This window comes from Triticum aestivum, chromosome 7B, assembly GCF_018294505.1.
Source record: "Triticum aestivum cultivar Chinese Spring chromosome 7B, IWGSC CS RefSeq v2.1, whole genome shotgun sequence".
NCBI classification, from domain to species: Eukaryota; Viridiplantae; Streptophyta; class Magnoliopsida; order Poales; family Poaceae; genus Triticum; species Triticum aestivum.
Genome location: NC_057813.1, coordinates 566,295,774 through 566,357,998, shown reverse-complemented (window position 1 = coordinate 566,357,998; position 62,225 = coordinate 566,295,774). Strand labels below are relative to the sequence as shown.

The window sequence follows — 62,225 nt, the reverse complement described above, 5'->3', positions numbered from 1 at the left end:
CCCCCTGAGCCCCGCCTCCCCCGTGAGCGCCACCTCCCTCGCCTCCCTCCCTAACCCTCGGAGCCGCCGGAGACTTGGAGCCTCGGCCGGCGGCGCGTCGAGGTGCTACCCCTCTCCTCTCCCTCGCCCCCTTCCCCTTGGGGCTGCTCTGCCCCCTCTCTCTCGGGCGTCCCCATGGGTGGCTGACGGCGGCGGCGTTGGATGCCCTCTCTCCCTGCTCTGGTTCCCCTCCCCCTCTCTCCACCCTGATCTGATTTTTCCTCTCTGAGCTGCAGCGCGGAGGAGGTCAGGGACGAGCGGCAGGCCGGCGACCAGCAACACCCCTCTCTTCTCCGTTGCTGATTCCTCCCCAGGTACTGTAACCCTAGCAAAGGCCCCAAGGCTGGGACACTCTGATGAAGCAGTAATCTTTGGTTTCGTCATCAGCCCTTGCTCATGATAGCTAGGTTGTTGGTTTTCATACTCCTGTTTAATAGTGACCAACACAATAATAGAGTTTCTGAGGTGTTCAGGGTACAATTATCACAACGAAATTGATATAATAGTTATCACCCTAATACTTATGTTTCTGGAGAACTTGTTAGGTTCACAGTATTCATATACTTGAAGAGTAGTTGAAGTAGATGAACTGAATTTCATGGCCATCCTAACTAGTTGCTGGGTGGAAATTTACTGAATTTTATTTGCAGTAGATGCACTGAATTTCATAGAAGAGTAGTTGCACTTCTGAACTACTATGAGTACAAGTACTCTTCTCATTGGAGTATTAGTGCTTGTATAGTTTCAGTAGTTTTTCTTCAATTAATTTGTTTGGTTGTATTAGTTTAGTGTAGGACAACAATAGTGTAGCACTTGCTGCTGCTGTTAAGTTTCTGTTAATTTGTTTGGTTGAATTTTGGAGTACAACACAAAGAAACCTTTTCAGTAGTTTGTCTTGTGCCCTCCATATTATCTCATCTTCTTGTCTTGTTGTACTCCTACTACTGCTTGCAAGTTCCAGGGTTTGCATCAGTATTCCTGCTTGCAGTAGTATGAAGGAGGATTCCAGTAGTGCAATAGTGCAGGAGTATGAACAATAGTGCAGTAGTGCACTGCTTACAATAGCCCTAAAATCCAGTAGCAAATGCTCTCCTTTAACTGAAACTTTAAGTGAAATTTTAATTAACTTTAAAATCAACTAAAACTTTAACTGAAACTTTAATTTAAACTTTAACTGAAACTTTAATTAAAGTTAACTTAAGTCTTTTCCTTTAATAAAAATTGTATGGTGGATGTCTTGTTGTAAAATTGTATGCATAGTCAGGCCCTTTCATGTTTTCAAGGAAACACCAGACTTTCCAGTTAGTGCTTTCTCAAACTTCTGCAATTTGCACTTCTTGAACTACTGCTTGGAACTAAACAGAATTATACAATGAACTTCTGCAGGCTGATCTGAGTTGGACCATCCTCTGCAGCCAACTTTTCTTCGGCAAGAGGAAGAAAGGAGAATCAGGGTAGGTTTCATGGCTAGAAGATATATTGTTGTACAACAATTTGTTACAAATTGCATTTATTGGTATATGTACGCTAGTTTCGTCATATCAGGAGCTTAGGAACTTATCTTGACTAATTTATTATAGAAAGCTGTCAGAGCTCACTTCTAGAAATTAGCAATAGCAAAATGTGGTTAAGATTTAAGGCATCCAGACTAAGCTTTGCGGCCTTTATATCTAATTTGTCATGCATGAATTATGATCATGAGAGCCATGAGATCTTGTTTAGTGCATACACCATTCTTATTTTTTTCTATCCGTTGCTACCCCATCTGGTAATTAGTATATCATGCTACTTTCATCTATGGAAGTATGACTTGTCACTTCTACAAATCGAACCCATCATTTAGTTATGGACCGGTATAATATAATTTGCGTACTTGGCGTTGAGCAGCTAGCACTGCTGAATCTTAGCAGCAAAAGAGGCCCATTTGCAAATGTAAATTCTTAAGCATATGTTTTGGCATACAAGTATCTCTTTCTTCAAGACCGGTAAATCAAGTGGGTAAATAGATGCTACTGCTGGACTATATGTTTTGGACTATATGTTCATTGGTACTATATGTTCAGAATGAGTTAACTTGCTGTCATTTATCGAAATTCAGAATGTGCTGGACTATATGTTCATTGGTACTACTTGTGATGCTACTGATGTACTACTTGGGAATTTTGTCAACTTGTGATGCTGCTGTTGTACCCCGAGAGGCCCTTGAGTTTGCCGGAATGTCGATTAACTTTCGTTCCAGCAAATTTGGGTACTCCATATGTCCTATTTTATGATCTGTTGTAAGGGTACTAATGCATGTTTTATGATCTGTTGTAAGGGTACTAATTGGTCTCTTCTGCTGCTTATCAGAGATGGGGGGAAGCAGCCACCGCCGCTCTGCCACACCACAGTACGAGTTGGATGCTTCCGAGTTCTTCAGTATCATACTTGGTACTTCAGTATCATCCATGACGCAGGTATATAAAATGAGAGATCTCCCCTTCACCCATCTCATTATGATATCTGTTGTTTGCTACATCACTCTGTCGGGGAAGCTGATCCACGAACACCTATGGGACCGGTGGACCGAGCCCCTTTCGGTTCGGCGAGGGGCGGAGGTCGCACGAAGAGCGGATTGAGGCGAAGCACACGAGCGGTTTACCCAGCTTCGGAGCTCTCCGGAGAGATAACACTCCTACTGCTGCATGTCTGAGTGTATTGAGTTCTTGCTCGGGAGCGCTGAGTGCTACAGTACACACTAGCTGCTAACGAGACCGAGCGAGAGTGTCTTTCTGCCTTCCAACCCCCCCCCCCTACATTGCGCATGGACCTCCTTTTATATGCTAAAGGGGTTTCCGACAGGTGGCAACGTAGACAAGGGTAAAAATGGAAAAGGAATTGCGGTTGGTACAACTACTTGTACAGTGTATCATACCTAACCCTGACGGCAGGGGACAAAGGCATTAAATGCACGTCTACGTCGCCCAAATAGTGCAAAAAGGGACCGTTAGGGACGCCACCGCTCGCCACGATGGCAATCTTGTTAGCGTCGCTTGCCACCGCGCACCGCTGGCTGCACAGCCTCTTGCCACGCGTGCCTGGAAAGGCCCCAGGGCGACATGTTGGTGGATGTGCTGGAGCGCAGGTACAGAGTGGTAGCTTGCCGCGGCAAGCGCCTTGCCGCGGTCGTTGTCTTGTCGCGTCCGGAAGCTTGTCGCTCACCGGGCCTCGCCGGGACGCGTGGCGCGTCGCGGCAAGTTCCTTGGGATGCCTTGGTTGGCCTTCCCGGCAAGCTCCTCTTGCCGGGGCCTTGTCTCATTGGCTTGAATACTTTGTTCTTGAATGGCTCCACAGGAACCACGGAGGACCTTGGCGGTCACCCGGCAAGCCTTGCCGCGGGGTGCTGCCACTGCCGGTGCACAAGTTCGGGATACTAGGGTACCCCTACTCTAGTACAGCGACAGGAGCCCCCGGGCCTGGGCCACACACGGTGCCGAGCGCTGTTGGGCCAGGCCCAAAACAGGCACGGGCACGCGCGGCCTGGGTTACGCCGTATCTCACTCTGTATCCTCCTCGCCCTCCTCGAACGGCACGCGTCGAATGCGGCGTCGTGGGAGAGATCGTGGGTCGTTTCTTTATTCGGAAAGATGGAACGTCTGCCCCCTCCCTCTTTATAAGCAGGGGAAACAGGGGCAGTTTGCCCATCTCGCCGGTCCCTATTCCAATCTCAAAAACCTCCGCCGCTCCCCCCCTTCTTCCCAAAGCTGAAAGAGAGCAGCGCTCCGCCCCCCATCGCTACCGGCACCACCAACGCCGTCGATCTCTGTCACCACCTCCGCCATGGCTCCGAAAGCCGGGAAGGTTGTGAAGTCGGCCGAGGTGCAGCGGCTCGCGGCGCTGCGAAAGGAGCGGGCAATCTTCCCCCCTCAGCTCGCCGCGAAGGAGCTGAGGGAGTATTACTACCTCTTCTGGTCGACGGAGACACGAGCGCATCCGCACACGAAGGTACTCTCAGCTGCCGCTTCGGAACTGGCTCCGAATGGATATCCCTTCTTCGCGTTGTTCTTCTACTGCGGGCTCTGCCCGCCTTTCTCTGAGTTTTTCTGTGATATTATGAACACCTACTGGTTCCGCCTCCTTGACTTCACCCCCAACGCCGTTCTGACCATGGCAGTTTTCGCACATCTCTGTGAAAACTTTGTCGGAGTCTATCCAAATGTAGCTCTTTTTTGCCACTTCTTTATGCCCCGAGTTGAGAGAGGGGAGCCTTTATTCGGCAGAATCGCCTGGATCTCGAGAGCTGGCAAGAAGGAAGCTTATCTGGAGGGAGAGCTCCGCAGCAAGTGGGTGGAATGGAGAGCAGACTGGTGCTGGATTGTCGAGGAGAACCCGCAGCCATTTACCGCCCAGCGCCAAGCCCCAATAGCGCACGGCAATGATTGGACCAACGTGGCCCCGGAAGACGATAGGCTGAAGATTGCCGTCACCCGGATCCTACGCCTCAGGCTTGCCGGGCTCACCATAGGTGCCGTTGGTGCAGATTTTCTTCGTCGCCGCATCGCCCCTCTGCAGGAGAGGAGGAGACCCGCCTGGGAGTTCCAGAATGCGGCAGATATCATGAGGTTGCGCCCGGGCCTCAACTTCAACTTCACTATCCTGGAACTGGACGCGATGCTCCTGGAACTGTTCAAGCGCGATCCTCAACATCCCGAAGCGTTCATGTTGCCGAGGGGTGTCGTTCTGCTATGCAACAACTCCTCGCTCGACCGCATCCGTGCAATGATGCCGCAGTGCGATTCGCATGGAATTGTTCCAACTTGGCAAGAGCCTGCAGACGACGTCGTGCAGGAGTTCTTTGACGGCTTAGTAGAAGTGCCGGTCCACTCCAATGAACAGAAGAGCCTTACTCGTGACACCACCGATGCGGAGATGCAGCGCATCGCCACTAGGCTGGAAGAGGCGGCGGCAGCAGCTGCCGTGGGCGAGTTTGGATTCACCGTGGAGGAGGCAGAGGCAGCAGAGGCGGCAAGCCTTGCCGAGCGAGAGGAGCTTGCCGGCGAGGGAGAGCTTGTCGGGCCTGAACCTGAGTCGAGCGAGCCCACTGAGGGCGCGAGCGACTCGTTGAAGATCGACTCCTCCTCTTTCTCACCTTCAGACAGCTCGCCGCAAGCGGAGCCCCCAGCTCCACCAAGAAGGCGTCTCTGCAAGGCCAGGGACGTAGCGGGGCAGCGGACGGATCAACAGCCGCCGCACCGCATGATGCGCTCCACCGTGGCAAGTACTGTTGCCGCGGGAGCACCTCACGCTGCTGCGGCAACTGGAGCGGGGCCCTCCCGGACCACCGCTTCTGCTCCCGCCAAGCGGCTAAGGGAACCTACTCCTCCACCTTGTCGCGCCGAAGGTGGGCCGGACTTCGACCTCTCCGCGCTCAGCTCCGACGAGGAAGAGGAAGAGTAAGATTCTTTGCTGTACTTGTAGTTCTTCAATTCTTGCTGTTTTGTCTTGTATCTGATTTGCTTTACTCCGAACCCATTCCTTTTCAGGACTCTGGCCTAGAGAGCGGCGAAGAGAGCCAAGGTCCCGGTGATTGTCATCGAGGACGAACCCACCGCGACAGCAGGGGGTGTGTCCGAGACCACCTTGCCGGACCCGGCAACTATTCCCCAAAGCAGCCCCCAGCGCAGCCCCCAGCGTAAGTATATGATTTACTTCCTGCTGTTAGGCGCGCATGGGTGCTCTTTCTTTGCTGACATCTGATTCTTGGTTTGCGTAGGAGCAGAGCAGTCTCACCAGGAGTGCCCGGAAGCCGCTCCCGACATGCCCTCTGCTTCGACTACACCGCCAAGGGAGGATTCCCTGGCAAGGGAGCGTTCTCCGGCAAGGGACAATTTTCCAGTAAGGGAGAAGTCTCCGGCAAGGGGCAGTTCTCCGGCAAGGGACAGCACCAGCGACCCCTCGGTGGCGGAGACCACGGCTGTAGATCCTAGTACAGGTAATCCTCTTGCTTGAAACTTCCCTTGGGTTCTTCTTCTTCTGATTTTCTTTTTGAATATTTGCTTGACTTTTCTCCCTTTTCCGGTCATCAGATCCATCTACCACGGAGCCGATGGAAACCGAGGTCGCCGGCGATGAGAACGTGCGCGGCAATACCAACGACGCCGCTGCCACCGAAGAAGAGGCCGGCGCCGATGATCCCGCTGGCGGAGAGGCCGCCAAAGCTGCCGCCGCAGAAGCTGGCAAGGGGTCCGGCGATCGCACTGACGGCCCCGAGGCCGCAGGAGCGTCAGGCGCTACGCCGACCGCCGATCCCTCCGCCGCTGCTGCAGCATCAGGCTCCGAAGAGCCCCAGCCCGGTGCCTATTTGAAGGCCGGCGATGGCGTCTTCATTAAGCTCCCCTGGGCGTCGAGCTCCAGGGCGCCGATCGAAGGAGAAACCTTTGATGAAGAGTTGCTCGCCTCCGCTAGGCTGACGCTGGTCGACGCGCCGAGCAGCAGCAGTGGCGAGCCTGAGGAGGAGCAGCTGCTGCGGAAGCTATTGTCGCTCTACCGCGCTCGATAGGCCAAGCTGGTATCCCGAGAAGCGCTTGTCGCGAAGGCGGGAGAGGATATCGAGAAGCGTGCGAAGGAGCTCCGGGGCCTCAACCAGGAAGCTCTCCGGTCCCTGGCAAAGGAGCGGGAGCAATTCGCCGAGGAGCGGAAAGCCTTCCTCCTCGAGAAGGCTGAAGTTGAAGAGCAACAGCGGCTTGCTGCCGAGAAGCTGTCTGCGCGGGAAGGCGAGTTGGCGCAACGGAAGGTTAACCTTGACAGCCACGAGGAGGAGCTTGCCGCGCGCGAGCAAACATTCGGCGGGGCTCTCAAGGAAGCAGAGGATGCTACCGCAGCTGCCGAGGCCACCAAGAAGGAGCTGGAGACGAAGGTGGCGCAGCTGGAGGCCGATCTCAAGCTGAACGGCGAGGAGCTTGCTGCGCTCAAGCGCGAGCGCGAGAAGGACGCCTACGCCCATGGCGAGCTGCAGGGTCGTCTCGCCGAGAGGAGCAAGGAGCTTAGCGCCGCCAAGGACTCCAACGCAGATCTTGAGTTGAAACTGACTACTTTGACCAAGACGCTGCACGGCGCCAGGGAGTAGGAGGTGGCCTTGAAGGAGAAGATGAAGGCCGACGAGGCGCTGCTGGCGAATGCTGCTGCCACCCAGAACACTTTTAGGGAGAATGTGGAGCACTGGACCGAGGGTCTCGTGGATGTTGCCGCAGCCATCGACAGGGAGCTGGCGCAGCTGGGGATGGAGGATCTTGGGTATTCCTCCGATGAGCACCTCCAACCCAGCGCCAAGCTCAGCTTGTTCTTCAAAGGCGTGGCGACGGCCCTCCAGCGACTCCGGGAGAAGAACCCAAAGCAGCTGGCCGACGAGTCGCGCAAGATCTGCGCGGGAGCTCTTCAAAAGGTGCTGGTGAAGGTGGCCTTCCGCAACCCAGGCCTCAACCTCACCAACGTCCTCAGGACCTTGCCGCCGGATGCTGATCTAGAAGCGCTCAAGACCCTTGTCGCACCCATTGTGGACAAGGTGAGCGGGATCAAGAGGGTTGAGGGCGATCGCGTAGATTAGGCCGCCCGTTTCTCTTTTTCTTGTCCCTGCTGGTCATGTTATGAGAACAATCTGTTAGAGCTGCGACAAGCTATCTTATAATATGACTCTATTTTGGGTAGCGATTGCTATGTTATTTCCTTTACTTGATTCCTTCCTTTGTATGTTTTTGCCCTACGCTTTTAGGGAACTTGTCGGCGCAGGAACCTCAGCCGCGAGCGCTGAGTGCGGGACGTCAGCAGCCTGCTGGCGGTGCCGCTACCGACAAGAAACCTTGTCGCAACTAGTCGCAGCTCACTTAAGTTGTTGAGCGGACTCGAAACAAAGTAAGGGCGCAACTAGCTATGAGTTGGTTCCTCCGCGCACAGGTTTTCCATACAAAGCACGGTCGTTCGAGGAAGATAACTTAAAAAAATTAAAAACTGATTGCTCGAACTTTAGCAACTTAGCTTTTCTGTCGTTTGCTTCCCGGTAAGGCGAAACTTCCTCGAACGACGCTTGGCCCACACCATTATCTTCTCCTTTCCCCCCGGCAAACTTGTGGGCGAGGGAACCTTCCCTTCTTTGAGAAAGAGAAAGAAGAGAAAATAAAGATATGGGGCCTTACGGCTCGTTATTGCTTACCGGGGGTAGGTGCTGCACAAAGTGTCAGATAAGGCATGCAAAGAAAAGTAGAAAACATGAAATTGACAAGATGTGCGGAGCACATGAGCTTTACTTATGCACGGGGTCTGCGCCCGGCTTCGTACAAAGGATTATATGCAACATCGGCAAGACTTGTACAAAAGGTGGTTGCCGGAACAGGTTCCAGCAACCACGCCTTATGGGTAAAACTTACGAAGATGCTCAATGTTCCAGGAGTTGCTCACCGGAATGCCATCTTCGGTCTCAAGGCGGACAGCGCCAGGCCTAGTGACTCGTTTCACCCGGTAAGGGCCTTCCCACTTTGGCGTCAACTTGTTGGAATTCTTGGCGGACTAAACGCGCTGAACAACAAGGTCGCCTTCCTCGAGACTTCTGGCATTAACTTTGCGGCTATGGTAGCGGCACAAAGCTTGCTGGTATCGAGCAGCTTGTACAGCGGCCTGAAGACGGTCCTCCTCAAGGAGCAGCGCATCATCTTGTCGCAACTGCTCTTGCTCAAGCTCATCATAAGCGAGCACTCGAGGTGACCCGTATACGAGTTCCGTGGGGAGAACTGCCTCTGCTCCATAGACTAGAGCGAAAGGTGTCTGGCCAGTGGCTCGATTTGGCGTCGTCCAGACCGACCAAAGAACCACCGGCAGCTCCTCAATCGAGTTCTTTCCGCACTTGCGCAGCCTATCGAAAGTCCTGGTCTTGAGCCCGCGCAGCACTTCAGCATTCGCCCTCTCCGCTTGACCGTTACTTCTTGGATGAGCAACAGAAGCGAAGCAGACCTTGGCGCCAAGATCTTGGACGTACTGCATGAAGGTGCGGCTTGTGAATTGCGTGCCGTTGTCGGTGATGATCCTGTTAGGGATCCCGAAGCGGCAAACAATCGACCTGAAGAACTTGACTGCTGACTGTGTTGTCACCTTCCTCACTGCTTCCACTTCTGGCCACTTTGTGAACTTGTCGATTGCAACGTACAAGTACTCAAAGCCCCCGACAGCTCGGGGAAAGGGGCCGAGGATGTCGAGCCCCCAGACCGAAAATGGCCAGGATAAAGGGATCGTCTGGAGAGCTTGAGCTGGCTGGTGTATCTGCTTGGAATGGAACTAGCATGCTTCACACTTGGTTACTTGTGCAGTTGCATCCTGGAGGGCTGTCGGCCAAAAGAAACCTTGCCAGAACGCTTTGCCGGCAAGTGCTCTTGCGCCAATGTGGTGACCACATATGCCTCCATGTATCTCTGCCAACAGCTTTTGTCCGTCTTCCCGGTGAATACACTTCAATTTCACGCCGTTGAGTCTTCTTCTGTACAGTGTGTTGTCGACAAACTGGTACATACTTGACTGCCGGGCTACTCTTTCCGCTTCTTCTTGCTCTTCGAGAAGTTCTCCTGTCTGAAGGAAATGAACAATCTGCTGTGCCCATGCTGGAGCTTGCGGCTCGACAACAAGGACTAAAGGCACATCTGCTGCTGCGGGAACATCCGCTTCTACGGCGAGAACCTGCGGCTTAGCCGGAGCTTGACGTTCCCCGGCAAGCTTGCCGGAGCAAAACTTGTCGGGAGCGTCTGCTTCAACGGAACAAACCCTAGGGCTTGCCGGAGCAGACTGCTCCTCAGCACCCTTGGTGTTGATCTTGAGGACCTTCTTGGCGGCGGCTTCAGGGAGCTCTGCCGGAAAATAGTCACCAGAAATCAACTTCCTCTTCTTGCTCTGTCCAGTTGATGGCGTTACAGATGGTTGAGTCAGTTTGAGCACAAAGATCCCTGGTTCCACAGGTAACTTAAGTGCGGCGCACTTCAACAGGCCATCGGCAATGTCGTTCTGAGCTCTTGGAACATGTTCCATCTGTAGGCCGTCAAAGTGCTCTTCTAGCTTTCTCACTTCATCAACGTAAGCTTCCATTAACGGACTCTGATAATTCTTGTTCACTTGGCGGACGACAAGCTGTGAGTCACCCCTGACAATGAGCTTCTTGATCCCAAGGTCTGCTGCGATCCTAAGACCGGCAAGCAAACCTTCATACTCTGCGGTATTGTTTGTTGCTTGCTCCTTGGGAAAGTGCATCTGGACTACGTACTTGAGGTGCTCTCCGGTGGGTGCAACAAGTAGCACGCCCGCACCGGCGCCTTGCAGCGAAAAGGCACCATCAAAGTACATCAGCCACTCTTTGCTTGCTTCCTTGATGGGGATGCTCGTTTCTGGAATTTCTTCATCTTGTGTTGGCGTCCATTCTACTATGAACTCCGCCAATGCTCTGCTTTGGATAGTCGAAGTGCTCTCAAACTTGAGGCCAAAGCTTGACAGTTCTAGTGCCCACTCGACAATCCTGCCTGTTGCTTCTGGATTTTGCAGTATCCTCTTCAGCGGAAAACGAGTGACGACTGTGATCTCATGTGCTTGGAAGTAATGGCGCAGCTTTCTCGAGGCCATGAGAAGGCCGAAAAGCAATTTCTGCACACCAGAGTACCTTGACCTAGCCCCCTACAGAAGGGAACTGACAAAGTAAACTGGGCGTTGCATCATTCTTTTCTGCATCTTCTCACGCGCCTGCGCAGATCCATTTTTGTCGGGACCAGAGCTTGCCGATGAAGTCCCCTGCTTGTTGCTGGATGCATCTACCGTGGTTGCTGGCTCATCGTCCGCCTCCCTCTCCGCTACTAACGCAGCACTAACCACTTGATTGGTTGCCGCTATATATAGCAGCAACTTCTCTTGTGGCTTAGGTGCGACAAGTGTTGGAGTGGAGGACAGGTATCTCTTTAAGTCCTGCAGTGCAGCCTCCGCTTCCGGAGTCCATTTCATTGGACCTGCCTTTTTCAATATTTTAAAAAATGGCAGGGCGCGCTCAATAGACCTAGAGATAAACCTGCTGAGAGCAGCTACGCAACCGGCAAGTCTTCGTACATCCTTGACGCGCTTTGGTGCTTCAATCTGCTCAATGGCCTTGATCTTGTCGAGATTGGCCTCAATTCCCCGCTGAGACACGAAGAACCCGAGAAGCTTGCCGGAGGGGACTCCAAACACACACTTCTCGGGGTTAAGCTTGAGGTTGATCTTGTGCAGATTTGCAAAGGTTTCGTCTAAATCTTGAATCAGAGTCGCCTTGTCCTTGCTCTTGACCACTATGTCATCCATGTAGGCTTCCACATTTCTGTGCATTTGCGGCTCAAAAGCGTCATGGACTACCCTTGCAAATGTTGAACCAGCATTCTTTAAACCGAAAGGCATCCGTACGAAACAGTATGTGCCACATGGGGTGATGAATGCGGTCTTCTCCTCATCCTCTTCTGCCATGAAGATCTGATGGTATCCTGAATATGCATCAAGAAATGAAAGCAAGTCACATCCGGCCGTGGAGTCAACAATCTGGTCGATGCGGGGCAAGGGAAATGGGTCTTTGGGACAAGCTTTATTGACATCGGTAAAGTCGATACAAAGCCTCCATTTCCCGTTTGCCTTGCGCACGACTACAGGGTTGGCCAACCACGTAGGAAGGAGTACTCCTCTGACAAGGCCTGCTGCTTCCAATTTCTTGATTTCTTCTGCGATGAATTCTTGGCGATCCACTGCCTGCTTCCTAACTTTCTGCTTGACGGGCCGCGCATGAGGACAGACGGCAAGATGGTGCTCGATTACTTTCCTGGGAACACCGGGGATGTCAGACAGTTGCCACGCAAACACGTCGACGTTCGCCCGCAGGAAAGCAACGAGCGCGCTTTCCTATTTAGGGTCGAGAGTGGCACTGATGGTGAAGGTACCACCAGTGCCATCCTCCTTGGCGGACACCTTCTTGGTCTCTGGTGGAGCTGCCATTGTCTTCTTACACTTGTCGGCGGAGCTCGATGGTGCGTCCTCGACGGTAGCGTAGCACTCCGAAGAGGTGCGCTTGCCGGAGTGGGCATCAGAACTCTTGCCGAACTTGGTCTTCTTCTTCGCCTCGGGAGCTTCAACGGCAAGTGACTTGTGATCTGTTGCGGCTGCTGCTTCCCGGTAGATCTTGTCGGCGCAGATAAGAGCATCCTTCTTGTCGCCAGGGACAGAGATGACATTTATCGGGCCTGGCATCTTCAGCATGTTGTATGCATAGTGAGAGGCTGCCATGAATTTGGCGACTGCTGGACGGCCGAGTATCCCATTGTAAGGCAATGGAAAGTCAGCAACGTCAAAAGTGACCCTCTCAGTCCTGAAGTTCAACTCGCTGCCAAATGTCACCGGCAACGTGATCTTTCCCTTTGGCTTGCTCCTTCCCGGATTGATTCCTTGGAATGTGCCGGTCTCTTCGAGCTCGCCATCAGGGATCTGGAGTTTCTGGAGTACCGCGGAGGAGATCAGGTTCAAGCCGGCCCCGCCGTCAACTAGCATCTTAGTGACCTTGAGGTTGCAGATAGTTGGTGAAACCAACATCGGCAAGCACCCGACTGCAGTTATGCGATCAGGGTGGTCCTCAATATCAAAGATGATAGGCGTGCTGGACCATTTCAGAGGCTTGCGTGACTCGACGGGTGGTTCTGCCGCATTGACTTCCCGCACCCACCGCTTGAGCTGGCGGTGTGAAGTATGCAGAGAAGCACCGCCGTCAACGCACATGATCTCTGTGGCTTTCTGGAACTCCTGCTCATCGGTCTCGTCATCATCCATATCTTCATCGTCGTCGTCATCTTCATCCTTGTCGCGGCCGCGGGGAGGTCTATCTCCTTGCCGCTGCTTGGCCTTGCCACTGCTTGGCCTTGCCGCGGCGTCCTCCTCGGCCGGGGCGTTTCTTGCCGGCTCCTCCAGCACCTTCCTGGGCCTTCTCCTTGTCGCATCGCTCGTATTTAGCCTTTTGCTGCTCGACAAGCTGCTCGACCTTCTTGCAGCTCTGGAGGTCATGGCCCTTGGTGCGGTGGATCTTGCAGTACTGCTTGTTGGTGCCGTCCTGCTTGTCGACGACCGCCACAGCCTGGTAGTTGGTGCCTGCGGCAATCTCCTCGCCGGAGCTACCAGCTTTGGCTTTCTTGGCGCCACCTTCGTTGCCGGACTGCTCAACGACTAGCACGTCTTTGCCTTTCTTCTTCCTGTTGTTCCGCCGCCGGTTTTTCTTTGCCGGGGCAGCCTCCTCACTATCAGATCCTCCTACTTCTGTATTCTCTCCGGGGAGTTTCCTCCCTTCCTCAGCACGTGCACACTTGTCGGCCAGGGCATATAGCTCACTGACGTCTCTGATCTTGCACATCGCCATCTCCTCCCGCATCCTGCGGTTTCGCACGTTCTGATGGAACACGCTGATTACCGCGGCAGGGTGGACATCTAGGATGTTGTGCTGTATGCGGCTGAATCTCTTAATATACTTGCGCAGGGGCTCTCCTTCCTTCTGGGCGAGCAGATGAAGGTCGCTCTCTTGGCCATGAGGCTTGTGGCCGCCTGTAAAGGCGCCGACAAACTGATGGCATAGGTCTGCCCAGGAGGATATGGAGTTGTTCGGCAAGTGCATGAGCCAGGATCTGACATTGGGCTTGAGCACCAGCGGGAAGTAGTTGGCCAGGATCTTGTCGTCCCGCCCCCCGGCAGCTTGCACCGCGATGGTGTAGATGCTGAGGAACTCCGACAGATGCGACTTGCCGTCGTACTTCTCTGGTACGTCTGGCTTGAAATTCTTCGTGCTGGGCCACTGGACTTGCCGCAGCTCACGAGTGAACGCAGGGCAACCTACCGCGTACGGCAAGTCGCCTGGTTCCCCTGGTGCATGCATGTCGACAGAGGGCCCAGCGCGCTGGTCTGATTGACGTCGCGCTTCTCTTTGGCGCTCGATGCGAGTTCGAGCGTCTTCTTGCTGTCGTTCGTGAAGAACTTGGCGCTGGTCGCGACGAGCTCGTGGATCTGATGATGCGGTGGAGTCGCTGTCGAGATGGATCCGGCGAGTCGGCGATCTTGGCCTTCGGGGTGGAGAGTGCATGGTGGTTGCACCCCCACCGGTTTCGTCGCCATCGGCTCGTGCCCGGTAGTCCTGCCGCGGCAGCGATGTACTCGGCTGCCGCGGAGTGTCGCCGTTGGCGAAGCCGATGAGACTCTGAATGGTGGCCCTCCATTCATCGATCTTGTCTGCCGTTGGAGGGTAATCCAGGAGCAGTTGAGCTCGTGCCAAAGCTTCTGTTGGAGTGGTGGGCGGCAGTGGCGAACGGTGCAAGGAGCGGGATATGCTCGGACTTCTAACTATGTTAGAAGGAGCAGTATCCCGTCCAGGCGACCGTGTCTCGCTCGTGCCAGCATGTTGGCGTGCACGCTGGTCTTGAGCACCCCGAGATCCACCAGCTCGATCTTGGTCCAATGAACGTATGGCCCTGCGAATACCATGACGCTGTCGGTCCTGCGCCTCCTGGGATGGGCGCGGTGCATGTACGGACGCCGAGGTCTGCGCAGCCTTGTCCTTGGACCTGGCAGCACCGTGAGCTCCCTCGTCGATGCCTGTTCTTCCGCCGGCGTCTACCCCACCACCCGTCTGCTCCGGTGGTGGTGGGATCGACGTGGACGGAACAGCTGCTGCCGAAGCCTTCTTCTTCGGTGGCATGTCGATGAAGAAGATGAAGATCTAGCTCGTGTGAACGCCGGATCAGGTTCACACAACCTCAACGCCCCCTACCTGGCGCGCCAAAGATGTCGGGGAAGCTGATCCATGAACACCTATGGGACCGGCGGACCGAGCCCCTTTCGGTTCGGCGGGCGGCGGAGGTCGCACGAAGAGCGGATCGAGGCGAAGCACACGAGCGGTTTACCCAGCTTCGGAGCTCTCCGGAGAGATAACACTCCTACTGCTGCATGTCTGAGTGTATTGAGTTCTTGCTCGGGAGCGCTGAGTGGTACAGTACACACTAGCTGCTAACGAGACCGAGCGAGAGTGTTTTTCTGCCTTCCAACCCCCCCCCCCCTACGTTGCGCATGGGCCTCCTTTTATATGCTAAAGGGGTTTCCGACAGGTGGCAATGTAGACAAGGGTAAAAATGGAAAAGGAATTGCGGTTGGTACAACTACTTGTACAGTGTATCATACCTAACCCTGACGGCAGGGGACAAAGGCATTAAATGCCCATCTACGTCGCCCAAATAGTGCAAAAAGGGACCGTCAGGGACGCCACCGCTCGCCATGATGGCAATCTTGTCAGCGTCGCTTGCCACCGCGCACCGCTGGCTGCACAGCCTCTTGCCACGCGCGCCTGGAAAGGCCCCAGGGCAACACGTTGGTGGATGTGCTGGAGCGCAGGTACAGAGTGGTAGCTTGCCGCGGCAAGCGCCTTGCCGCGGTCGTTGTCTTGTCGCGTCCGGAAGCTTGTCGCTCACCGGGCCTCGCCGGGACGCGTGGTGCGTCGCGGCAAGTTCCTTGGGATGCCTTGGTTGGCCTTCCCGACAAGCTCCTCTTGCCGGGGCCTTGTCTCATTGGCTTGAATACTTTGTTCTTGAATGGCTCCACAGGAACCGCGGAGGACCTTGGCGGTCACCCGGCAAGCCTTGCCGCGGGGTGCTGCCACTGCCCGTGCACAAGTTCGGGATACTAGGGTACCCCTACTCTAGTACACCGACACACTCACCCTACTCTAGTACACCGACACACTCATTGTCCCAAACTACAGAGGCTGCCTGACAGTTTTATGAACATGCTGGGTGAAGATCAGCCAAATAATGTGAAGCTGCGACAGGCCGGCAGCGGGTTTCGCATGCAGTGGGATGTGGAGTTGGTGATCAAGGAGGGCCACATGTACTTGTATCGTGGGTGGGAGAAGTTCTACCGTGCCTACGACCTACGGCTGGGGTACTTCCTTCTCTTCAGGTACGACGACGACGCCACCATGCTCATCGTGAAGGTGTTCAACGCGACTATGTGTCGCATGCGCTACGCTGACGATGATGATGCCAGTACGTTTTGCCTCTTCTTATTCCTCTACATTTGGCTTTGTCTCATATCGATTGTTAACGGTCATTGTTGCATTTGGACAGGTAATGGGAGCAGCAGCAGTGACACTAGCTACAGCCAAAGCAGCAGCGACTATGGCTGTAGCAAAAGCAACACCAATTCTGGCTTTAGCGAAAGCAGCAGCGATTCTGGCAGCAGCATAGACAACAAGAAGGATGATCCGGACTGGAGTGCATGCGGGAGAAGAGGAGCAGAGTGGGGATGAGGAGCTGCAGGATGACCTAGCGCTGGTGGTGGCTGACCAAGGGCAAGAGATGGTGGTGGCTGACCATGGGCAAGAGATGGTGGTGGCTGACCATGGGCAAGAGATGGAGGTGGCTGAGGATGACCTAGCGATGGTCGTGCCCGTCTTGCCTGAAGGTGGCCTCGCGATGGTGGTGGTGCCTGACAATGACCACGCACCGGTGGTGGCGCCAGCGATCCCACAGCTGGGCGACATGACCACGCCAATTGTGGTAGAAGACTACATCCCACTGCCTCCACCGCCTCGCCGCTCTTGGCGCATCAGGCTGAGGAAGGAGAAGGAGAAGAACAATGAGAACTGAACTATGTCAGGTATGTCAGATCTCCAAAATGATATATATATATATATATATACTTAGTTACCTATGTTATCTCTAATATGCTTAGTTTCCTATAGGTTAGCTTCATTTTACCTAAGTTGGCTCTAATATGCTAACTTAGAGCTTATATGCTTAGTTTCCTATAGGTTAGCTCCAAAATAACTTATGTTAGCACAAAATGATCAAGTTTACATAATAAGCTTATAGTCTTCTTCTTATTCTTCTTCTTTTCCAAAATGACATAGGTTAGCTTCATTTTACCTAAGTTGGCTCTAATATGCTAACTTAGAGCTTATATGCTTAGTTTCCTATAGGTTAGCTCCAAAATTACTTATGTTAGCACAAAATGATCAAGTTTACATAATAAGCTTATAGTCTTCTTCTTATTCTTCTTATTCTTCTTCTTTTCCAAAATGACATAGGTTAGCTTCATTTTACCTAAGTTGGCTCTAATATGCTAACTTAGAGAGCTTATATGCTTAGTTTCCTATAGGTTAGCTCCAAAATTACTTATGTTAGCACAAAATGATCAAGTTTACATAATAAGCTTATAGTCTTCTTCTTATTCTTCTTATTCTTCTTCTTATTCTTCGTCTAGTGTTCTTCTTCTTCTCTTCTTCTTCTTCTTCTTCTTCTTCTAACTTCTTGTTTATCATTTTGCAGATTTGGTTTAATTCACGGAAGCTTGCATGGATGGAGTGCTTCTTTTCCAATTGTGTTTTTATTTTGTATTAATGTGAAACTTTTGTGAATTGATGGATAACGGTGTTGGATGAACAATGTGAAACTTTTGTAATATGTAATGATGGAACTATGTGTTGGTTATGTATGTATATATGATGAAACTTGTGTGTTGGATATGATTGTTATATGGATGCTTGTTGTATATATATGTGTTGGATATCTCATATGTGAAATAGTGACCTGAGATTAAGAAAAAACAAAAAAAATAAAAAAATTGTTACTAATGGCGCACTACCATGTGGTGCGCCATTAGTATAGCAGACACTAGTGGCGCACTGTGGGCAATACTAATGGCGCACTGCGTGGTGCGCCATTAGTATACCAGATACTAATGGCGCACCATTAGTAAAAATACTAGTGGTGTGATACTAATGGCGCACCAGTAGTGCGTCATTAGTAGGCAAAACTGGTGCGCCATTAGTAGGCCTTTTCCTAGTAGTGACAAGAACTCGTGAGATAGATTAGTATAAACCAATGCAAAACCTTATCATTTTCTACTGTAATAAATCACTATCATTATTATTCAACATTGCATACTAAATGCCTCTGCATATTTAACACTCCTATCCTCAAATAGAATCATTAAACAAGCAAACATATGCAAACAATGCAATCATAACAGCAATCTGCCAAAACAGTATAGTCTGTAAAGAATGCAAGAGTATCAATACTTACGTGACTCCAAAAATTATGAGAGAAAATTCCCACTGTAATAAATTTATCAGAGCTTAATATGCAAAAAGATTCAACATTATACCATTCTCTGACTTTTCTAGGGAATTTTTGCAACAGCGGTAAACTTTCTGTATTTTCTATTTCCTCACATTCGTTGACATGTAAGGATAAACAGACATGGTTTAAAGTAGGATGAACATAGTATGACATCATTCATATCATGAGCAAACATATATCAAACAAACAGACTATTGTATCATTGTGTGGGCACGTGAACATCACAACTAGATTACAGATCAAGACCAAAAGAATATACTTCCTCTTTTTTCAACCGTGTAAGGTGAAATGATACGTTAAGACAACTGTGTATAGAAGTGAACAAAGTAACTGACATTAGCTGCAAACCAAGCATTTAAATAAACACGTCACAGTAACAAGTAGTTCAAAAAGGCAAGAGGAATAAGGACTTACAACAACAGCAGCTTGAACTGGTGTGATCATGCCCTTCATCTTGCTGGTGTGGCAATCCTTGAAGATTTGCACTGCATTCGGTTCAGGTTCTTTTTGGTCCGCACGGGCTTTCCTCTGTATTTGGAACAAGTCAATATAGATACTATAATATTGCACAGAAAAAAGAAGGAAGTAACAGCTACTTACAAGAGCCTCACAGTGTGCAATATAGCTACGAGATCATGTTGTATGTTGGAATTTCACTTTAGAACGGTTGGTCTTGTTCTTCAAACAGTTAGCTTAGAAGAAGATACACTTGTAAGGCACGTACGTAAATACAAGTTCAATATTTGATCTGATCAAATACATATACCCTGTCCGATACTTTGGATCAGACCAGTGTTTAACAAGAGTTGTCCAGTCTTCATCTGTAATATATTCCATTGGAGATGTTTGGGTGATTTCATTGTTAGCCTTGCCTTCAAAGTGAATTTTTCTAAGGTGATACCAATATTGTCGCAGAGCAGATTAAAAAACATGAGGGCATGCTTGTTTAGTTGCATCATCTTTCAAATTTAACTTGAACCTCATCTGTTGAAAAAAGAATGTGAGTCTTATTAGGAGGAAGCTAGAAAGTATGGAACAAAGCAAGACAATATTACAAATTGCGACGAATAACATTACTTACGGATAAATGATCAAGGAAGGTGTTCAACTCGCTATCGTCTTTCTCATTCCTATACTGGATCCACGTGGGAGGATACGTGCATGACACCTAACGGCAACGGCTGCATCTGATACTAACTTGGCTGACTCTGTAGCATCACGTGGCCTTTTTAAACCTGCCTCAAAATGGATCTCCATTCTTCCTCCTTTAGATTTTGTTAATCTGTCAAGCATTATCCCTAATGTCTGTTTTTGCTTGCGCCGTGGTGCTAGTTCAACAACAAATATGGAAAGTGTTAGTGCACATCAAACTGTGAGAGTACATATAAAGGAGCATGCAACTGCAACTTGACTCGGTCAGGTACCGTCTTAGTACACGTATGAACAGTTTGTGTCAAATAAAATGGGGGTATTCGGGATGACACATTAGAGTTCTCACAAGAGTTCGAAGAAATTTAGGATAATCATATTTTTAGGACTTTAGAAAGCCCTTTTATGACGGTGTAGGGGAGAAGTTCTTGGGACTCTTCTAGAGTTGCTCAATGGAGAAAACAGGGGGATGTGAGCATTTGTCGTGGTTATAAGCACCGATAGAAATGACATAGTAGACATGGACCACAATCTCTTTCGTTGAGTTCAGCTGAGCTAGATTAGACTGTTTTAGATTTACTAGAGATTATTATTTATATGAGTGTGAGCCCATAATTCTACGCAAACATGTCGCCTAATTCGTCGAGAACCGAGGATAGCTTACATCAATATGTTTGCTTGATGTCTTGATCTTGGCATTATCATTCTAGAGAAGAGAAGAAGTTCAGATTGTTACACTTCATTATATCAAAGCAAATTCACCACTGAGCTTGCACAAGTCGCAATTGCATATCCAATTATGAACAACATTTCTTCAACACAAACGAATACAGTGATAATAATGATATAGATCACTAGATACTTGTAACTCACAAATTTGCGTTGGTGCTTTGATTGCCATTGGAAGTACTACCTCCGTCCCACAATATACGATCATTTTTCAAGCTAACATAGCTTGAAAAACGATCTTTTATTGTGGGACGGAGGGAGTACTTAACACTTATGCCATGGTAATTGGTAACATTTTACTAAGTGAATGATAAAAATAGCTCAACATTTTTTCCCAATAAATCAAGCTGATCTTTCACAAATCACATCATCAAACACTTACTTCTGAGCTTCAAAGGCTATTCTTTCATTTCTACTTGAATCTTGTTTCTTCTTCGTTTTGCTGAAACTCTGCAAGCTTACATTCTCAGAGGAGAAAGAGTAGAAACAAGAGAATATACCATTACAGTGGCCGAATTTGTTCTGTGAAGTGATCCCATCGATGAACTTTACAAGAAAAAAGGGCTTGTCGTGTGAATTCCACAAGGCTTCTATGAGGAAAACATGTAACTTTACAAGAGGAAGGGTATACACATTACGACCCGTATATGACACAAATCTGAATTAGGTGTTTTTCTCTAGAACCGATAGTGCCGGTGTAAGATAGTTGTTAGCCTTATCTGGCAAATGAGCCACCTGCAAAAGAAAACAAAAATCAGTTTTACACACACATGAAGATCAGAAAGAAGGTAACTTCTGACTGGAACAAGGAGATCCGTCCATTCGATTGCAGCTTCAACTATGACTTACAAGTTCATACAGTTCATTCCCTTGCTCAGAAACATACTCATAGCATACCTAAGTGGTTCATGGTAAACAGTTAATTTAGATTGTAATCATCAGTTTGAAAAAAGCATCAACATATAGAATATATGGACGAACAAGTCTTACATCAAAACTTTTGTTTCTCGCCGTGGAATCATGCAATGCTTTGACACAGATATCTGCTACATCCGCACAGCTGATAGCCTACATTACAACTTCAAGAATCAATATTATGGCACTCAATAAAGCAATTATGGTCCATGATATTTCACCTGAGAGATTCTGTTTCCTTGATCAAAGATCAGTGCACGCTGACCGCCAGGTTCTTCCTGCAAAGAGAAGGTCGAATGATCATGATGCGACCATTTTAACACACCTAACACTTCAAAAGTAACTAGCATCTGCTTTGGCAATCCTACTTGCAATGATACAATCTAACAAACTGTTTATTATGTTGTTGAAAATAGGGTGGAATTTCAGCTGTTGTATTAGTATGCCGTACCTGCAGTGGACCAGGCCGTACAATTGTGTATCCAAGGCCTGACCTTCTCAGCGCATCCTCTCCAGCCTAGAAGAATGTGGAGGGCATTGATGATTTAATGAGCATTTGAAATAGACAGGCACAGATACGTGATGTTTACAAAAAAATAGAACCTTCTTTGCTTTGAGAACTTGTTCTCTTCTGTTCGGTTCAATTCCGGAACCTGTGCATGAGACCAGTATGAAGTCTGTTTCTTGACCGGTCTGCAACGAATTAGAAGATATATGGATCAATAAACTGATAGAGAAGACGGTTCAGTTATGACAACACATGAAGTCATGGGGAGGAAAACTTCGGTAAAACAAGAATTACAAAGAAAAGGGGAAGTAGCTAAGCCATGGGGCAGTCAAATAATCATCTTTTCAGTGAAACTGCAAATGGGTTTGTACTTCAATTAGGCAGAAAAGCGAAACAAATATACAAGAATCTTGGCCACGAAGAGAGTTTTCATCCATAGGAGGAAAAACATGCGCGATAGTATGGCAGTTCAATAATATAGGAACAACTTACAGGCAAAGCTTTGATGTACTCCAGTATCAGCTCAAAATTTCTGGGGTCAGTGGCACCTTGGGTTCCATCACCAGGTCTCTGCGCAATGCATTAGTAGCTAAGACGCCAATTTAATGCTATAAACAGCCAGTTAATATTTGCTGATGATGGAAAATAATTCATCATGTTGTACTGACCTGCCTTTTTGGTTCAAACCTAATGGTGAAGGTATGCACAAGAAAAGGGTCTAGGGGAGGATCTTCTGGTTTTACTGGACGGAAAGCCGAGAAAGGTACTCTTACCTGCAGAAAACAAACATAAAAAAATGGAGATCAAATTATACATTCATCGCTTGCTAACATGCAGTAAAATCACCTATTACTGCTAAATTGTTGCACACTACTTACCCTACAAAAGCCTACTTTTGTAGTCATCCGAGCAAAATACTTCTTACTCTGGGAGGTGTCAGCCAATGGACCAGTCTCAAGAATAACAACATATGATCTTCCATTTCCTCCCACTGAAAGAAGCAAGCCATCGTACCTTTCCAAGATTGACAGAATCGACATGACGTTCATTGTGATGCGTCAAGATTTTTCAAAATCCGAAGCTGTTAAGCAAAATGCAAGAGATCTTAATACCTGTCTAGGGTGGAACCTAAAGGGAGAGATAGCCTCTTTGATATCTCGACATATCCACCTCTTGTAAAAACAAATCCTGACATAAGTGGATGTTCATTAGAAAACTAAGACCTAGGAAGAAAAATCAATATATCTAGGTAAATTAGTACATTTGCTAAGAAGTGTCCTACACAGCATAGGGCCTTACCTGCAAAAACAGCCTGGCCACCTTCTGAAAAGTCAAATGATGCATCGATACCTTCATCGAACATAGAACCAGAAGCATAGGCATTCGGGAAGTAAGATCCCTGGTTCACCTCCCAGCCCTTCAGAGACTTGGCAGATTTGAATTTTGCTATCAAAAGTTTGCTCTTGCTGCTTTTACCAGCCCTGAGCTGAGCCATCTCATTGTAGTAATCCTGCAGAACAAAGCATTTTCTAATTACTCCCTCCGTTCCTAAATATAAGTCTTTGTAGAAATTTCACTATGGACCACATACGGATGTATGTAGATGCATTTTAGAGTGTAGATTCATTCATTTTGCTCGGTATGTAGTCCATAGTGAAATCTCTACAAAGACTTATATTTAGGAACGGAGGGAGTATAAGTTAGTGAAATTAGAAGAGGTAAATAATGATATTAGCTTTGATCCTAAAATTACTACCAATATCATTTTCATCTAACAAATCTGAACGGTATTATGTGTACTAGCGATCTTAGTTTCAGAACTATGACCGCATTTATCCTAAAACGGTGTCTACTTAAGAACAGATGGAGTGGTTTCTAAGATTAGAAAATTAAGGTTAGAAGGAGTACCTGGAAAGCCTTGCTGACATTCCTGACTCCTTGGTTATCAACTCTGTTGAGGTCCCCGGTAATGGTTGAGCGCGCAGTGGCACAATAGATAATCTTGCTGCAACCTGACACGGCCGATTGCACAGCCAAAGGGTCACCAACATCGCCAACAGCGATGTCCACCGATCTCGGAAGCATGTCGATCACATCGGCATCGTCCCTTCTAACTAAAGCCTGTTGCACAATGGTAAATTTGTGTCTGAATTTCCCTAGTTTACCACAAATCAGTACATTATGAGCTCAATGAGCACCGTTGCCAGTTTGCCGCTTGTTGTGTCTAATCATTATGATTATCCTAGTGGTGAACAAACATGATGGTGAACACGAAAGAGAGTGGAAGAGTACCTTGACATTGTATCCTCGGAGCATGAGCTTGCGGACGACGATGCGGCCGATGCGGCTGGTGGCGCCGACGACGAGGACGGTGGTGTCCTGGGCGCCGGGGACGGTGAACTCGCACATGGGCCCGCCGCGGCTGAGCACGGCCTGCTCCGCCTCGGCGAGCGCCTCGGTGGCGGAGGCGCTGGACATCTGGCCCAGGCGCGAGAACTTGCGCCACACCTCGTCGAACAGCTGCCGCGAGCGCCGGCCCAGCCCCACGGGGCTCACGGCCATGACCTCGTCCAGGTCCAGCGAGGCCGCCCGGCTCTCCTCCTCCGCCTTCTTCTTCTTGGCCGCCGCCTCCTCCTCCTCGGCTTTCCTCCTGGCCTCCTCCTCCGCCGCCTCCTGCTGCAGCGCGGCCGCCGACCTCTTGCCCTTCCGGGCCCGGCGCTTCTTCCGCGTGGACGGCGTCGCGTCCGCGCCGTTGGCGGCGCCGAGGACACCCCCCTCGTCCTCCACGTCCTGGTCCTGGCCCGGCTCGGACGCCACCGCGGCCGCCGGCGTGGGCTTGGCGGCGAAGCAGCAGGCGCTGCCGTGGTACCGCGGCCTGGGCGCCGCGGCGCGGGACGGGGACGCGCAGTGGGTGCCGTGGAAAGAGGCGATGATCGTCGCCGCTCCCGCCGCGCCCGGAGGCGACACGGCAGCGACCATGGCCGCCGGCGACTGTTAGCTCGAGCCTTGGACGAGGAGAGGCAGCAGAAGCTCTGCTCTCTTTCCTGTAAAAAAAATTCGTTCTCGGTATATTCCGCGACCACTCCCGGGCCGCGCAGGCAGATAAAGCGGGGCAGGGGAGGCAGCGGCCTGAGTGGCGCTCCCTCCCCGGGCGCCATTTGTGGCTGCGGTTGCGGGCGAGCTGGCGAGTTCAGCCGCGCGCTGGTGGGGCTCACGGCGCAGAGGCACGCGCATGGGTTCACGGCGAGTGTCGCCGTCGCGGGTGGGTGACTGGCGCCCACGCTCTGCTACTATTTCATACTACTGGATAGGGGGAGGCGTGGCCGCGTGGTAGCGGGTGGCATGCCGCGGCGACGTGGCTATGCCGAGTTCACTTGCCAGTTGCCACCCATGCTGCCTCTTCCGTTCCGTGCGGGACTACTGTATTTCTCGGCCAGATGAGGCCAGATCAGTCAGCCATCCAAGTCCAACAGGATGGCGTGGACACGCCCAAAGCCTCCAGGAATCTGGATAATCCTGGCCGAGCTCGGGAAACTCCCATCACAAATAAAGATGCAAAGTACACTAGTATACGTCACAAGCAGGGCAGGAACCAGAGACCAGGGACATGCGCTGCCACAATTCATTCTTTGCATGTATATATAAAGATCCATCCTACACAGATTGCAAAATGTAGGGGCTGGAACTGATAGTAAATAATAAATGAAATAACCGATATCAACCATGTTCTGTTCCGTTCTGTTTGCTTTCTACAGGTGCTCTCTGAGCTGAGACAACAACAAAGAAAGAACAACTATGACTGGTGTTTTGCACCCTTTGACGCCAAGTATGCCCTATTTTGCACATGTATAATAAGGAGCCGTCCAAAATCCTATTGTACATGAGCAGGCTACAGAACAAGGCCGGCACAACGATTACAGTATAAGTTACCGACGGCAGGACCATCGATCGGTATGCTGAGACAATTGTCAGCAAGGGTTCTGGGACCGAGATGTTCCATCTCCAGTATAACTGATCTTTCGCTCAAGTTCGCCCGTACAGAGCTTGTCCTTCGGGCTTGAGACGTCATATGTACTTTTTTGCTGTCTTTCTTTCTATAACAGTATACCTGTGTGTATACCTGGCTTCACTAACTCCTGGCAACTTCTGCGGCTCTCTGCCTCATCATCTCGTTCACGGCGGCCCTCCTCCTTGATTCGGACTGCTGCTGCGTCCACCTTAGATGGGCTTTGAGATCCCTGTGTTGTTCAAGCAACCCGATATTACTCGTCTATTCCGAGAGGCAATACCTCAAACACTACGTATGTAGGTAACATACAAGGGGTGGTGCGAGCGGGAGGGGTGTTAATTACCTGCATCTTGGTATGGTACACTTTGATTCTTTGCAAGTTCGGGCGTGGAGTTGAAGCAGAGACCACGTCCTTTGGCAAAGTGAACAGCCTCCGGCTGCCCGTTTCTGGCACCTCGTTGCATGACCAAAGAGTCCCTTAAGTCTTCGGCAATCAGGATACTGGCAACCAGCGGTGCGACATTTATGCGCATGGACCAAAAGGTCAAGCATTCGCCGTGCCTGCACAGCCACACAAGAATCATCGTAGATTAGTTTTAAGATTGATTCCTTAGCACATACTAGTTCATAGATAACCTAGTCCATATAGTAAACCATAAATCACAACCACAGCACCAGCAATACACAAGTTGCTCAAGGCAGAAAGGATAACATATGGTATACAAAACTGACAGCACACTAAGTGGACAAATATGGTTTTCAAGGGAATAAATGGACTAGTATTGGCATTAGACTTAACAATGCAAAAACAAGAAAAAGGTATGGAGTGTTACCAAATTAAAAGGCAGCATACAAAAAATGTATGTGTTGCGATAAAATTTTCGGCATTTAGCTTTCACAGAATATAAATTACCTGCTGAATGCGCATCTGGCGAGCTTCTTTATTTTGAGCATTACGGTCTACACATGGGTGATTTGTTAACTTGTGACGATGGTTGGCACCTCCGTCTTTATTGTAACATCCTGCGCACACATCAAAGTCTGGGCATTCTTCACATCGCCACCCTTGACCAGCTTCAATATCGTTATTGCAGATATTGCATGTGGTAACAAAGGCTGGTGCAGTTGGATTATGAAGGTGGTATAACACCATCATTGAGGAGTGTTTTGCACGGCGAAGTGTGTCATATTGATAGTGATTTCCTTGACAAAGACTCAGGAATGCCTGTCTGGTATCGAAAAACTCACACTCCAAGACATCATCTCTGTCCTTTGTATCTTCAGGCACCCCAACAATGTCAACCTAAGAAAGAATATTATGTAAAAAAAATTTAGCAATTTGCATTGTTGCTTCACTTATATTTGATGAGTTAAAAACTAGAGTAAAAAAATAGTTTTCCAGAACTTACTGGGTGCAGCACATGCAAATCTCTACTATTACTCGGGTGCCTCTCCTTTTCTTCAAGCCGTTGCTCTGAATCATAACAACTGAACAGAAACAAGGGTAACAGCCAATATTAGACTAGCTGCAAGCAGATCTTAGAGCAATTTATCCATTTATGAAGTTGTGTAGAGATTAGGGAACCATAGTCACATATCACGAGGATCACATATAATTACAAAGATACTACTACTACTACTACTACACACACACACACAACACACACTTGTCAAGCATAACTGGTTGTGCTTTCAAGTTGCAGCATATATATATATATATACCCCAACAATCATGTGCATATCAAACAGATGTGCCATTTATTGGGTCCATCACATGAAAGTAACTTTACCTGTCACAAATATAAAAACTTTTACACTGGTGGCAGACCCAGCGTTTTCCAGCTACCATAAGAGTAGAGCAGTGACTGCAAGAATGCTGCAAATGGACCATGATGAAATCTTCCTTCATTGGGTAAATGGTTTCTCCAAGCTGCACAGCATCAACTAGATGGCTAAGAATAACATGCGACACGACTGAACTGATGCATTTTTGGTGCATCAAGAAATAGTGCATTATATAAAACTATACCTTTTGCATCAGGATAGCATCCTTTGAAGCATTCCCACTTAGATCAGTCTGGCCAGCAGCTCTCAAAGCTCTTTTCGTGATAGTCTTCTTTAGTTTCCCCTTCTTCTGCAACTTTCTATCATCTTCTTCTAGGAAAAGTTGGTTGATCATATCTTCTGCAGCTCCTGGCCAATAATCTCCATCAAAATATGGCAAGCGAGCTGCAGTTACTTTGGCCTTGCATTCTTTTGTAGTGATAAAAAAGTGATCATAGAGATTTGTCAACTCGACAACAATACGCTCCTTGACAGCTTTTCGAAGCATAGATAAGTACCTGTGAAAGAATTATTAGTCATATAGGACAGGAATCACAGATGCCACATGAGGTATTCATTATTTTGTAATGCAAAACATTATTTATGAGCATATAATAACATAAATGCCAATCTAGTGTCTTACCATTCGCGCAGCTTATCAGATTTTGGTGTCTTCTGAATCTCTGGATGGCAATATAGAATGTAATCTTCACCCTTCAAAGGTGGGCAAGCCCATATGTAACAGCTAGTGAATCCGCGCTGCTTACAATACTCAAGATAACCGATCTGTATGAGTATAAAAGTAATGTTATACTGAGAGCAAAAAATATTCCCAACATAATGAAACTCAAGTTTTAAATGGTGGATTTAGGAAACCGTTCACACTCGGCTTGACATAAGCTTTCTAAAAATTAGGAAAAAGAAACTAACTAGAATAGTGAATTACCAGAATTTCTCAGGTCAAAAAAAAAAAAATTACCAGAATTTCATGATAGACATATGTCCGCAAGGCCTCCCCAGACACTGTTTTTACGTCAGGTCTAAAGAATTTGACAGAATCAAGATATGACAGATAAACCCGACGTTGGTTTGGGTCTGCACATTCTGCACCAAATTCTTGAACATACATGCTAAAGAGGCACACTTCAACACCTTCTATTTTCTGAAATAAGACAATAGCCTGCAAATATTTGGCAGTAATAGAGAGGATGAGAGGATGAGTTTTAAAAAATCCTGACAGAAAGAAAACCCAGGATTACCAAATACCAACATCAACTGATTTTATACTTCAAATGACCGCATTGTTTTCTTACCTTGGATTTGTAAGGGAATTCTGCTGGGTACTTGTCTTCTTGAAAAATCTCAAAAAAACGTGGTTTAACTTCTAATTTCTTGTCCACTGATGAAACAACTCTGACCACAAGTCCATCGGCTCCAGAAACCTGATAAGTGAGAAAAAAAATTAGGAGAAAACCGGGAAAAAAGAAATCTCACTTAGAGATTAGAGGCTGAAAAAAAATAGATTGGTGAATATAATAGTGGCATATATTCTATTACAGGACAAAATTGCCCAGAAGTATACTTGAAGCAGTGCTGATAATGCATAACCTAGCACACTGAGTTAAGATTGTATCACGATGGCATGTCTGCTGTGTTAGCTTTGGCATGAGGGCAGTCGTCTTATCATCAGATTAAAAAAGACAATCAAGCATCAGTAGCACGCACCACATAGGGAAAGGGAGACTGTCACGATGGCCTCTCCACTCTTAGGCTAAGTATAAGAGCACAAGATAGAAACCAGTCGGCTAAGCTCTCAGTCTGCATGCTATGCAAACTTACTTTCCTGACCCCTTTATATATGTGGTTCTGCACTGTGGTAGTAAAACGGTGCTGCATTTTTTTACAGGTTTTTAACCAAGCTAATATGATTAGGCTTCCTACGCGCCCAAGTCTCTTAACTTGGCCATAGGGATATCGATGCTAACCTCATAAGGACAGATAACTAACATAGCTAGCATTTGGCAATGAAGGTGCTTTCCAAAAGAACTACCACCCTGGAATAAGATTTTTCTACAGTTGCCTCATTGTATCTCAATGTTAAGTCAACTACAATCTATAATAGTGATGATCTTCCTTACGGAATCCCAGATCAGCTAAATAAACAAGTGTGCACAAAAGCACACAACTCAAGCATGATTGCGGAGAATCAAATATTTGTTTCACACGATGCTACAGCTATTTAAAAAGCATGCAATAAGATCATTATGCACTCAAAATTGAAATTCTAAAGTGATGCATATTCAATTTTCCTAATGTTTTGTATTGCTTCATTATATATGATAAATCAACTATACTTCAATCAGTATAATGCAGATTGCCTATTGTCCAATTCTAACATGGTAAATAACTAAAGATACAGCTAAGCAACAGCGTAAAAATGTCAGATGTCTGTGGTTTAAAATGTGTTAAAATCAATTTCATGAAGCAAACTTAGTACTATGAGGAGTGAGTACATAATAAAGACAGGCAGGACCATATCTGTGAACTATGTCATCATTGCGTATAGATAGAATATGCATAATGAGATTATACAGGGAATGCTGAGAGGCACGAGTGGCGAAAAATGCATGATGAATTGTGCTCAAGTTGAGAAACTCACTAAAAACATCAATGTGGTGCATTAACTCTTGCCACAATAGCAACCGATACCTCAAAAGACGCACTTGCAGTAGATAATGGTATAGCAGCAGTGCTAAGAAAGTGCACGTGCGGCTGGCTAGGTTTCAAAAGGTGCACTTGCAGCAGTACAAAACAAGGAATCAAGATCAATGTGGACGGTGGGTTTCAAATCAATTCCATGCAAAGGGTCGACTGGCTGCCTTATTCATGATGCTGATGGTAGATTGCTACAGGCAAGAGCTAAGTGGTACCATGCGGTTGCCAGCGCTCTTCCTACGGAGGCATTTGCTCTAAGAGTTGGTCTGGATGGCTGTTGAGATGAGGAAACAGAAGGTCATCGTCAAGAGCGACTCTCAAGTTCTTGTCAAATTTTAGTCCATATGCTTCGGCTGAGCGGCAAAGGTGTGCTTGGATCATGGATTTCAAGTCGCTCGACTAGTCGATGAGTCGCAAAAAAATGTCGACTCGAGTCGCGACTGCAGGCTCGACTTTTTCCGAGTCGCTGCCCCAGAGATAAATATGAATCCGGGCTTACTTTTCAGCCTTCAGCATGACTAGAACTCTGCACTTATTCAGTAAAGAAAAACTACTGATTCGCGCGCGTGGGGGGGGGGATGCACATACATGAAATAAGGATCTAGCAAAACAAACATCTAAACAGTCAAATTCTTAAAAACAGAAAAAAAAAAAGCAGAAGGAGCTGCACATCTCTGTTTCTAAGAAGTACACAAGCCACGGATTTCATATTCAGGAAACAGGAACCAAGAAATAACCAAAAAAAAGGAAACATAGGATCCATAAACGTAAGATTCTGTAAATTGAACAGGCAGCACTAACCTCATCAAAGTTTTTCCCATCGCGAATGGCCCGTTCATGTCTCTCTTCTCTGAGCCGTTTAAAGAGTCGTTCTTCTATATGATCGCTAAGCACGGTCCTTGGCAGATCTTTAGCCCCAAGAACAGCACTTTGTGGCAAAGGTATACGTAAACCATGTTCTATCTCCTGAACATAGCACTTAGGGCAAGTATATTCTGCATCTTTAGAATCATCCCTTTTGAAATTAAAAAGGGCACAAATCTGATGCTGCCAGCGTTCACATTTGTCACACATAACCCACTGTAGAGTCAATCAATTAGAACAAATTAGCATGCAAATAAGAGCTTAGAGAATTCAAGCCTACCAGAAGGGAATTTAATGAATTTAAATGCTTACCCCTTCTTCCGTTTCATCATCGTTCCTCAATTTTTGAAGTTTAGCCTTAGGAAATTGATTACCTTCCACCTGAATTGTGGAACTGCGAGCCTCATTGTAACACAGGATACAGAAATTGTGGCAAGTCTCAGTAGCAGCAGCAGTATAGTATGATGCATTTCGTTTTATCCGAGCACCACAAGGAGAACAATAAATTGGTGGAGGCTCAAAATACAGCTTCTCTACTTTGCAAAGCTGGCATATGTTATCATTTTCGGAGTGTTCAATCACTTGATGCTTTCCAGCTTTAGCTTTGCTCTGCCAAATGATGGAATAGAATAAACAATTTATACTTTGTAGTGCAACAAGCATATAACTGTTTAATATGCTTATTACACTCTGAACAATGGTAATACCGGTGAACATGGTTTTAATCAATCTACTTATTTAAAAAGGAAAAGGATAAGAAAATGTCAGAAGTTAAAATACCGACAGTGATTGAACATTAGTCAAGGCAAAAAGAAAGAAACAGAAATTAGCTGGTTGCTGCAGTAACAAAAAAAACATTCCATGGCTATTAAAACCACTGAAACTATTGATTCCTACAATTTAAGTGGATTGAAATATGAACCAGATCGTGTTTATAAATTGCAAGCAAATTTTGTAAATTTGTGATCTGTCAACAGTAAATGCATGTGCATTACTAACTTTACTGTTGACAAACAGGGATCCTCTTGCATAGATTTAGTGGACATTTGGTACCTTGTCTTTCCCTGTTTTCAATAGTTCACATATAGTGCATCTAAAAAGTTTCATTTGTGCTATTACAAGTACAGCATCCTTCCCAAAATATTAATGCATCATGTACCAAAAAAAATCTCTGTGCAGTAGGAAATCCCGCTCAAAATCAACAGGTTACTGTTTTCATATTCATATATATTAGTTTTATGCATTAAATAAACTGTCTGATCCAAAATATATAGCATTTATGACTGGGTCAATTTTCTGAAACGAGTTCTTCTTAAACTCCGGTATCTAATACATGGACCTGGCAATAATATGAAACTATAAAAGATCAATTGAAAAGGGGATAATTTGTTCCCAATTTTCCTGATGATAATTTATTTATTTCTGGTGTTGGGTCTTGCAGTAGGTGTTTCTGCTGCTTTTAGCTTTGTTTCTGTCATTTGGCCATGGCCATTCTGGTAGTCTGTAAGTTCTACCACTCTCTGGGTGTTTTTCGAATACAAATGACGTCCACCAAAATGCACGTTTGAGCACTTCCGAGCCTGTTCTAGAAAAAAAAAAAGTTGATTGGCAATAATTGCTTAAGTCTCAGCCACATTTCTTAGCCTTTAGATCTAAAACCAACCGTCCACATTCCCACCCCATCCAATATATAGAATTATTTGCTAGATGTGCAATTTAACCACAAGACAGCATTTGGGTTTCCTTAACTTATTTGCCACCCCTTAAATCGCCTAAATGTACATAGAAACTGTGCAAAAAGCTATGCAAGCATATTAGAGATCCTTTCAAGATGAAGAAACATACCTGACCAACCCAATGCTTTAGACTGTTAGTGTGGTCTTTAATTTGTTCTGGAGTGAACAGCTCCATGAGTGAAACACCTTTTATCTTTGGCTTCCCCGATTTGGACACCATGACATCTTTACGACCATTTGTTACGTTTTTAAGATCAATAACATTCTCCTTCATATCACTGTCGAGCAATAAGTTTTCTTGCTTGACATTAGAGTCTATCACATTCAAAGCACCAAGAATCACATTAGTTCGCATAACGCCTATTTTTTCATCAACCCTAGCACTGACCTCCTGTTTTGGCACTGTCTTGTTTTTTGGCTTGTGCAAAACTAGTGGGCTTGTTCCAGGAACAGGGACATGAAGAATTCCATTCTTTGATGCACTGGGAGACATATGCTGCAATTTTGCACGCTTTGGTACCGATTGTTGCTCATCAATGGTTTCAACTACCACCAAGTCAATGTCCATTTTTTCATCAAATGCTCCATTGGTGATTTTCTGAACCATATTCTGCTTAGTAATTACTATTGTCTCGTCACGATTGTGCTTGTGTGCCTGTTCGGAAGAGCGGCGCAATCTTTCCTTCACCTTGCTGCAAAGAGAACAGTCCTTCTCAATGCAATTCTTATAGTGAGAAGACAGGATCTTTGACGAACTGCAGTACCGATATGAACAGATTTTCATTTGACAATTCCTAAAATGCTTCACAATCTCCTGTACAGGAACACAGTATTGAGATTTACAACTTCCTTTAGGAGCTTGACAACCTTCTGCATGCTTCAACATTAACAACCACCGCAGTTGATTAAGTTGATTTTTCATGATTTTAGAGTCCTGTTCATTTTGTATTACTGAGGGCTTCGACAATTTAGAATCAAATGAAGTCACGGTACAACCAAGCTGGTGTCCTTTATCTTGTGCTCTTTTCTCTTGACCAAAAAATTCTTGACCCTGCTTTTCAATAAATAAAATATTAGCCAAATGGACATATTTTGGAGACTGAAACATGTTGAGTTGTCCCTCCAACTAACCTGATTTTGTTGTGAATTTTGCTGCCGGGGACTGAAAACATAATGATTTTGCACTAATTGGGAGTCAGGATGATTAGGCTGCAACTGATGTGGTTGGCGGAGTGGTTGTTCATGTGATAATTGTGATGTACTAAAGCCCTCAGCGTTATTGTGATATCGGGGTGGTTGTTGAACTGATTTTGTGGTTGACTGACTTGCAAGAAACTCAGAATTCATTCTTGAATTGGACATAATATCCACATCACTAATATCTTGATTACTTCTAGCTGTCAAGATGGACGAATTAGTGTCATAGAGACCTCTAGAAACAGCCGTATCAACTGATGCTGCAAAAAGAAACACAAGTTTAATGTTTTGCAGTACTTTGCTAACCAAACAAATCAAAACCAATACAAGCAAAACCAACTAATGATAGTAATGATCTAACTATGATAGTTAAAATAAGCACTAGTGCCTCCAAAGATGAGCCACAAGCCTAGTGCAGAAAATATTTAAGCTGATACTCAGTAGAAGTTAAATGTCTCTTGTATGTTACACATAATAGAAATAGATAAGGCTAAATTCACAATCAAGTATTATGAGTAGCAGCATATCATAGTAAGATCATAACGATTCGTTGCTTTCTACTTCCTACCTCCCACAATATAAGATGTTATTACAAGCAATATGTGAGTATACCGGTTGTAACAATATCTTATATTATGGGACGAAAGGAGTAGTATACAAGGACATGTAATTGAATGTATTGTAGATTTCTAGTGTGACAGTATATATAGGGATTTGTTAAAAAGAACTACATATATTCTCACATGTACTGTTTAACTATGATAGCTAAATCAATGGTAGAAGAAGAGACTTTGGGGGAGATAAATCTCTGCAGAGCAAAGGGAGGACGGAATCAACTTAAGAAAAGATTGTTCACTCATTATTACTTTGCATGCGTACAATGCTTAGCCTTACACAGAGGATGGACTGATAGAAAGCTAAAATTATCTTTCAAAATTTAATTGATACTCGAGATAAATATTCTTTATCCTAGGAAGCCATTTTCTTAGAAACTAGATAACTTGATTGACCAAATAAGACCTTAGCAATACCAATTATTGGGCCACTGACTTGATGACGCCTGAACAGCATGTCCTACGGTACCATGTAAGAAAAAGGTATGCTATAATACAGCTGCACTTGCACACTTAGATTTAATGCCACCAAAATTATCTTGACAAGGAAGGAATATCATTCTTGTATAACAGCTTGCATGTGTTTATACAAAACTGAACAAAAGAAAACTTACATTTATTTTTGTTTCATACTAAATGAAGAAAGTTTCAAATAATTTTGTTCTTTCTTTTCTGAAAATGCATTATTGAGATGGAAATCAGATTCCAGCGCAATATATGCCTTTAGCAGAATCTTAACGAATGAAGTTTCAGTGTGGTCATTACAAATTAGTTTCCTTCTGTATAGAGGCATAAATTGTCAAACAAAATGATATAGAGGAGGAAGTTCTATAAGAAAGACAACAGGCATACTTGGTGTTCTCTGTGGAGCGTGAGCATTAAACTGTTGTTGAGACAGACTATTGCACGAACTGCCATAAGAAGATAGGTTAGCAAATGCTTCTGATGACATATTTCTGTTTATTAGCTGCATTCTCGGCCTCTGTGTGTCCACTCCACCATTCAGCGTGCTTGGATATACTCCAGAACCAGCATGGCCCTCAAGGTGGTGAACAGGATAGCGACCTTGATTGTTACCAAATGGCTTCTGTTGCTGCTGCATTTGCGGCACAACATTCGATTCCACATTAAAGCATCCAACTTGACTTGAGTACTCAGAAGAATTAGCAAGCACAGTCTGTTGGTTGCTAAATCCTGGAGTGGGGATCATATGATTTGCGTGTCGTTGCATGCTCTCTGAAGTCGTCACCATTGAGAGGCTACTGGTGGTAGAATTTAGTGGGGTATTGGTGGATGGGTTCTGATACCCATTATACATGGAACCTAAGACCAGAGATAGAAAGTAATCAGTAGCAGCATATGAACTACATGTGAGAGAAAGAATGAGCATATGATATCTCTACAAACATAAGCCAACAAAAGTTATTCATACCTGCACTTGAGTTATCAGTTGTGGTTGTGGTGTCCATCACATAGGGCATTGCAGAATTCCCATTTCCACACTGAGGCATACCAGGTGTTGGAATCATTGTGACATGGTTGGAGGAAGGTGCTACCTGGCCCAACATTTGCTGACGTTGTTGACCTTGGGCTGAAATGGTCCGAAATGCATGCGCCAAATGTTCTTTAATTGGTTCCTTAAACATCTTATAGTAATCAGCCTGCTCACAAAAAATAAAATATTAATGAAAGAGAGAAAGAGATTGAGAGAGAGGGGTGGGGTAGAGAAATGACCAACAATGAAAACATTGGCACAGTAAAGCGAGAATTGCTAATAAAGGAAATGAAAGTGGAAGTACTAAATTGCCTTTTCTTAGCACACACAAGAAAACAAATTAAGAATTGGGGTGGGGGGGGGGGTAATTTCTCAGTCTTTATTCCTCCTCACCAATATGTGGATCATAGGTCCAAGTATCGGTGATGCAGTGGCATGTCCTCGAGGACAGCTCTTCGCAGTGGAAAATCTTCATATTTAAAGGAAAAAATAAGCAGGACAACGTTGTTTCATAGTGACCAACAACGTTTAACTGGAATGTTTTTTCTGCATTCACAAGATTTCTGGTGGGGCGCTGAAATCCCCCATCTTTCAACTGAATTGGCAAGTTGCATAAATCACAATGCCGTGGCATGTTGGACACCTGTGCCACATCTCAAGTCCACTTCTCTAGCCGAGTGGCACAAGATTTCTTTATTGATTTCATTACTTCGTATTGAATTAAACCCATAAAGTAGTGACTGATGGGAGGTGCGTGTATGATGAGCCTGATGGCTGAGAGAAGCTCAAGTGTACTGCAATTGAGCAAAGAGAAACATGAGGGTGCATCTCTGGCACCAGCAGACCGAAAGCTTCCTGTGTCTTTTGTTGACTTACATAGGGACTAGTATTTAGTGAACAAAGGTGTGGGCTGTAGATAGCATGGGGACATTAGCTTTTGGGATAGTCCTGGCTATTCTGTACTGTGCGGAAAATACAAATAACCACAACGCTAGTGAATGGTAGACTGCTCTAGAGTGACCACGGCCAACTGAATGGCAAGCATGCCACACATTTTGAGTGTCCCCAGAAATAAAGTATCATTTCATTCTTTCTCAGCCCTGCAATGTTTTTTTCCTGTGTGTGTGTGTGCCTTGAAAAAAAAAGAATGATTTGGATTACCTTGGTCGGATGCGCCATGAACAGAGCCACTTCAAGCCGCTTTGCAAGGTTCGTCATGTTTGGGATCATTCCAGGAGGTGCATTCCTCTTTGCAATAATAAGCTCTAATCTGGCAATGTTAAATTAGTGTTAGTTAACATCATAATTCAAGCTTGTGGTTTAAATACAAATCCTCTGCAAAGAAGTTATTTGGTTCGACTATCAACGACCAAGCATGAGTTATTGCACCAGAACCAATCGAGAAGTGGATTTTGGCGATAAGTAAAAGCTTACATCCTCTGAAGCATAGCTTTGCGCAAGTTTACAAACTCAGGATCCACACCGGGGTGCCCCAAAGCAACCTGCCGCTGCTGCTGTTGCTGTGGCATCCCGTGACTGCTGCCTGGATTCATCTGCGTGGTCTTCCCGGACAGGTTCGAGACCTGCCCCAAATTCATCTCGTCCACCAAATTGGCCTCAATGTGTCGTCGTCATCGACTGCTGATGAACAGATGCGGCTGGACACAGCAGGCAAAATAACAGCAAGTTAGCAAACCTTATCAGCAGCGCAATGCACAACACCATTACAGAAGTACATAAACAAGAAGAGCAAGCCCCGTCCAACTAAGAAAGCATGACACAGCCCATTTGATTCGCAGCAACACCACAGCCTCTGTCGATGCAAGCGGCAAAGGCAAGAAACTCGGGAAGAATTAAACTGGCATAAGCAGCGCAAGCTCATAGGCCCATAGCACCAGACACAAGAACATTGCCACGCGGGGTCAACCGAGATGGATACGGATCCCGCGGGCGATCGCCCGGGGGAAGCGAAATGAGAGGGGCCGAATCGAGCCACCACGCAGCACGCGAACCAGCGACCAACTAATCGAGCTACGCGGCGGAAGGATTCGATCGAGAAAACCTCGGTTCCGCCGATCGGGGAGCAGGATCCGCGCGGAGCAGAGCTCATTCCCTGTCGGAACGGCGAAAAAATCGACGGAGGAGCTAGGGCTTGCTTACCGTCGAAGGAAGACGAATTCGAGCCGGGGCCCGAATGGGATCCCCGCTTCCGCTACGGCGCGGTCGAGCGGGGGCGAGGGGGCGGGCGGCGGCCGGGGCTTTGGGCGGGCGGCGGGAGGGGTTCGGGGCCCGTGCGGGCGAGGGAGCGCGAGAACTTGAGACGAGGGAGGGGCGAACGGGAGGGGGGCTCTGAGTCGGGGACGGAAAACGGGAACGCGTGAGGCGAACGGGAACGGGAAGAGGAGGACTGGAGCCGCGCTTTGTAGGTGGGCCAAAGGGAAATCTACGTAGTATCTTCTCCCGTTTCCTCCCAAATTCGGAACCGTGGGGCCTCCGAGCCCCCAACGGATGAACATCTCCCAAAATTCCCTCCCATGTTTCCTCCCAAATGGAGAGGCAGGCTTCCTGCTGGCTTGTTTCTTTCCTCGTTCATGTCTTGTTTGGACCACCTTTTCTTGTTATGGTAATGTTTCATCTCATCATTACCGCTTGTAGCTGTCGAAGATTTGACCGTCCTTTATTGTTGTTGCTGACAAGTTGTTGCTCGGTTTTTCTTTTTCTTTTGCGGATTCTTCATTTTCTAGTTGTTACTTAGCTTGTTGATCTGAGAAGCCGTGGTGGATAAGTTCTTACTTAGCTTGTTAAGTTATTGATTAGCCTTTTCTTTCTAGCTGTCACTTGGTTTGTCGCTTTGAGAAGAAACGGTGGCGCAGCCGAATTTTAGAGCAAACGGCATTGCCGAGGAGGTTGCTTATTAGAGTGTAAATACCGCTACCTAGAGCCAACATTATTATTTTGTTTGTATGTGAGAACAGGGTGAGTTGGCCATGCTCATTTCCCTTGCTTCACCCATGTTGAGAAGAATTATCTCATATAGACGGACTACAGATGTCTACTTATGAAATAAGGATATCTTGTCGGTCCCATCAAAAAAATTGATTGGCAATGGCTTGAAGAAATAAACGAGACAAATATGAAAGTGGACATGGAAAATACACAATTGCCCATCATAGCTTCGTTACCTTCTCCCAAGGGTAAACAAGATGCTAACAAGCATACTCATCATGGATCTTCTTCTTTTTTTTCTTTTGTGATGTGAAATATGTGTTTCCTGGTTGTTACTTAGGCCTTCTTACGTGCATATGAATGTGGTAGGCATTTTATATGATAGGATCCTTGTAGATTTTTGTTCTTTATAGGCTTTGGTTAGCAAGAATGGGTTCATGTTTCTATGTAGGATTGGTTCATATCCTTCATAATTCATAGGGAAAAAATTGTACCACAGACTTGATGAAAAAAATTGTATCTTATGGACGACGTGACATCTTTTTTTATAGGAATTGAGATATGTGCTATCTCATTTCGTATGACTTTTCTATTCTTGTCCTTTGAACCAAATAAACCCAGCTTGTTGCTCTGAGAAGCCGTGGCGGATAAGTTATTACTTGCTTGTTACTCTCGTAAGTTGTGGCGGACAAGTTATTACTTTGAGAAGAAGGGGCGGCAGAGTCTTGTTGTGGAGAAAACATCACTGGAGAGGTGGGTTGCTTATTAGAACGTAAATACTACTCCCTCCGTTCCAAAATAGATGACCCAACTTTGTACTAGCTTTAGTACAAAGTTGGGTCATCTATTTTGGAACGGAGTGAGTACTATGTATTGAGAACAAACATCATAGTTCGTTTTGTATGTGGGAACAGAGGGTGGCCCAAACTTCTCATTCCCATAGTTTTGCCTCTCTTTTTACGAAAAAGATCAGATCTGTTATAAAGATTCACCGGAAGTACAAAGCACCTCAAACATGTCCATGGACCACCGAACCACCATCGCCCCTAGAAGAACGAGCCGCCAACACGCCGATGTCGCTGCTCCCATATCGGAGCCGGCCTGACCTTGTTGATGACAGCCGGAAAGTCTTCGTGCATGTGCCCCTAAGGATAGCGCCCTGGAACCGCAGTCATCGCCGTTGAAGCCTTGAATCAATCCGAAGAGTCTGACACCAAATATCGATGTTGCGTACGCAGGACGAGAAACCCCAACCTCACTGCCCCAAGGAGCTGGCAGGAATCTACGCCGGAGCTCCATCTAATTTGTCCCAATCGATGAACTTGAGGAGGATCGGAACCCGGGAGACTGACTCGAAGAAGGAGCGCCGCCATCGGTCCAAACGCCGCCCCTGTGAGGACTAAAACCCTACCTATCTACTAGCGGGAGTTGAGATACTAGGATTATCCTCCACGCCACTGGGCGCTGGAGCGACAGCCGGAGGGGAGGCGAATCCACGGGCTCGTCCATGGAGATCAAGGGGAAAGGCTTTCTCAAGTCACCTTGGGAGAGAGGAAAGAAAATTCCAACTTTCACCGTTCCCATAGTTTTGTCGATGCTAAGAAGAATTATTTCATATAGACGAACAGGCGAATGTACACTTATGGATTAAAGATAGCTTGTAGGTCCCCGTAAAAAATAGTTTATAGATTTGCGATAGATTGGAAAAAATGAACATGACAAACATGAAAGAAAACATGAAAAATACTCAATGGCTCATCATAGCTTTGTTACCTGCTCCCAAGAGTAAGAGAACATGCTAACAGGCATACTCTTAAGTATGCCTAAGCACTCGATGTTGGCAAAACACAATTTCTTGGCCATAGGCGATGGTTTAGATGTACGGCGTATTCCTCCGGCGACGGTAGCGATAGGAGAGCAGAGGCGAGAGCATGGGGAAGAAAAGACGAATGAGAAGAGGAGTTGCTGCGCCGCCATTGTGGTTGCGTGGAAGAGAGGGGAAGAGAATGGACGAGAGGGGAGAGGAAATAGGGAAAGGGAAAACGTTGATGGACGGTTTAAATATTCTCAAAAATTAGGGTTTCCTTGGTGGGCCTTATGGGCCAATTATGGCACACCAAGGATAAGATGGCGCTGCAAGTTATCTTTCTTGGGGGTGGGGCGGGGCAAACGCGGTAATTTCATGAGCATAAAAGCCCAGGGTCGTCGCAACCTCATAAGCATCCACTACATGATGCACAGTTTAAAAACCAAACAGATGACCTAACCGGTCGAGGAGAATCCAGTGTCTGCGTTTCGGAAGTTGTTGGAGGAGTAGCACTATAACATCCAGATCCTGGAGGATCATCGTCAAGTGGAGGATCAGTTGGAGGCGGAGCACATGTCTGATGTCATCGTCACGGAGATGGTGGAGGCGGACCCAACGATAGTCAATGTCAACTTGGTTGTGTACAAATCATCACGTGTCGACCGCGCCATCCTCACCGTCTCCCCTAATGAGGGTTCTGCCGAAGCTTCCCAAGCGAGGGCCCACCCATAGGCTACAGAGGATCAACCTGTAGACCCCGTCAGAGCTTCATGTAGAGGAATCGGTCGGCCTTCTGCAGATGTGCCCACCGACGGGCCCTGCTGCAGCATGACAGGTGGTAAATATCTTGCCTTGTTTGAGATGGCATTGCCGCTCATCGAGGGTGGGACATCACGTGGGAGCGGTTGTGCAACTCGTCCATTCGACGGCACCGACGGCGAGGAAGGCGACGCTTGATTTTAGTGAATTGAAAGTTTTTAGGGCCCTTCATAGCCAAAATATATTCTGAGAGCATGGATGTGATTTAATGTCCTTATTTATTTTTCCTCGTATGTTCGGTGCCTCCTGATCGCGTTCGTTTGCTTTCTAGACGAATGGTGTACGCTTATGGACCTGCCTGAGTAAGGTACATCAAGCGTCTAAGTACGACGATATGCTCTTGCATTGGAGCCATTGGGGACCAATAGAGGAGCTCTATATTCGTCACAATGACGGAATTAGGGATTCACAACGAGCGAGGAGTCATCGAGGACTGCCAATAGAATGAAAAAATGCATGCTCAACTGCCATGTTTGCGTTGAATCGTCCCCTTGGTTCCATTTCATCGAAAATAAAACCATAGAGGGCGTCTAGTGGCCCGGGCTCGGTTCCACCAGCTCAAAAACATGTAAAATTCTCTGTAGGTTCTCCAAAACTGCAATGCCGGCAGACACGTCGGTCCTTGAAATAAACTATGGATAAGAAGCTGGATAGGAGCCCAGCAGTGCACGTGTAGCAGCATCGGCCTGAGAAAAGCACATGAAGGTGTCATTGGGCAATGGCCCTGTTTGGATCCATGGGTTAGAGTTAGTTTGGGTTAGTTTGCACTCAACTAATCCAAAAATATCCAAACAGATGAGTTAGTTTGGGTTAGATGCATCTAACCATTCAAAAAATCTAACCCACCCAAGAGGTGCTTATTTGGGTTAGTTCTTCCCGGGACCACTAAAAACACCTTTTTCTCTCGCTCTCCCCGCAGCAGATCCTTCCCCACTTCCTCGAAGCTTCTTGTCCTCTCCCCCTCCCTCTTGCACCGCCCGTGAAGGCGTATCACCATATCTGCGCTCCATCTAACCCTGTCATTTAAACACCTCATTGGCTAGAGTTAGTTCAGGGTTAGAATCTAACTCTAACCTCTAACTGAGTTAGAGTATCCAAACAGGGACAATGGGTTCAGTGCATGGCAGACGGCCAGCTAGTCATGGCGTACATATGGAGCATGGTGAGTGTTCTCAGTGCACTTTCTTCAAAAAATGATAAATGGTGTGTCGGGCTTCTCGGGTGCCCTTGGTGCAGTAGTTAGCCTCTTAGGTTAATGTGTTATCGTTGCCTGATATCTCATCATAATTTAACATTGGCAACAGTCCCCTTTAACTTCACGGTTGTCCTCACAATTCCGAAGTGAATGAATTTAAAGGTCCCATGAGAAGTGCGCCATTGCAGGTTGTAATTTCACAAATCAATGAAACGCGTTCCATGCATCCTGTTTTGCCTCCATGTTGCATTTCGCTATGCTTTATTCCCAAGACAAGCAAGAGCAACTGGGTAAAGCTCAACTAGCATCATAGTGTATGTTGTCATGTCATAGGCATACCAAACGCATAAGGCAGGTTGCACGCTACTGGAGCTAGCTGGTTAGGCCTTGTACAATGGGAGGTGCTTAGTGGAGGTGCTTAGAGAAATAAACCAAGCTTTTCTTAAGCACCGGTGCTTATTTGTACAGGGTAGACGCTTAACTAAGCGTCTCTCCTGTAGAAATAGGCACCGGTGCTTCAGAAAAACTCGGTTTATTTTTCTAAGCACCTTCCTAAGCACCTCCCATTGTACAAGGCCTTAGTGGAGTATGTCTCTGCCGACCTGTGATTTTCCCATTGCGACCTATGGATGGATGACCCTCATGCCCGACTTGCATGGTTGGTCCCTGTATGGGCATGTGGAGGTGCTTTGGCCACCCGGGTTGCTGCCATCGTGGCCCCTGGCCGGATGGCGTGTTTTCAGACATCTGCCCCGCTTTTGGACGCCGCGGTCTGCCCGTCTATTGTGTTCAATGTACGTGTTTCTGCATGTGCCCTCTGATCATGCTCTTCCCTTAGGTTTGCTTGGTTGTTTCGCTCGACTTCCCTTTGCATGTGTCATGTTGGGTTGATGTCGAGTTGTGTGCGATCGCATTATCTGGATAGGTTGCGTGTTTTGGATCCCCGGGAAGTTCATGAAAAACACATCAAGGATCCTCGAGTGTCCATCTTTGCGGTTTATTCGGCTCTTGATGTGCGTCGGGTTGGATTATGCCGAGCACCTCTCCTGCTTTGTTGCCAGGTCGGTGGAGGGTCGTTGCTTTCCAGTTCCGGGTTAGAACGAGGTGTATCATGAGCTTATTGCATCACGACTTTCCACAAATCATCGTTCTTAGACACAACAATGTGATCCTTGGAGAACATGATATCTTGATCATCAATGGAAAATCACTTGTACTTAGGAACGCCTGCTTTAAGGCCTCCTTTCACATTTTTTATCACACCATGACATGGTTGAGCTTTACGGATTTGATCTTCAAGAGTTGAAATGACTTCACGACTTGCAAGATAACCTTGAGAAATAGTTTGAAGGTTGAGACTTCGCAAGGCTTCACAAAAGAGAAGGCCGACTTGGTTGAAGCATGAGGTTATTACAATAGGCTTTGCAGCTAAAAGCGTTGGCAATCAAATTTGCATTGCATGGACTATAGGCAATACCAACATCAAAATTTGTTGCTCGGTTCGTTTGATTTGGTCTTACCTTGGTTGACATGCAGTCATATGGTGTTCGTTAACGGGTTACACGACAAAGTATGGGAGTGAAATAACACAACATGATCATAGTCAATGGCATGCCCTACGCATGTCATCTGCTGTGGGGGATGCAGTCGGGCTTTCTATCAACCCAACTGTTGGGTTGCCCTGGTCGGCCCAAGAAGCACATGAGAAACGATCATCATTGTTTGTCATTAGTAAATACCAGGCAAATACAAACACAGTACAAACATAATTACTTACACATAACTAACGATAAACATCCTTCAAATAGTTCACATAGGTTGGACGCAAGGAGTCATTTAGGTGGTCGGTTAGGTGGCCGTTGGGGCAGTCGATTCTTGGTTCGTACAATTTGGTGTTGCCTTGCTCCGCATGTGGTTATGTGTTTGTCCTTAACGACTACCCCACAGGGGTGAGTTCTCGCAGCACAAAATAAAAACAACATAAATAGAGTAATTTGGAACACTCTAAACCAAATCGATATTTTCCTAAAACACATAAAATAAAAACCAGTGTAAATAGGGTATTAAACGGTACTTTCCTAAAATTACGTCATGCATTAAATCCATCAAATTAAATCAAATATTAACTAAATTAAAACTTTCCTTGCCTTCCCCTACACATACCCAAATCAAATCAAAACTTACCAAATGGTACTTTCCTAAAACCCTAAACCATATGAACTTTCCTAAAATCACGTCATGCATTAACTCAATCAAATTAAATCAAAATTTTCAAAAATCTTAAATAAATTAAAACTTCCCTTTCCTTCCCCTACACACACCCAAATCAAATCAAATATTACCAAATGGTACTTTCCTAAAACCCTAAACCATACGAACTTTCCTAAAATCACGTCATGCATTAACTCAATCAAATTAAATCAAAATTTTCAAAATCTTAAATAAATTAAAACTTTCCTTTCCTTGCCCTACACACACCCAAATCGAATCAAATCTTACCAAAATGGTACTTCCCTAAAAACGCTAAACCAAATGGTACTTTCCTAAAATTACGTCATGCATTAACTCAATCAAATCAAATCTTTTCAAAATTTTAATTAAGTTAAAACTTTCCTTGCCCTTACACATACCCAAATCAAATCAAATCTGTCAGTGGAAACGACACCTATGGGATCACTGGAATCCCTACTACGGTCGACGGACGCGAGGTTGTGGAAAGAGCGGGTCTAGGAGCCAGCATAAGGATCGTTTACCTAGGTTCGGGCCGCGAGGATCGCGTAATACCCTAGTCCTGCTTTGGTGTATATCTGAATGTTCTTGTGTTCTTGAACTAGCTACGGAGCGTGCGTAGTCCAAAAAGCCGAATCCTTTTCCCGTACGCCTCGGGCCTCCTTTTAGAGGAAAAAGGGGACGCCACAGTGGCACACAGGAGGTGGAAAGTGCGTGCGGGGGCTGAGTCTATCCTCTGGCAGCGTCGGACAAACGCATTTAATACGCTGCCGACGTGCCCTTCTTGATGTTGCCGCTTCGCCTTGCTCCGACACGCATCTAGGCCAGCGCGGCGTGCAGTGCCATGTAGGCTGGCAGGCTGCTGAGCTGGTGCGGTGGCAGCGTCTTCACGAAGATCTGCATGCCACCACGCAGGTGCTTGCTGAGCTGGTCTGGAAGCCACACAGTGCCATGCAGGTGCGCGCCTAGCTGGCTGGGCTGGCAGCTGCACGAGAATGGCGGTGGAGTCTTGGCATGCGCAGGCCTGTCCGCGGCCCCGCTAATGTCCTCGGCAAGGGTCTTGCTGGGGGCCCGGCAAGGGTCTTGCCGTGGCACCGTGGTCGTCCTTGACAAGGATCTTACCGGAGGTCTCGTGGATTTCCTTGGCAAGGATCTTGCCGAGGATCGTCGTCTTCTGGTCCTCGGCTCGTCTTCGTCTGGCATCGCTTCGCGCTCTTGAGGGCGCTCGGTGTGACGACGCCCAAGGTGGTGAAGGAGTTCCTGTTATGCCGCATTGCTCCTCTCCAGCGCCACTCCCGCTGGATGTGGTCCTTCGGCGGGCGTGAAGATCGCATGAGGCTCCAGGAGGAGGACCTCACGCCCGAAGCACTGAGGAAGGTGCTCTTGGTCTTGACCGGGGACCCCTCCCCTGGAAGCATCCGACATGGAGGGGCTTTGCTATACCTTTGCTCGAACAGGGGAACTTTGTGAAGCAGATGCCCGGTTTCGACGAATGGGGGCTGCACCCGGCCGGCCTCAGGGGTCCTCGCGAGAACCCAGTGATGGTGACTGCCCTCCCAGTCATCCACGACGGTCCTTCCTCGAGTGGCGGAGTAGGGAGGCATGAGCCGCCAGAGGCTGAGGGGGCCCCCGCCGGAGTGACGATGCCTGGTGGCACTCCTGAGGGGGAATCTCCTGAGGCCCGCACTGCTGCGGCTGGGGGCGTTGAGCCGCGGCCCACGGCACCCGTGGTTGAGGCTCCTAGGGCCCCAACTATACTTCTTGGTGAGGCGACCGGTGGCGTGCATCAGGACGACACACCAAACACTGGGCATCTTGCCGCTTCTTCCTCGTCGTAGGCTGACCCCTGCGCTCAACTCCTGGGTCGCTTCTGCATGGACTTCGAGGCTCTCCGGAAGAAAAGGGAGGCCTTGGGTGATGACTACCCTTACCGCCTGCTGAAGCGCCAGAAGTATTTCGCCATTGATGAGTAAGCCTTCCCCTTCCCTAGCTCTTGATCCTCCCATCTCTTTGGCTGATCCTTGCTCTGCAGGGCCCTTCCTACCGAGCTCACGGAGATGGCTGAGGAGTTATCCCCACATGCTCCACCCTCTCCACCGCCTTCGAGCGCTCCGAGCTCCAGCGGAGCCCTCGCGGTGAGGCCGGCCAGAGAGGTGAGCCATCCTGCGGCGCATCGTGGCCCAGCGCGCCTCGCGCCCCTCCTTCGCGAGCCTTCTCGTGGCATAGCTAGCCTGCCTTGGGCCTCGCGTCTGATCATGGATGGCGATTGGCTGAGGTCGGCCCTGCACTCTTCATTTGGGGAGGGGCTGGCCCCTGGCCGGGCTTCTGGTGAGGCGTACCCGGCCAATACGAGGGGGCCAGCCCCCAGCCCCCTTCCCAGAGGGGGAGTGCTGACTCGAGGCCCCCGATGCTTACTTGGGGCGGATGACGACGCAGAAGACGTGCTCGAGCATGCCCGGAGGCGCCGCGCTCTTCGCCAAGGGTTTCTCCGGAGAGCGGCTAACGCAGTGAGCCAACTTGGTGAAGAGCTTGATGATGAAGACACGCGCCTTGAGGCCGAGGGCCTGCACTTGACTGAAGAGAGGCGCAAGCTGGAGGCGACCGTTGCCCTTGTGCGCCACCAGCGTGACCTCGACAATGAGGAGGCTGAGGAGTTGCTGGCGGCCTCCCGGGAGGCCCGCTCCCGGGCCGTCGAGGAGGCCCAAGAAGCTGATCGGCGGCGTGAGGCGGTGGATGAGCGGTCGCGGGAACTCCTTGCCCGGTGCCACTCCCTGGAGCAGCAGGTGGAGCTGCGTGAGTTGGCCCTTGCGTCGATGAAGGTGGCTTCGGTCGACCAGGCAGAGCTCCTGAGATGTGAGGAGGTACTGACGCTGGAAGCTGCTGAGCGCGCACGCGATCTTGAATGTCTGGAGACGAGAGAGCGCCTGGTGTCATAGGCGGAGGATGATGTTGCTGCGCGCGAGGCCCGAGTCCTGGAAGAGGTTGAGCGCGGGATGACGACAACCCGCTTGAACCTTGAGCGTGAGTTCGAGGAGAGGCTAGAGTTGATCCGGGTCAAGGCTGAAGGCAGGACCGTTGTCCTGAGGGCCAAGCTGGAGGAAGCGGCGCGGCGGGCCGACGCTTCTCGGGCTGCCCTTGACGCAACGCAGGAGGAACTGACTACCTCCTGCGCCGAGGCGCTCCTTCTTCGCCAGCGGGTAGACAAGGACGAGGCCGTTGCACGACAGAACGAGGACGAGATACGCCAGCGGCAGATCCTGGAGCACGAGCACGGCCCCATGCTTGCCAGGCTTCGGGAGAGAGCCAACGCGGCCTTGGGTAACATCTGCGAGGTGGCTGTCGACCAGCCCCACACAGTCAACTATGCTGGCAGTCTTCAGTTCTTCACCAACGTGGTGACGCAACTAGAGGCATGGTCCGCCGGTGCCAACAGGCTGGTGGAGGAGAGGAGCCGCGCCCTGCTCGGATGCGCCTTCTCTCATGTCTTCAGCCACCCTCAGAACATGTTCCCCAACTTCGACTTTGACGCCGCCATCGCTCCAGTACCCCAGGCCATCCGGGGCGACCTGGCGCGCTGGGTGGAAGATAACGTGGATGCCCTCATCAGGGCCTTCGCTTCTAATAACGACAACGCGGTCGTGGCTGCTGATGAAGGTGACGTGGTGAACGGCCCTGGCGCCGCTGCCGGCGATGCGGAGGACGATGGCGAGGCCAGTGACGCCGGCGATGATTCAGGAGGCGCCCCCCGAGGATGCATTGGGGGATTTATCCGACTGACCGCGTGTTGTCCCTGCTTCCTTACCCCGCGTAGATAGAGTTTGGGCCTTGCCTTGAAGATTGTAAGAGCATTTTGGGAGGGGGAGCCCCTCATGTAAAACTCATATTCGGCGTATTAGTAGATGCGATATCACCCGTACGCCTGCGCCAAGCGGCTGGCTTGGCGACGGGCCGGCGGGCTTGTTTACCTTCGACCTGCTTGGGCCTCGAGCCAGCCTGCGGAGGGCTGTGGTGCCTCGAGCGTCTCCTGAATGAACCCATCGAACCTGCAATGAAAACCTCCCGAGAGGGTGCGGCGTCGGCAGTCTGGGCTGCACGCAAGCTAGGCCTACCCCGGCTCGCGAGGGGCTCGCGAGGGGAGGCAGCTGAGGCGAAGTGGTAACCAGAACGCGAGAGATTGCTCGAACGAGACTAAACACCCCTTCCTCGAACACACGCAAATCTTCGAGCTCAAATCCAACTTAAATTCAACAAGGGAAAACGACAACCAAGGGGGAAAAGCAACGAAAGCAGAAAAAAGGCCGCGTCCGGCACCTAGTCTAGTCTTGGACGTCTTCTCACCAGCGCGGAGCTAAGTGCTGCCACTGGGCGTGGGAGGGAGCCCCAGGGCCTGAGGCCGGCACCCCTGAGACTCCGGGGCGTGTACAGCCCCACTCATTATTATGTGAGAGTGTCACGGGGTGGCGAGCTTCACAGGCACTGGGCCTTCTTCACAGGTACCGGCCTTGCTTCATATCGCCAGACGAGGGCCCAGCCTTACGCCACACTCTAGTGCCACCGACGACGACTGGAAACCAGGACGCCGCCGATGGGGTAGAGCGGTCGCCAGCGGTTCCCCCGACGACCACAGGTCCTCTGCCAGGGGCAGGCTCTAGGGCACCTCCCCAGCAGAGGGCCTACCTCCTGAGGATGCCTTGCTCCGAACGCCGCGGTGGTGATGTAGGATCTTGGCCTCTCGCCTGCAGCCCCCGGCACCCTCCTCCTGAGGGGTAGGAGACTGCGGGAGTGGGGCAGCCGCCCGTTGTCGTGACCTGCACTTCCTGCGATCCATGGTTGGCGTATGCATGCTCCTGGGGGATTAGTGGTACCTGATACTCGTTGTTTCCAGCGTAGCCGACGGGGCCTTCTTGGGGCTCATGGAAGAGTTCGGCTTCTGGCGCCTCGTCCCCCCAGCTTGACCCGAGGAGCGAGCCTTGTCCGTCCTCATGCGCGCACCCTTGGTCCATCATGTGAGGCACGTACTCTTCTGGGGCCGCCATACCGAAGACCATGCCGTAGCGCCCCGCGTGCCACGCAGTGTTGCTTGAGGTGCCCGCCTGGGGGTGGTAGCGCGGTGGCCCACCGGGGCCGTGGGTCATGGCGAGTCCTTCTTCAGTGGCCGGGGGCGGAGGTAGCGCTACTGCTGGCCCGGCGCTGACGGCCTGGCCAGCATTGGGGTGCCCTTGGAGCCCGCTTGTGGCTGCACGGGAGTGCACGGAGCCCCCGGACGGGCCACCCTGGACCTGAGGTGGGAGTTGGGTGCAGAAGGGGGGAGCCCCCGAGGTGGCGAAGCCTAGGAGCTCTGCCATCTACTCTAGCAGCACGTCGTGGCCACCTTCCAGCAGCTTGCACTGCAGCAGCTCTTGAGCCACGGTTAGAGCGGCCCTCGAGTTTGCCTGCTCCTGTCGGGTGTACGGCGCCGCGGCCGCGGCGTGGTGGGAAGCCCTTGCCGCCGACCGCGCCTGCCGCGTCATGAGAGCTGTCGCCGCCTGTCCGCGTCGCCCGCGGCCCGCAGCACCCTGTGGACCGCGAGCTGCCTAGGGCGCGGGGTTGCCCGGGGCGGCGGTTCTGCGTGGGCGGGCCAGGCCGCCCAAGGATCAGGGTTGCCTACCTGGTCGCCGAACATGATGATGACGATGCAACGGGACGCGAAGTGGTAGAAGGTGGATTCTGGCACACCCCTACTTGGCGCGCCAAATGTCGGATTTCGGGTTCCGGTAGACCCTCTAGATTCGAACACTGGGGTGCGCGCGGAGATTTAGCCCTCTGCCTACCTGCACCTCACCGCCTCGCTATGAACTAAGCAATCAAAGGAACAACACAAGAGACACATAGTTTATACTGGTTCAGGCCACCATTGTGTTGTAATACCCTACTCCAGTGTGTGGTGTGGTGGATTGCCTCTTGAGCTGATGATGAACAGTACAAGGAAGAACAGCCTCGCGAGGGTCTGTTCTTGGCTGGTGCGATGAACTACTAGGGGGAGTTCAGTCGCTCTCTCTACTTGTTTCTAGGTGAGGATCCCCTTGATTTCTAGATTCCTCTACCTTGTGGGTGGCTAGTCCTATTTATAGGCAAAGGCCCAGGGCCTCTTCCCAAATATTGAGCGGGAAGGGCGCCAACAATTGGCCATTTCGAAGGGGAACATCGAGTACACTTATCCTAACTAAAGTTGATCCTCGCCTGCCAAAGGCTCTGGTGGTGACGCCGGCTTGGGCTCCATGATGACTTCCATCCCGCCGCTCTACTGGTCTTGGTCTTGTTGCACCGAAATGGATGCCTTCGCTTGATGCTCTCGCCTGCGCTTGCCCCCTTTGCACCAAAGAGGAAAGAAGGACACTGTGCGGGCTGGCGCCCGCCTGACGCCCTTGATCGTCATGGCTTGCGTCATGGGCACCTCGCGAGGTGCCCCGCCTTGATCTCTCTGCCTCCTCGCGAGCCAGCCTGACGAGGCCGTGCCTGAGGAAGCTTCCTGTCGTCCGCCCCGCGAGGCTTGGCCCCTCGCGAGGGTCTTGAGCTCATGTTGATGAAGATGGGCCAGGCTAGGCCACCCCTTGAGCCACGTCGCAGGCCGCAGGCAGGCAAGTCTAGGGACCCCCGTTCTCAGAACGCCGACACCAGCGCCCCGCACATGTGGCTGGTCCCCCTGCCAACGGCTTCTATGGCCTCCTGGGAGGAGCTGCGCAACCTCTTCCTCACCCACTACGCTGCGCTGGCACCCCCGATCGTTGCAGCTCTCCTGGGTGGTTCGCAGGCGCCACCCTTGGGCCGCCACGCCAAGCCGTTTGTCCGCCAGATCGGCACTGCCCTCACGCGGCACAGAGCTCCTCCGGGTTGGGCGGCACCCAAGGACGACCTGACCTTCAGCTCAGACGATCCCCCCGTCAACACCGTCTGCTCGGGCGCGCTCCCAATGCTTTGCACGCCCAACATCTGCCAGGTGGCCGTCACCAGGACCCTCATCGATGGTGGAGCCGGCCTCAACGTGCTCTCGGTGGAGGCCTTCAGCCTCCTCCATTTGCCGCTGGAACGACTCCAACCCAGCAAGCCTTTCTCGGGCATCGGAGGTGTTTCCTCCGGCTCCCTGGGACAGATCCGCCTTCTGGTGACCTTCGGCACCCACGACAACTTCCGCACGGAGCTGGTCAACTTCGACATCGCTCACATCGGCCTCCCATACAACGCCATCCTCGGCTACACCGCCTTAGCCCAATTCATGGCAACGACCCATCCGGCCTACAACCTCATGAAGATGCCCGGGAGCAGTGGCGTCCTCACCATAGCTGGAGATACCAAAGATGCTCTGCTGGCGTCTAAGCTCGCCCTCAAGGCAGCCGCAGCAGCGCAGCCCACTGGCGCCGACACCTCCAAGGCTAAGGGGGCTGCGCCGACCAAGAAGAAGCAACTGTTCACCCAAGACAAGGCGGAGACCAAGCATGTACCAGTTGATGAGGATAGATCCTCCGGTGCCACCTTCACCATAGGTGCCAATCTCGACCCCGACCAGGAGGAGGCACTGGTGAAATTCCTGCGCTCGAACAAGGAGGTGTTCGCGTGGGAACCCAAGCATCTAGCAGGGGTCCCAAGGCAGGTGATTGAGCATCACCTGAATGTGTGCCCTAATGTACATCCTATGAAGCAGAAAGCAAGGCGGCAGTCCATCGAGAAGCAGGACTTCATCGTCCAAGAAACCCGCAAGCTGGAGGCGGCAGGTGTCATTCGCGAGGTTCGCTACCCCAAATGGCTAGCAAACCCTATTGTTGTGCCGAAAAAGAGAGGAAAGGAGCGCATGTGCATCGACTTCACCAACCTCAACAAGGCCTGCCCTCAAGATCCATTCCCACTCCCTCGCATCGACCAAATTGTCGACTCCACCGCAGAGTGCGGCCTACTGTGCTTCCTGGATGCATTTTTGGGCTCATCAAATCAAGATGGCGATAGAAGACGTGGAGAAGATGGCCTTCCTGACCCCGTGCGGGGTGTACTGCTACACCTGCATGCCGTTCGGGTTGCGCAACATGGGGAACCTTCCAGCGACTGATGCATATCGCCTTGGGCCGACAGCTCGGGAGAAACGCCGAGGCTTACGTCGACGACATTGTGGTGAAGTCTCGGGAGGCGAAGACCTTGATCCAGGACCTCGAAGAAACCTGCACGAGCCTTTGTAAAGTGGACCTGCGGCTCAACCCGGAGAAGTGTGTGTTTGGCGTTCCCTCTGGCAAGCTTCTGGGCTTCCTCGTGTCCCACAGGGGGATCGAGGCCAACCCAGAGAAGGTCAAGGAGATCGAAGACATGAGCCCGCCGCAAACCCTCAGGGAAATGCAGAAGCTCGCCGGGCGCGTAACTACGTTAGGACGTTTCATCTCCAAACCGGGGGAACGTGCCCTGCCCTTCTTCAAGCTAATGAAGAAGAAGGGACCGTTCAAATGGACGCAGGAGGCTGACGAAGCGTTTCAAGATCTCAAGAAGTACCTAACCAGCCCTTCGATGATGGTGGCGCCACGCCCTCGGGAGCCCCTGGTGCTCTACCTCGCTGCGACGCCCTACTCCGCTAGTGCAGCTCTGGTGGCAGTTCAGGAAGAGCGCCAGGTCAGGGCTGCATCGCGACCGACCGCGGCCCCGACCGCGGCAGCACAAGACTAGGAAAGCCTCGCGAAGACCACGAACTCGGCAGATGGAGACCCACCTCAACAGGAAGACACCCCCAGGGCTGAAGGGGCCTCACCAGCCAGCTAGGTGTTGGGGGCTCTGACGTCTCCCAAAGCGCCTAGCTCTCCGGAGGGTACGGGCTTCGCCAGCAAGCCCACCCTCATCGAGCATCTGGTGTACTTCGCCAGCACGGTGCCGCGGGATGCTAGGGCGCGATACCCCATGCCTCAGAAGCTCTTTCTCGCACTATTGGTGGCCTTGCGTAAGTTGCGGCATTACTTTCAAGGTCACCCCATCAAGGTCGTCTCGGCCTATCTATTGGAAAGGGTGCTCCGGAGCCCCAATTCCGCTGGGAGGGTCGCCGAATGGAACATTGAGCTGCAAGCATTTCAGTTGGAATTCAGCACGACCAGGGTCATCAAGGGAGCCGTGCTTGCAGAATTTGTGGCAGAATGGACAAAGGCGCGGGGGCTTGAAGCAAGTGAAGATCGGTCACTCTCCCCAGAAAGCGAGGCACCGGACAGCTGGGTCATGTACTTCGATGGGGCATTCTCGCGACATGGCGCGAGGGCTGGCGCAGTGCTTATATCCCCCACTCAGGACAAGCTCTATTACGCCGTGCAGCTCTGTTTCCAGCATGGCGAGAAGGTCTCCAACAACATAGCAGAATACAGAGGCCTCATAGCGGGCTTAAAGGCTGCAGCAGCACTGGGGGTGAAGCGCCTCATCATCAAGGATGACTCACAGCTCCTCGTCAACTTCTCCAACAAAGTGTACGAGCCAAAGGACGAGCACATGGAGGCGTATCTTGCAGAGGTGCACAGGATGGAAAAGCAATTTTGGGGGCTGGAGTTGCAGCATGTGCCCCGCGGCACCAACCAAGAGGCTGATGACATCACCAGGAGGGCGTCCAGGCGGATGCCTCAGGAGCCTGGCATTTTTGAGGAACGGCTCTTGAAGCCTTCGGCAACACTGTCGCTATCGAGCGCAGCGCAACCTCGGGAAGAACTCCCTCAACCACGTGCCACAGGAGCCCTGGCCTATGGCCCAACCTCGGGAGCATGCTTGCTCCTGGCGCTGGAGCCTCAGGAGGGATGCTGGACTATGGAATTCAAGGACTACCTGATGCAAGGGACTCTACCAGAAAAGGAGGAGGACGCGGAACGCGTGGCCCGGCAGGCCACGACCTACTGCATCCAAGACGGAGAGCTCTACCGCAAGCGGCCAAATGATGTTTCCCTGTGTTGCATCTCCAGGGAATAGGGGAAGGAGTTGTTGGCTGACATACACGGTGGATATTGTGGACACCACTCGTCATCACGGACCCTCGCCGGCAAGGCATTTCGCAGCGGGTTTTACTGGCCTACAGCACTCAACGACGCAATCGAGCTGGTGAAGGCTTGCGAAACCTGCCAATTCCATGCCAAGCAGATCCATCAGCCAGCTCAGGGCCTGCAGACCATCTCACTCTCGTGGCCGTTCGTGGTTTGGGGGCTGGATATCTTGGGCATGTTTCCTTGAGCGCCTGGGGGCTACCGCTACCTCTACGTCGCCATCGACAAGTTCACCAAGTGGGCGGAGGTGGAGGCCGTCTGTACCATCCCGGCTGGTTCTACCGTCAAATTCATCAAGGGCCTCATGAGCCGATTTGGGGTCCCTAATCGCATCATCACCGACAACGGTTCGCAGTTCACCAGCAATCTCTTCAAAACATATTGTGCTAACCTTGGAACGCAGATATGTTACGCTTCGGTGGCACACCCCCGGAGTAACGGCCAGGCCGAACGCGCCAACGTAGAGGTCCTGGAAGTCCTCAAGACTAGGACCTTCAAGAAGAAGCTGGAGGCCTGCGGCAGGGGCTGGTACGATGAACTCCAGTCCGTGTTGTGGTCCATCGCACTACCGCCACCAAGTCGACTGGCGGGACCCCGTTCTTCCTCGTCTACGGAGCAGAGGCGGTCCTCCCTCATGAGGTCAGTGTTGCTCTGCACGGGTCCTAGCATTTGATGAAGCACAACAGGACGCCATGCGAGGGATGGACCTCGTGCTGGGGGAGGAACACCGTCGGGAGGCCGTGCTACGATCGAGCAGCAAGATACCAGCAGGCGCTGCGGCGATACCACTGCCGCAACATCTGCCCCAGGACTCTTGAGGTAGGTGACCTCGTGCTCAGGCGGGTGCTCTCCAGGGAAGGGCTGCACAAGCTCTCGCCCATGTGGGAGGGCCCGTTCAAGGTTGTTCATGTTTCCAGACCTGGCGCCGTGCGCTTGGAGACCCAAGAAGGGGTGCCCATTCCAAACACATGGAACATTCACCACCTCCGGAGGTTCTACCCTTGAAGTAAGGCCCAGTGCCTGTGAAGAAAGGCCTAGTGCCTATAAAGAAGGCCCGGTGCCTATGAAGAAAGGCCGAGTGCCTATAAAGAAGGCCCGGTGCCTGTGAAGCTCGCCGCCCCAAGAAAGGCCTGGTGCCTGTGAAGAGGGCCCAGTGCCTGTGAAGCTCGCCGCCCGTGACACTCTCACATAATAATGAGTTGGGGATGTACACGCCCCGGAGTCTCCGGAGTGCCGCCCTTGGTCCTCGGGGGCTCCCGCCCACGCCCAGTGGCAGCACATAGCTCCGCCCTGGTGAGAAGACGTCGAAGACTAGACTAGGTGCCGGGCGCGACTTTTCATTTGCTTTCTGCAGTTGGCTTGTTCTCCCTTGTTTGGACTTTTATTGGAGTTGCTTCTGGTGTTGTTTGCCGTCCTCTGGCCCTGTTCTCTGTCTTTGGCTTTTGCCCTGCTCGCTCTCTCTCTCTAAGCCTTGTGAGGGGGCTGCGCGGGCGCCCTCATGAGCCCTTCTTTGCCTGGTTTTCGCGAGGCTCCCATGCTCAAGTTCACGGCAGGAGCACCCCTCCTGGTCCATGCCCCACGGGCATCGCGACACGAAGTGCCGAACCTAAGTTGGCCACCCTCACGGCAAAGGTTCGAAAACTATTCTCCCGACTGATCTTTGCAGACCTTAAGACGCTCGACGAGGCCTCAAGCAGGTACCTCGCGAGGCAAAAACACATAACCACATCACCATAACACAACACAGGGATGATAAAAGTAGCATGATAATTAGGGAATCATAGTCTGTTGCACGCCCCCACGAGGCTCCATATTTCTCTCCGTCGATGCAGGAAAAGGAGGAAAACAAAATAAAAATGGCGCGCGCCCTGCGATAGCTCGCAAGGAGGGATCCGCACCATCCTCTCGAGCTCAGTCAGACTCCGCCTCGCGCTTCACCGGGGCACGACGGCAGGACGACCCGCTACCGCCCTCGAAGCGGGCGCGGCGACGTGGTGGCTCGTCTTGGCCACCGCTGGAGGAGCTGTCACCGGAGGGGGAGCAGCTGAAGCTTGGCAAGCTGCGGACGCCGCCAGGAGCGGGTTCGCCTTTGCCCTCATGGCAGCCGTCGCCAAGGCCAAGCACCTCGTCACCGTCATCGTCTTCGGGGGAGCACCCAACATGGCGGCCGTCTTCTCCGAACACCCTCACATAGAGGGTCGCGTCGCCGTCGAACTTGAAGTGGAGGGTGCACCGCCGTCCCAGTCCACGCGGGCAGGCGAAAACGTCTGCCAGCCGCGAGCCAGGGCCACGTTCCTAGTGACGGAGATCTCCACCGCTACCTAGGAAGCCCTGGTACATCAGCCGTTTGCCTGCAGCCAGAGCCCACTAGGGCCATCGGCCGGCAGTTCGCCAGCAAAGAAGCAGGGAAGCTGGAGCCAGTTGCCGACCGGATCTGCCGACCATACGACAAACTCCGATGGCACCTCTGCCGAGTGAAAGCGTGGCCGGGGAGGCCACACAGCCATGGCGCGTCTTCCTCCACCGACCGGGCGGCCATCACCGCGCGAAGGACCACCACCGCGACAACGAGGAGCTGCTGCGGGAGTCACAGGGTGATTGCGGGGACGACCATGGCCACGCTTGGGCGGAGGGGAGCCATGCCCTTCCTGGCGAGCCTTCCCCTTTTCTGCGGCCGAGAACCTCTTCACGGGCGCCATGGGACACAGCAAGCAACTGGAGCAAGGAGGAAGAAGAAGCAGGCGGGCAGAGGGGAGATGTGCAGCGGGGGCTTGCGCCCCTCCACATTTATAGCCCAAGGGAGGCCAACCGCCGACCTCCATGATCACAGGTAATGATGACTCTTTTTGCATGCAGCAGTGACTCGTCAAATCGGGCAGTTGCCGAGGCAGCATGGGGAAGCGAAGGCGCCCAAGTCCAATCAACCGCCAAGTGGCGACCATGGCCGCAGGATGTTGGGGCCTGCGACGCTCCACGCTTGCCCTTTGGCTTCGCTGCTAAGCCAAGTCCGAGTGCGCCTTGGGCCCAGGGGCTACTGTCGGCGTTCTGGGAATGGGGATCCCCACACTTGCCTGCCTGCGGCCTGCAGCGTGGCTCAAGCAGTGGCCTAGTACGACCCATCTTCGTCAACCCAAGTTCAAGACCCTCGTGAGGGGCCAAGCCTCGCGGGGCGGATGACGCAAGGCTTCCTCAGGGGCGGACTCGCCAGGCAGGCTCACGAGGAGGCGGAGAGATCAAGGCAAGGAGTACCTCGCGAGGTGCTCATGATGCAAGCCATGATGATCAAGACCAGGCGGGCGCCAGCCAGCACAGTGTCCTTGTTTTCTCTTTGGTGCAAAGGGGGCAAGTGCAGGCGCGGAGTACCGAGGCATCAGGCAAAGGTTTCCATATCGGTGCAACGAGACCAAGACCAGCAGAGCGGCAGGATGGAGATCATCGTGGAGCCCAAGATGGCGTCATCACCAGTGCCTTTGGCAGACGAAGACCAACTTTAGTCAGGATAGCTTGTACTAGTCACCCCCCTTCAAAATGGCCATTGTTGGCTCCCTTCCCACTCAATATTTGGGATGAGGACCAAGGCCTCTATATATAGAGATAGCCACCACAGTAGAAAGGGATCGAATCCTTCCCAAGTAGACCACGACACCAGCTCAAGAACACCCCTTGCGAGGCTATTCTTCCTCTATACTGTCCATCATCAGCCCTAGAGGCAATCCACCACACCACACACTGGATTAGGGTATTACACCACATTGGTGGCCCGAACCAGTATAAACCTCGTGTCCCTTGTGTTGTTCATCGTGCTAGCCTAGATTCGCAGCGAGGTTTTGGGGCGTGGATCGGTAGGGAGTAGATCTTCATGCGCACCCAGAGTTCGAACCTTAAGGGTTTGCCGGAACCCGATATCCGACAACCACTAGGAACACAGCCTCGCCGAAGGAACTAGGCTCGATCTCGTCCAAACCAAAGAGGTAGTACAACAACATTGCGTTTTTGTGCTGGAGGAGAGACGTGCTGCCGTATTTTATAGCCCAACCCCGGTGTACAGTGAGCGAAGTCCAGGAGAACCGCTCGTCGCCCGATCACAGGCGTCCAGGAGGCGAATCCGTGAGCAGTGCCGACAAAGTGCTGGCCAGCTAGGTGAGTGCTCTCTGCACCGGCACCGTGCACGCCACACACTATGGCACTAGGGTCCTCATTGCCCTAGGAGCTAGATGCGCGCTGCGCCAAGCCGCACACGGAACAGCAGCGAAGGAGAAGCAGCAAGCTAGAGGTAGAAGAAGGAGACTGCGTGGGCCTTGGACCCACGTGTCAGCAGGTGAGACCACTGTTCATTGGGGTGCATCCAGCATTTTTCAAGAGTTTGATCTCGAGTGCCCCCTAGCTATGAAGATAACCTTTTTTGCCCATATCCCTCCATGGGTGTACCAATTATTAGTACCCCAACTCGGTTTTTTTCTAACCAAAGGGTTAAAAATTAACCCAGAGGTTTTCCCCCGGAGTGGCTATCATTTCATCTTTGCTGTAACCCTAGGAATCTCGAGGATGAGATTCTTTTAAGGGGGAAGGTTTGTAACAGCCCCAAAAGTGGGTTATCAATTTTTGTGTTGTTATTCCTTCCTGGCAATCATTTTTCGAATCTTTCCCCTGAGTTTGCTAGATGACTCTGAGAATTCATGTCATTTCCAACCTTTCAAAACCTTGCTCATGTCTCTGTTAGTAGGCAAGACCTCATTTGCATCATCTCCAACCCTCTCAAAACCCTAATTCCAAAATTTGGAATTTGGATATGTCCTTTGTGATTACAAAGGAGCCATCATCTCCCGTGATCTGTTGATCTTCCTAATTGTTCCCAGAGATCCTCCTACCTCTATAAACCTTAGATATGCAAAAATATTGCTAAGTCCTATGCAATATTTTCCATTTGGGATTTATTCCTTCTTTTTCCTTTCTAAGGAATAAAATCGAAAGGCATAGCTAGCCATCTCCAAAATTCATGAAAATTTGTGGAGATGACATTTGTGTCTAATCCCAACTCTGGCAAAAATGTTGGCCATCATTAAATAAGGAAAATTGCCTTTTCCTATTTTAAGCCAAGATTCCATTTCTGCTCCTTTCTAAAGGAACTACCATTTTTATAGCAGGGAAAATTCCCAAATAATTTGTGGAGCTTGTCCTTGCTATATCTTCACTAGTTCCATCCAAATCTCATGATCCACATTTCAAAAATTGGGCACATGATCCAGTGCAAGTTTCTGCCTTGTTTGAAATTTTGCAAACGAAGTGCTTGATTCCTAAATCCTTTTGAGTTAAAATTTTGCAGGGGAGTTAATGTTGATAAATCACTACTGCAAACCAAAATTCAGCTCAATGCCTTCATCCTATCTCCCTGTGGAATTTTCTCAAGTTTCTGTTCAGATTGCTTGTCTGTGAAGGAATTACCTTCATGGATACCTTCATGGATAATCAAAATGAGCTAAAACTTTTCTAGCAGTCTCTAATGATTATATCATCACCCTCACCAAAATTCGGCTCATTCCATCTAGCAATTTTTCCCCAGCTCCCTCATTTGCATTTTTGGTCAGTTGGGCACATTGCAAAGCAAGTACCAGCTAGCCTCACATTTTTAGCATGATATTTTGGCACAATGGTCACCTTAGTAAGTGACCAACCTCACCCAAATCCCATGTCTAATGGAGCTATGCATTGCCCAATATTTCTATCAAACAGTTGGCTGTCAGAAATTGTTTTTGCAAATTCTTAACAATCCAGAGCCTTCCAGCTTATTCCAGCCTCATATCACTCCTATTTGAGCCCCGAGCCACACTGTTGACATGTTTTGGCATGAAGGAAGTGGCCAAGACAAGCTTTAGCCATGGTGACCACGGGTGTAGCTGGCCAAATCGGTGGTCTAGCCACTGTAGGCGTCGGCAGCCCTCCTCCGACCGGACCTGGTTCGTCCGAGCATGTCCAACCGTTTCCCCTCGATGTCCTCTTCCCCTGGACTTCTCTCCCCCTCCGTTTTCTTCCTCGACGTTTCGTCATCATCGCCACACAGTACGCGCCCATGAGCGCCATCGTCTTCCACCTCGGTGTCCTCTTCCTACTTGTGTCCCCGAGCGTTGCTCGTCTCCTTGACCGTCTGCAGCTCGTCTGCTTCCCCCTCGTCGCCTTCCCGTGCCCCCCGTGACCTGTGTGGCCGGCAGAGCATTGGCCTTCCCCAGCCCCGGCTATGAATAGCCCCCACGACCTATCCGAGCTCACCAGCAACCTCCCCTCTCCTATCTACGACTCCTCGAGCAGCCCATCCCTCCCCGGAGTCTCTCCCCGACCCCCACCATCGTCATGGCCGCTGCCTCGGGACCCACTCGATTCCGGTGATTGTCCGCGTTCTGGATATGGGGGGTATCCAGCCCTGCCTGCCTGCGGCCCACCACATGGCTCCATCGATGGCCTAGTACGGCCCAGCTTCAACATCAACAGCTCAAGACCCTCGCGAGGGGCCAAGCCTCGCGAGGCGGACGATGCCAAGATCCCCGGGGGATCAGCCTCCTTAGGCTGGCTCCCGAGGGACAGAGAATTCTATGCAAGGTATACCTCATGAGGCTCAGCTAACGTGAGCCATGACGACTAAGGCCATGACGACCAAGATATACCTCACGAGCGCAGGTTTCCTCTTCGGTGCAAAGGAGGCAAGCCACAGGCGCGGAGTCCCGGGGAATCAACCAAAGGTTTCCATTCCGGTGCAACGAGACCAAGACCGCCAGGACGGAAGGACGGAGGTCATCGACGAGCCCACCACAGGGGCACGACCAAAGGCTTTTAGCAGGTGAAGACTACTTTTGTCAGGATAAGTTGTACTGCTTGTCCCCTTTCAGATCTGGCCGTTGTGGGATCCCTTCCCGCCAACATTTGGGAAGAGGACCAAGGCCACTATAAATAGGACTTAGCCACCACCATAGAGGGGCATCTGGTTCACATCCCCTCAGCTCTATCGAGCTCAAGAACACCTCACCTCCTAAGGCCAGTTCATCCATTGTACTAGTTCATCTCAGCCCTCTGAGGCAATCCACCAAAAACGCTGGAGTAGGGTATTACACCGCAAGGTGGCCCGAACCAGGATAAACTGTTGTATCTCTTTGTCTCTTCGAGCTTGTCGCACTAGGCTTAGGACGATCACGAGTAGGCAGGCTGGGTAGGTTGAGATCTCCACACGCACCCCAGAGTTTGAACCTCTCAA

At 49.9% G+C, this 62,225-nt stretch overlaps 2 protein-coding genes across 2 annotated transcripts; both read right to left on the bottom strand.

Annotated features, from left to right (window-relative positions):
- Window positions 1–20,478: 20,478 nt before the first annotated feature.
- Window positions 20,479–24,662, bottom strand: LOC123156704 (protein HIGH CHLOROPHYLL FLUORESCENCE PHENOTYPE 173, chloroplastic). The gene is made up of 13 exons (XM_044574862.1): window positions 23,809–24,662; window positions 23,425–23,637; window positions 22,816–23,026; window positions 22,629–22,704; window positions 22,395–22,530; window positions 22,185–22,289; window positions 22,009–22,086; window positions 21,612–21,701; window positions 21,460–21,525; window positions 21,230–21,286; window positions 21,084–21,161; window positions 20,943–20,990; window positions 20,479–20,828 (listed from the first exon to the last, which is right to left on the bottom strand). Exons 1-13 carry the CDS (start codon window positions 24,493–24,495, stop codon window positions 20,757–20,759), a joined length of 1,917 nt encoding a protein of 638 aa, XP_044430797.1. The 5' UTR covers window positions 24,496–24,662; the 3' UTR covers window positions 20,479–20,756.
- Window positions 24,663–25,202: 540 nt separating this feature from the next.
- LOC123155949 (probable histone acetyltransferase HAC-like 1) lies at window positions 25,203–38,369 on the bottom strand. Its single transcript, XM_044574100.1, has 18 exons — window positions 38,131–38,369; window positions 37,405–37,628; window positions 37,132–37,240; window positions 35,908–36,136; window positions 35,328–35,798; window positions 33,796–34,121; window positions 32,774–33,715; window positions 31,241–31,537; window positions 30,866–31,144; window positions 28,663–28,791; window positions 28,329–28,529; window positions 27,993–28,135; window positions 27,555–27,867; window positions 27,316–27,455; window positions 26,935–27,013; window positions 26,439–26,828; window positions 25,869–26,086; window positions 25,203–25,754 (listed from the first exon to the last, which is right to left on the bottom strand). The coding sequence occupies exons 2-18, from the start codon at window positions 37,566–37,568 to the stop codon at window positions 25,646–25,648; spliced, it is 4,539 nt and encodes a 1,512-aa protein (XP_044430035.1). The 5' UTR covers window positions 37,569–37,628; window positions 38,131–38,369; the 3' UTR covers window positions 25,203–25,645.
- Window positions 38,370–62,225: the final 23,856 nt, after the last annotated feature.

What these genes read in the sequence shown, in the direction of transcription:
- LOC123155949 (XM_044574100.1), bottom strand. Translation starts at nt 37,568, where the DNA reads ATGAATTTGGGGCAGGTCTCGAACCTGTCCGGGAAGACCACGCAGATG. An exon ending in TCATGGCGCATCCGACCAAG is followed by an intron (nt 36,137 to 37,131) that starts GTAATCCAAATC and finishes TTTTGTGAGCAG; the next exon opens with GCTGATTACTATAAGATGTT. An exon ending in ATGCTATCCTGATGCAAAAG is followed by an intron (nt 27,456 to 27,554) that starts GTATAGTTTTAT and finishes GATGCTGTGCAG; the next exon opens with CTTGGAGAAACCATTTACCC.
- LOC123156704 (XM_044574862.1), bottom strand. Translation starts at nt 24,495, where the DNA reads ATGGTCGCTGCCGTGTCGCCTCCGGGCGCGGCGGGAGCGGCGACGATC. An exon ending in CAAAAGTAGGCTTTTGTAGG is followed by an intron (nt 22,290 to 22,394) that starts GTAAGTAGTGTG and finishes TGTTTTCTGCAG; the next exon opens with GTAAGAGTACCTTTCTCGGC. An exon ending in AGTACATCAAAGCTTTGCCT is followed by an intron (nt 21,702 to 22,008) that starts GTAAGTTGTTCC and finishes AATTCGTTGCAG; the next exon opens with ACCGGTCAAGAAACAGACTT.